Source organism: Hippocampus guttulatus, chromosome 5, assembly GCF_054856545.1.
Source record: "Hippocampus guttulatus isolate MCC_2025c chromosome 5, RoL_Hgut_1.0, whole genome shotgun sequence".
Classification (NCBI taxonomy): domain Eukaryota; kingdom Metazoa; phylum Chordata; class Actinopteri; order Syngnathiformes; family Syngnathidae; genus Hippocampus; species Hippocampus guttulatus.
In genome coordinates this window covers 19,660,113-19,721,060 of record NC_141265.1, presented here as the reverse complement: position 1 = coordinate 19,721,060, position 60,948 = coordinate 19,660,113, and the positions used below count along the sequence as shown (strand labels likewise).

Below are 60,948 nucleotides of genomic sequence, written 5' to 3'. Positions count from 1 at the left end.
GTGATCAAATGTGCTTACATCCATGCATTCAATCACCCCCAAAAATTAGAAATAAAGGGAAAACAAAACTGCTTTTCCTTCCGGCTCCAATTACCAAGCACATGACCTCTCCATCCATTCGTATGTGCATCATTTTTCCTTCAGTGTCTTTGCAGCCTTGGCGGTGCCGCTCTAAGCGGGACATACATGCAGCGCGTGATTGCGACCCGTTACAGACGTTCCACTGTTTCCACTCTGAAAGCAGCTCTTGTCCCCCATTCGGGTGTGATCCAAACTAACAGTCCCCTGATTTCCTTGGCCTCTTTGAAGGGGCTGCCGTCGACCCCGGGACCCCGTGGCCCGGACCCACAGGAAAGGGTCACATATCAAGGATAAAAAGACAATCGGACGTTTATTGGCTGATGACTCAATATGTACTCCACCCCCCCCCCCCCCCCCCCCCCGCCACTGCACAGATGTTCTAGCTGAGTGTTGTTTGGAATAATAGAGGTCTCAAAGCTGAATGTGGGTCACCATGAGAAGGCCACAATAAATTATCTGATGATGAGAAACTAAATCAACAGGCATTCTTTGAAACCTTAACACAAAATAGAATTTTGCTGCTTCAATGTTTTTCTCTATTTTTCTATCATAATCATCGTATTTATAATAATCTCTTAACTCAACGTTGATATGTCGAGCACTTGAAAAACGACCACGGATGCATACAAAGTTCTGTACTTAAAGTAATTATGGATCTGGTTTGATTTTTATGGAAGATTCGTCACGGTCTGGCCTATTTTTTTGTTTTGTTTCATTTCCGGCTGGAGTGGAGGGCGTTCCATCCAGCGGCGCACCTGTCCATTGTTACAATCGCTGAATTATGGTTCAAGTGTTGTTCTCGAGGCCTCTTGTCCATGCTCACAATTCCCCCTGTCCGTATTGATCTCGTTTTGTGAGTATTTTCTGTGTCTGTATCTTTCAGTTTTGTTTTCGCCTGATTGAATTCTCTTGCTATTTCATTTCTAGTATTTTCGGGTTTCATTTTTACCTCGCCTTTTGCAAGTGCTTATTGTTTATGCCGGGTTTCCCTGGCTTTTTATTTATTTTTTGCCTGCGACCATTGTTTGTACTTTGTCGGTTCTCCAACTTTGTATAAATTAATATTTTTGCTTCACATTTTTATCCTTGTCTATGTTTGTGGGACCCAAACATCATCATTGATTGGTTTCCCGAACCGTGTCAAGAATACCTTTTCTGTTTTTTTCAATAGTTTTCCATTCAGGCTGAACGATACGGGGGAACATTGTCTAATTGCGGTTGATTTTTCTCAATATTGCGATTGATTATGTAATTATTTATTTATTTAAATAGTTTTTTTGTATCGTGTGTTTTTATATAGTGTAGATATTAGTTCAGTGCTAAAGAAGTGCCGTCCACATGATTATATACCATTGTTCCATGACACACGGGAAGCTGAAATGATGAAGCCACAGATTTATTTGCATTACTGTGATAATTTGATTTATAATTGACTGACTTTTGTCAGTCAATCATAATACTGCAAGCAAAAGTGTTGAGTTGGTTGACCACTACAATGTCGTGTAACTGTGACCTCGTACAAGTTATCAATTTTTTTTCTGTGCCCTACATAAAGCTACAGTTACTTTCACAATTGTGACATTGTATCGCTTTTTCTTTTTTTTTTCTTTCAGGTAAGTAAATGAGAACATCAACTTATTGACCATACACAAATACTGTATGCTTAAAAACAAACCACAAAGGACGCACACATGCACGCACACACACACACACACACACACACACACACACACACACACACACACACACACACACACAGACACACACACAGACACACACTTTAGAGCCGGTAACCGTGTTGAAGCATTTGAAGCCCTTCCGTATACAAATGCAAACCTGTCAAAAAAATAAATAAATAAAAAACAGGCAGGGGCCAGTCAAATTGAAAAATTGCCACTTCATTATTACACGTCATGGTTTTAAGTATGCAATGGTGAGGGTCAGGTCAGTGGTATCATCTCATCGTATGGTACAATCATTTCCGTAATGAGTTCGTTGTATGGAAAAGGACAGGTTGGGGGTTACAGTTTTCCTGTGCAGCTGTTAATGCCATGTAATTATACTCTGCATCATGCAGTTAAGTGTTCCACAAACAATAACATCAATAGAGAACAACACTGTATTTAAAAAAAAAAAAGCAACATAGTACGAAGGAGGATTAGGTCATGCTTGAATTATGAATTGGTTGAGGCTTCGGTGAAGCGATGTTCATTTGCAGTCTGGACGCAGAGTGGTCAAACAGTACAAAGGCATAGTGTAAGCGGAGCTGGATGGACGCCCAGATCAGCTCACATTAGCTTCCGATGAACATTTGCCCCATTTTTAAAAACATCGAGGAACTGTTTGAAATTGTGACACAATGTTGCTTTTAAGTTTGCCAAACAATGAAATGTGATTGTGCAAACGTTTGCGCATTCCTGAGAAAGAACTAAACTGACATCACCCCTTTTTTGACCTTTGTCAACGAGAAGCATTGTAGGAATACGCACAGACTACTTTTTCTCGTCATTTCACAATTTTTCTTTCCAGCGTGGACCTCATCCTCCTTCGTGACATACAACATGAAAGCCAGTTCATTGACACAGATAAAAATAAAACAAAAACACAGAGGTTCATATAAGCACAGCTTACAAAGATAACAAGTAAAAAGTACACAATGTATCCATGTTGGAAAAGCCGCAAAAAGTAACATGTGAATTTGTACCTTTTAAAAAGACAAACTTTCAACGTAGCTAGCCAACACCCTGAACAAAGAACCGATTCCTCTTGGAAAAAAAAAATAACAACAACACACGAATCCTTCCAGTTTGAGTACCTGTGATTCCACCTTTTGCTTCCACCTTTTGCTTCACCTGTTGCACACAAACAAGCTAACTAGCAAAACTAGCTAACAAGCTACTATCGCAATGGAGGCTAGCTAAAAAGCTATTTTTGCTTAAACTGATCCACAGTCGAGGCACATTCCGACACGCTACGTTAAGTTTCATCCTAAAAAGCAGCTTGTTTCTTCAGCATTCAATGGCAGCATGATTTTTACAGCCAAAACCTTTTTTTTTTGGTCTTTATTATAACGTGATGACACCAACAGACAACACAAAGGGTTCCGATCACATTCATTGATCTGTTTTCGAGAGAACAGTCGTAACTTGACACATGCGTTGGTAGACAAAACATTAGACTGTGGGTTTGTTTTATTAAACGCAGCTTGCGCCAACTCCAGATGACTGCGGTTTGGAAAATGGACGCTTTCAAGTGTTTTATAAGCATGATGAAAAGTTCACGCAGCCCATCCGGTGGCTTGGGATTTCAGCTTACTATGTTGATTTCTGACCCGAGAGCAACATTTTGGTGATTTGGTGCTGGTCCAGACACTCCAAATGGAGAAAATCTGCTCTGAATCTGCTGACGACTTTGTAAACTTGGAGCTTTTTTCTACGTGGTTGGATTTGTTTTCACAGTTCGGAACAAGTGAAACACTATACATCACAAGAAAGCAAACAGACTTTCTGTATATAGGTCAGGAGCGTCTGGACGGCAAACATGTCTGTAAATTCCCGACAAGAACACAAATCTACGTCTTAGCTTTTTTTTTTGGTAAACTTTACTGACCCCATTTGTAAAGTATCATTGAGTTGGCTACAACAGGTTAAAAAAAAAGTTTCGTGTTTTTTAATCGTGTTTGCTGGTCCATAGAAATATGAGAATAGTTTGTAATCTTCAAAGGAACCAGTATGCTCAATACTTGTAAATTTCGAGACTAATGCTCCATTCTGGACAACTAGGAAGTCACACATTTCGACAACTTCAAACTGGAAAAGTGTGACAGATAATAATTTGAGTTTTAGGGGAACGTGATGTATCCCGACAAGATAGCTCACATCGTCTTGTCTGTTGAAAAGCTGTGCAGAGACGAGTTTGATCCGAGAGAATCACCCACAGAACTGACAAGTTAATCCATACGTAAAATGACAAGAAACTCATTGTATTATACCCTCTCGAACTGATTCGTACCATATCGAATGGAATCATAATCCCGCTGGACGAATTAAACCCACTTTGAAATCAATCCGTCCTTGAAGCGTATCGCACCTCGCGTATCGAGATACGTATTGAATCGTCTTTCAGTGAAAATTTGCACCCCCCCATACTACAAAGTACATTCATTGGATTGGATAAACTTTATTGTCAAATGTACTGTATGTGTAACATACAGCACAGATGAAATTTCTTCCCTCTCAACATAAGATACCTCATACCTCGGTTTTCGACCATAATCCATTCCAGAAGGCTGTTCGAAAACCGATTTGTTCGAAAAAATAATAAAAAAATATCTTTATTGAACACGTCTGCTCACAAAGGAACGCTACACGAGGAAGCGTCACTTCCTCATGTAAGGAAGGCGAGAGGAGTCAAATGGCGCATTCAAGTGTGCTCAGTTTGGTCGAGAACCGATTTTCGGTCGTAATCCGAGACATAAAAAAGTAGTTGATTAGAGTCGGCAGCTTTGTTTTTTTTTGTGGGGGTTTGACTAGGCTAAGAATAAGGTCGGACCAAGTTCCCAGTTGTCTTGAATGCAGCATTAGCCACAGGTTGTTGTTTGAAAGTGATACAGATGATGAGGTGCATGCAAATATGATACACTGTCTGACAATCTTTGGTTTAAAACTTGCTTTGTTCTTGGTAGGCCCCGATGTCAGTTTCAAACAAATCCACGTTTAGTCTCTTTGTCTCTTTGCAGACAAACGCTGCCAATTTGTGGAAGAATCACACTTACTTGACTATCTGGGGTGGCATGATAGCTGTCTTTTGCTGTGGTGTTTTGCTCTCCGGCGTCTCCAGAGTAGCCTCCTTGCCTTTCTTCCTCGGTGGCTTTTTAATGGGAGTCTTCTTGGGTGCAACATCCGCCGCCAGGTCCCCCGTCCTCGAGCCGTTCAAGTCCTGCTTTTCCGGGCTCTTGGCTTCAGGGGTCCCGTGGTCAGTGGTGATGGGCGCCACCATCTTTTGGAGGCTGCTGGAGGTGGGAAGCAGTGGCTTAGTGGAGCCCTGCTGGCTCAAGCTGGTGGAAGGGGTCCTCTTGGCCTTCTGCGGAGGAGTGGGCCTCTCCCGGGTTCCCTTGGGCGTCGATAGTCCATTGGTCTTGGTCAGGCCCGTCCCTTCGTTCCTGTTGATGCTTTGGGTTTTCTCCTTGAGCTGAGCAGCCAAAAGGGTGGCGGCCTCAGAGTTCATGTGGGGATGGATGACCTTCGGGCTTTTAGGGGGTTCCTTGGGGTTCTCTTTGGAGGTGTCGGCACTCTTCTTCTCAGATGAAGAACTGTGGAAGCTACTGATCTTCCTGAGGGCGTTCTGGACCACGCCGTTGATGTGCTCCATGTGACTGGGACTGCTGTGCTCATCCCGAGACCTCTTGCCTGGCAAAGGTTTGCGTTTACCAGGCGAGCCGTTGGTGTCACCTTCTTGTTTCTTTTGCTGATCAGCGCTCTTCTCACTCTTGGCTGAGACATCACTGGAGCTACGCTTTTTCTCTTTCGGAACGGCGGGTGCTTTCGCGGCCCCCTGCCCTTGCTGGTCCGGCTGGGGAGTGCCTCCGTGGATCCACGATACCTTTGGCTTGGTTGATGGGTCTGGCGGTCGTGGCTTGGGCCTACCGGGTGACGGTGGTGGTTTTCCGTTGCGTTTGTACTCCGGGTTTGGTAAGTCTCCGTCTCTGCCGCTATTTTCATCCTCCTTGGACTGCTTGGAGAGGCGGGCGATACGGGCGTAAAGGGTTGCGGCCGCGTACTCTGAACCGCTGGTTGAGCCTTCGCTGTCCGAGGACTTTGTCGCGGGTTGATCACCGCCGTCTGGTTTACTGACACCGGAATCCTTTAGGGAGGTGTGCTCTCCTCCATCCTCATCAATGGGGGCAGCTTCTGGCTTCTCAGTTTCTGGACTGTGGCTGCGCTTCTCCTTGCTTTCGTTCGCAGATTCTGCCGCACAACAACAGGAATTTGCATTGCTGATCAAACACAGCGGTGATGAGATTCTACGACATGATGTGATTTCAGAGAGAATTCCGGAGTGGATTTGGTGACTTGAGCGTGCTCCTTTGAGATGCCAGCAATGTCTGATTTTGATGGTTATTTTTAAATTAAGGGAGCGTATTTTTTTTCACGGGATTGAATCCCATCTAAATCAAATAAAAAGGCTTGATCATGAGCAAAAAAAAAGCAATGATAAGGCCATTAGTGCTCATCAAGTCATGGCCTTACCTGAAGTAGTAATGTTCTTCTTAATTAATTGTTACATACAGTATATGACAATGTAATGGGAATACATGTCTCGAATAAATTTAGATTCTATGGGAGGAACTAAATGTTTTATTTGGATTTGGTGAATCCTGTTTTAAGATATTCCCATTTTGACCTGGTAGATATGATCCATCTTCTAATTCTTCATCAAACCTTTATGTTGGAAAGAATAAGAAAACTTGAGCACGCTAAATCCAACAAATCCAGCACTTCCTGCATAGAAAGCCATGGAAAGTGCTTTCCCCCCCACCCCCCTCCACCAAAAATCAAGAAGTGCTCTTTGGATTTCAGCCATATGCTGACTTGACCATACTATTTCCTGTTTAGACTCGTCTTGCTCTCAAAGACACAGATGGCACATGATGAGAGGCACGGCTCACATAATGAGTTTTGCAGAAGTGAGTGAGTCACTGCATCAGGGGGGGATCTTCGCAAATCTTGTGAGTCAGCAGCGTGTGTTTGTGTGTGTGTGTGTGTGTGTGTGTGAGAGAGAGAGAGAGGGAAGACGCCTCTCATGCCAACAACACATTGGGCATGTATTTGTGTGTGTCGGTGCGGATAACCAATGCGTTTAATTGTTCCCCGCAATGACTAACCTTCATGGGGCACGCAGTACACAGGGCTCTCGTCGCCGCTCTCACATGACGAGAAGGACTCCTGGGAGGACCAGGAGTAAGGGGAAGGCTGCTCGGCCACTGAGGGGGGCTCGATGAAGCTGCAGTTGAAGTTGTGCTCGGGGTCGTGGTGGGCTACTGAGAACACAAAACAAACGCAGAAGCCCAGAGGTCAGCGAGAGGGTATTGTACCATGTTACAAAAACAACAGTCTGCTCTTCCAACGGCTGCCGAGTGGTAGGAAATGGACTTGGGATTGGTTTTACATGTCAGTTAACAGAGCGAGTGTGATTTTCAGGGTTTGGTGGTTTTCTTGACATTGATTGATGCCACATGCCATCAGTAAGTTGGCAGATGACTGCTACTTGGGAGAGAACAGCGAGACTGAAATGTTACCAAGTGCCACCAATAACACAAAGACATCTTCCAACTTGTAGCAGACAACAAAGGATACATTACTTCTTTGAAGAAAATATCATCTCCACATATCATTTTTATTGTGTATGTGTGTCTTGACTGTGGAATTTATCAAGCTGAGCCCCTTGTGAGGTCACACAAGTCTGAATTTTGACCTCAATTTTCGGGAAAGATACGCCCCTAAAGTCGCCCAAAAAAAACAAAAAACGAGTTCAAACAGCTTTCATGAATCATCCATACATTGGCAGTCTGCGTAGTCTCAGTTCAATTCAGGTCAAAACTGTGCTGAGTGCTGACTTGGCATGACCATTTGAAGGCGCTTTCAACATGACTCCCCCCAATCTGCCTCTGTCCTTTCGCTTAGTTGTCTTAGTGTCACGTAATAATGTGACTTCAGCACGATGGAACAGTCTCGTCTCAGGACTTCCCGTGTGGATTTGAATGTTCTCCAAGTGCTTGTGTGGGTTTGTGGTGAAGCTTAATAAGGTCTACGCTTTTGGATCTGGAACAATGGAAAACTAGCAATACAATGGCCATAATTATCAACGGTTTCCTGGGATTCAATTTTAAAGACAATGCAAAATGATATCAAAAGTTATTTCTCAATTCGTTACGAAGATAACTGCTGAAAACGTGCTAAGACTGAGCCCTACGTAGTACTGTACTGTGGAGAAATAGGGTTCATCTGTTTTACACCTTGTTATTTTGCCCTCCTCCATCCAAAAAAAAAAAATGCGAGTTGGTTGTTATTACTTGGCCTGTTTGTACCACTACGATACGCAGTTAGCAAGCTAGCTGAGCCTCCACTCAAAAAAGGCATCTTCCCTGTACGCCACAATTTACAGACCAGCTCGGTGGTGTTCTTTAAATTCCCAAGAGAGGAGCTCGCTGCCCGTCTGTTGGCTGATTGACCCCCCCAGAGAGGGTGTTAGCTTGTGACCTAGCTTGTGAGCTAGCTAATGGCTAGTGCCTCTCATTGCAATTTTGAAGCCGATTGTTTTTTTTTTTTTTTTAATCATTCAAATTTGGCAGTATTGTTCACAACATTTCTTTGTAGAGGGCTACATTTACAAGATTTACATACATTTTTTTCACTGAATGGAATTTCAAAGTCGCTCTATTACACTATTGAGACAAGACATCAATTAGAGCAAGTGCCACTTTTGGAACAAATGTCATTGTTTCCTTCCCCAAAAAACGGTGACATTCTTTTTCTTCATTTCTCTCTTTTTTTTTTAGCCTTAAGTCAACACAAGAATGTCAAAAATGTGTTTGCTTGTGTTGCGATGACTTTCTGTTTACTCATTTGTGAGCCGAGGGGAATGAATGTGAGTAATTCCTTGTTCAGGGTCATCACTTAGTAGCCCTTCCGCAGGAGCTGAGGAATGCTGGGCAGCCCCCTCGATGCAAGCACTGCAGTCATGTTAGTCAACAAGACAACCCATGGACAATTTGCAACATGATTGAATGCTGCTGCTCTTCAAATAAGCTCATACACCTCGTGGTTCCTGAGGGGAGCATTATTCGGCAGACTGGATGCCGCTGGGATTCTTGGCCACACTAAGGGGCATTACTGACACGTCGCAGCTGCAGAGCTCAACCACAAAGTTGCTGAGTGGGGGAAGGAGAGCTCACGAAATTTTATTCCTCATAGAACACGGCAACATCGCAACGCTTCAGTGTTGACGCCAGTGTACTGTAAATGTCCGTCTTAAGGGTGCGAGAATGTTCTCGGCTCGGTTTAGTGGCCAATTAAAGGGCCGAATGTGAAGAGGAATGTTCTTAGAAACGTACACATCTGCGATGCCGGTCAAGTGTCCAGGGATTAATCCAGCTCCAAGGGGGAAAAAAAAAACACGGGCGGTGCTCCATATGCGCACTTATCCGAGAGGAAACATTTGGACACAAAAGGATGCGAGGAATGCTCCGCAGACGTGAAAGCGGAGGGCGTGGGGTGAATATGCTTCCAGTGGAATGCCAAAAAGCAACGCTTACACATGTTTGGTGATGCCAGCAGGGGGCTAGGTGACACATTCTAGCGTTCCCCTTGCAAGTAAGCAAACACTGCCCTTCCTCCCTCCCTATTCCTATTTCATTCAATATTGCCACATCTGTTGCCACTGGCCCTGGCGGGGATAAATCACAGCTCTGACACGGGCTGGGGTAAATTTGACCACTTCCTGTTTCTAGCCCCTGTCGGGCCCCCTCTGGAATGTGTGTGTGTGTGTGTGTGTGTGTGCAGGACTGCATAGCCTCAGTCATGAGTTTCTAAATGCTGGCAGCCATGTTTCTGTGGCCCAGAATTATGCATAGGACAAACCAGGAAGCCCAATAAAGTCTTTTAAAAAACAAAACGTAAACCATCATCTTTGCATTTGGTAGCATTTAGGGAGACCGTGCATATTTCTTTAATTACGCTGTAAACGGTAGATAACATTTTTCTGTAGAAAACAGATTACTCAGCGAGGGACTGGGTCTTCTCCTTTTTCCTGACTTATATGGGAGAGACACGCTCCTCTAAAAACAAGCGTTTTGATATCCAACATTGTGATGACAAAGACATGCCTGTCTCGACGCAGAACAAGGTCACAATGGAGTCAGACTGGAGCTTAAATAATCAGCTGGATCACTTAGGAAGCACATGCTGCTCAGACGTGGAAAAGAAACCAGGTCATCGTCTTTTAACTCTTTCATCACTCACTTGGAGTTTTTGCGGTATCAAATGTAGGCCAGAGTCAGGGAAGGGCCGCCCTCTTTTGCCATTATTATTTTTTGGGGGTTTTTGACAACATTTTGCGACAAAATAAGAATTGTTGATTGTTGAGATGGTGAGTTTTTCCAAATAATTCCAATAAGAATGCCTGGTTCTGTTCACAGACACTAACAGCCAAAAACAACCTCCTGCTTCGCCCTTTGTATTTTCTAATATTTTGATGACCTTATTTAGCTACGAAGACCATTCATTGTCATCCAGTGGTAAACTAAATTTGTCTCTGGCGCAACACAAGAACAGCTCAACTGCTCATTAGAGTTTGAACAGATCAGCATCTTTTGACATGCTGGACTATATGAGAATGAGGTTGGAGACGGATCCGTCACAGACCACGAGACCTCCACATGGACCAGCGTAGTCCACGTAAACACTACAGCCTTTGTTGGCTCATCCCTCAGCACCAGCAGGCCTCAACCTTTTGCAACCGTCGGCCATCTTTTTATAAGACGCGCTCCATCTCGGAGCGAGAAACCCTTCGCTCGGTGAACTACGGATGCGGGGTACAAAAACCGTGAGGGGAAAGAAAAACGCGGCAGTTTGGGTCTGGAAATACACGAACACATGGCCGGCGGAGGGCGCCAAGAACAATAAGGGGCTCTAAAATGGGCGCATTCCTTTGAACTGAAAGCCCATATTTGTCTGGCAGTTAGCAGACTTCTCAATCATCATCAGCCAAGACACAAACTAAGGTCACATAGAGCACAGGAAAAATGAAGCCATTGTGCATAGCGGCTAAGGTAAATTAGTAACGTGGGAGGGTGTTCAATACAGTAATTGTCTACAGTTGAAAATGTGCATTTCCAACTACAGTGTAAGCTGTGAAGTCAAACGATCCCAGGATATGGCGCAAGATCTTCAGACTGAAAAGCGGCATAAGCCACGACGTCTGCTTTGGCGTCGGTTTATTGCACAGCGACGATGTGTAAAATCTCAGGTGAACTTGCATCGGACGATTAACCCACTGTCTGTGTTTTGTGTTTTCTTTGGGTGTTTCTTCCTCCTAAAAATAGAGACCTAAAGTTACGTTCGGCAGTGAGACTCCAGTGATATGAAACCTATGTGAATGCTAAAACTTACCCAAAAACTCTATTTGGATGGTTTTTCAACAAAAAAGAATTTGATCAAAAAATTGGCTAGAATTAGCAATGGCCGAGTACCGATATCAGGTATCTGTATTTTTTTAAGATATTGGGTACTCGTGGCGGCTGCCGATACCAGCCACCAATACTTAAGGCAAAGAAAAAGAAATTTACACCGAGAAGTGCTTCTCAGCGTTGTACTGTGTACATTTTGGCACTTTGGTGAATCTTCATCTGCTTCAGAAAGATGTGTTGAATGGATTTTTATATCTCAGTGCTTAAAGTATCTATACTCAGTATCGGTGAGCACTTACTTGTATTGTGAATGGTGTTTATCTTTGGAACCGTTTTTTAATTTCAGATTTTTATTATCTGTAATTTTATTCTGCACTGCTGTAACACTTTAAGTGGGGGAGGGGCTTGAGGATTATTTTATTTTAAATTGTAGGTCAACTAGTACTCTTTGTGTTTGTTTCCACTGTATGCCTTAGGACTAAAGTAAAACAACATGAAACTCTGCTACTGTTGAAGTCTTCAGTTTTGAAGAAAGTAAAACGATCCATTATTTTTTTTTTAGCAGCAGAAAGCATAGTTGCAAAAAGACAGGCAACGTCTGGCGGCTCAGTGTGGGATATGAAAGAAAGTTTTGGGGCTTACCAACTACTTTTGGCAGTTTCTGTCTCCTCAGTGGAATACGGGGAAGTTTAGTGCTGATTCGGCTAAATCGTCCGCACAGGATCCGCTTGGCTTTTTTGCTGTTGGAAGAGTTGTCTGGGTTAGATCTGAGGTAGGATGACAGCATGGAAATCTAAATGAATCATTTAAAAGAGGGTTTATTCGACTTGGCCCTGTGTCGAGGCTTGCTCACACTGCTTCCTACGCAGTATTATCGACACGTGAAAAACACTTGCATTGCACTTTACACGTATTTAGCCCCTCATAAGCTGCTACCTGGTGAGACAAGAACAATCCCACATCCATTTCTTTTTTTTCCATAACGGGCTACTGAGAGTCAGACGACCTAAGCGTCACTCACTTGTGGTCGTCTTTGTGCCGACAGAGGCAGCAGCAGCACAGCACAGCGAGCAGGACGATCAGCAAAAAGGAGACGAGCGTCCCGGCCGCGATCACACCCATCCGCTGGTTAGGCTCTGCAAAAGGAAAAAAAACCCCCAAAAAGAGACGCAAAGAGTTCTGGATGGTGCGGTACAGAAAAAAATGATGACTCGAAATTGAAACCATAGAGCAGAAGCACACTGAGCCCGAGGTTATTCCAAAACTTCCTCCAAGATCCCCTCAAAGATCCACTGAAGATTTTAAATTGTCCAAGGTGTTAATGTAAGTGTAAATGATTGTTTTTCTGTATGACCCATTCCAATGTGTACCCCAAAGTCAGCTGAGAACGAGCGCTGTAAAAAATGAACGGCGGGATAATTCTGCATCATCGATTACTTGTTATTTTAATTTAAAATTGTCAAAAGTCCAGCCTCTCGGCAGTCAATATTCTACAATGTATGTGGTTGTCCATGAAAGCATTGTGCTGATTTTGTGTTTTTTTTTTCATCGACATTTGCAAACATCTGATTTTGTTTTGGAGAACAATTATCAAAATTTCTGCCGATTTTCTGACAGGTTACAGACCAAACCAGGAACTGAATTGTAATGAAATTATTCCTGCATTTTCTGCACTGTCAATTTGACATAATGTTCTGCTTGGGAATGAAAAGAGGTAAAAAACAAAAAAAAAAACAAAAAAAACAAAGATTATACAATTTCATGATTAATCTACAAAATAATGGGCTTTTAAAAAAATCATTGCAGACAAATTTTTTTTAGTACAATTAGCACCTAATGCTAGTGCTAACACAACAGGGCATATTTATCTTTAGGCTCGTGAAAATAATTGATTGATCAATTATTTAGGTTTGATTGTTGCTTAATTGTGGAACGGGCTTCTCCCAACACATTCAAACAATACTTGTCGGACAAGTACTGCAATGTAACAGATTTGCAGGGCCACGGTTATGGCAGAGATGCTACTCCACTAGCACATTGTGATCAAGTTCCATATAGCGGCTTTCATCGGTAACGTGTGCTGTCTCTTTGGCTGTTACGTGTCTCATAAAGATAAGATGAATTGTTGTGGCGTGCGGTCACGCAAGTTATTCACCGTCGGGGGATTAAAGGACCGGAAGTGGCTTGAGGGCATCACCAGGTCTGAGCGGATCACAGCTAGCGTGCCGCTGCCGCGACACTTGAGCCTTTTTCAACACTGCTGCCATCATGACTAATTATGAAACAGCCCGCTCATCCTTCTTCTTTCCTCTTCCCCTTTTTCACCCCCCTTTCCTTTCCTTCCCATCGCTCTGACCGGTGCCAAGAACACGCAGCGCACAGGGACGCCAGTCTGGAAAAGCTATCAAGGCTTTTGCTGTGTAAAAGTCCCCCGCTAGTACACACGCAAGGCTGCAGAAGTTGTTTGTTGGTACTGTGTGAACAGCCAACTGTTAGTCACTTAAGAGTCCGTCAGAATGAGGGGCTTGTGGCGCTTTGGACATCCCAAGAAGAAAATGTGCTTTTTGTCTCAATGGCAAAAACACACGCTCCCTTTTTGCAGTGGGAAACAAATCATATTTTCTTACGGAGATAGCAGGCACCAGAAACTGGGTCGCAGTTCTTGTTATGGCAGGAGCAAGTTTGATTGCAGTTCACTCCATGTTGTCCGGCTTGACAGGTCAGATTGCAGCTGCAGAGGACGTAACACAAACTGTTTGATATTCACTCCATCGAGTTCAGGTCCTTTTTAATCACAACAATGGGGAAACGGGTTTATGTGTTCCACGTGCGTCTATTATTATTTTGTTGTATTTGCCGTCTGAAAAGCAAACTCCTTTGTAAAAGGCAGTGGCCCACCTGTGATAACATTGTTTTTCCTTCTTCCAATGTGTCTTTTCCAATCAATACAGAATAGAGATTCAACTCCAAAATGAATACGGAGTTGATTCCAGGCTTGTGGGTGTCGCTTTACGTTTTTAACGGCAGCTAACAGCAAGCTAGCTACAATTTAGCTAAACATTAAAAAAAAAAAACAATTCCTTGAAAGAAATGATGACAACCGAAGACAAGCAATTTAGTTTTTAACGTAGGCACTTCTCAAATGTTTAAGCCTCACTGTTATGTTGTGGGTCAAACAAACTCTTTTCGATGCTTGCAACTTACTAGGTTCCGTAAAATCCCGGGTCACACAGGCACTCTCCGGTGACGCTGTGACAGTTCCCGTTGAAACAGTGACTGCAGTTGTTCTCACAATTATCTCCATACGTGCCGTTGGGACAGCGCACCTCGCACCTATCACGCAAAAGACGAATGCAAGCACGGCGGTCATTACCGAGCAGAGCAGCATGAGTCACAAGGTGTTATCACAGCGTGTACAATAGAATTAATGCAGCTACTCGTTAAAGTCACTGCAGTTATGTGTTTAAACGGTAGTGGGAAGTGCTACTGTACTAAAGCACAAATTTCAGGGATCTGGACTTCACTTGAGTACCGGTATTTGGTATTTGTGACGATTTAATGCCCTTCATTTAAAAACAGATATCTGAACTCAAAATTTCAAGGCAAAAAAAAAAAACGGATAACATTTGAAGATGGGCAATCCAACAAAATATTTTTAAGTATTTTTTAGTTTTGCTAATGTGACAAAGAAATAAGAGTCTACAGAACTGAAAGATATAAGTAAAAACAACTCGGCAAAAATGGTTTGGGAGTAACTTGCTAGCTTTGTCGGTCTAACTAACATTGTTACCATAATTATCAAAAATGTATATTTTAACTTAATTAGGCCTCTATTTTCATGACCAGGGTAAATCCGGTGTGGCACATGGTGTACCCTCTGCGCAAGGGTGGGTTAGACCTGATATTGGTAATTTTGAACTGCAAGATAGAGGGCTGCGGCGCTGTGGGCGTGGTCAAAGCCAACTTTAATCTTGGCCAATCAAGTTCGGTCCCGTGTCCAGTTGTGCACTAGAGTCTCGACATGGCGTAAGCACATCTGTGCCGTGAAGTGGGCACCTAGACACTGAGTCCCATTCACTACCAATGGTTCGAGTGACTGTTATCCAGTGATTCAGAGGGTTTGAGGTCTTCTTTTCACATATTTAGGAACGAAATACTTTAATGCTATCGACGTAGCTGCAATGGCTAACATTTGCTTTATCTACAGTGTACCTTGCGCACGGTGCACGTCTCATGCACACAAGTGAGGAAGGCGGCTTTGTTCGGAGACTCGAGGCGAGGGCGGGATAGGCGAAGTGAGGCCACATTCACATCTTGCGAAAAGTTTGAAAACCGCAAACTTTCGCCGCAAAAATGAGAACATGAATATACGTTTTCTTACCTGTCCCCAATCCAGCCAGGGTTACAGTGCGAACACTTGCCCTGAATGTGGTCACAGTGATGGCCGTCCTTACAGGTGGGACACACTTCCTGGCAGTTTTCCCCGAAGAAGCCTTTGGAGCAGAGCTGGTCGCAGCGTGTCCCGTTCCAGCCTCTGTCGCACGTGACGCAGCGTCCCTCCGTCACCTTACATGGCTGCTGGCCCTTGCAGTGGCCACACCTGAGGAACAAAGGTCAGTTTCTCAAATTGATTTCCTCCTCTGTGAGGAAGTTGGAATGATGCAGGGTTGCCCCGATGATCGTTAAATGAGGCGAATAACATTGAATTGTCACTTGATTCTTTTCGGTTTGTAGCATCTGCATCGTATGAGGTGCGCGGTCTACAAAAGGTCAGTCACTTAAATGTCTCGGCTTCATGGTTATGGTTAATGTGAACGCCAATACGCAAATCTTTATAGCTGCTCCGGGAAGTCCGTTTTAAGGGTTATCAGCAGCGGCGTGCATCATCACATCGTATTGAAACTATAAAACTGCCAAACAATCATGCAGCATATAAGCTAAGTGAACGGTTAGCATCTGTGCAACAGCACAGTTTCCTGCCCTTGATTGAGCATCTTGGCTGCTGCCATTTAACAGGATTTGGACTACTATCTATTTTTTCAATGACACGTCTATTTTCAAATTGTTCTTTTCATTACTCACGTCTGTTTTACGTTTCACCTCGCTACTGCCAATATGAGCTTCTCCGCATTCACACTGCAACCTATTTTTAGATTTTTTATTTTATTTTTTTGACTTTACATTGTTCTCTTTATTACGACCTTCTGTGGTATCCGTGCTACTGAGCCGATGCTTTTTAGAATATGGAAAATGTTTAATTATAATCATTGCTCCGGCCACTGTGCACGCAACTGTAATTGGATTGCTTTACTTTGTTTTGAAATAATACAACCAATTTCACACTGCCCAGGGCTGTTTTTTTTTTTAATGTAGTGTATAATTTAGGAGTCTTATAAAGGCTCTTAGCGAGGCAAACACTAAATTTATCTCGACTGCCGACTTGCTACACTGAACTGAATTTGAACTACACCGAATTTTTTTCCCCCCTTTCTTGCTATGGTCTATGTTTTGATGTTGCTAAAAATGATCAACCTCAGAATGGAGGAATGTTGGTTTACTATGTAAAACCGTGGCGGTTGTACATCCTAAACGTATAAGCATTTACATTTCTCTTTTTATGAACTCATTTAAAGGCTTAAAAAAAATTTTTTTTACATTGTATACACTTCATGTAACAAAGATTAGGGAAGCCTTATGGAGAAAAAATGATTTTGCAATAAACTATCCATCCATCCATTTTCTAATTAGCTTATCCTCATGAGGGTTGCAGGCTTGCTGGAACCCGTCCCAGCTATCTGCGGGCAGTAGGCGGTGACACCCTGAACCGGTGGCCAGCCAATCGCAGGGCGCACACAGAGACGAACAACCATCCGCGTTCACACTCACGCCTAGGGACAATTTCGAGTGTTTAATCAGCCTGCCATGCATATTTTTGGAATGTCGGAGGAAACCGGAGTACCCGGAGAAAACCCACGCAGGCCCGGGGAGAACATGCAAACTCCACATGGGAAGACCAGAGCCGGAATCGAACCCTGCGCCTCTGCACCGTGAAGCGGACGTGCTATCCAGCTAATCCACCGTGCCGCCCTTAAGAAGGTCATTTTGACTCAAATTGTTCCTCACTTGTTCCTGCAGTTCTGCCCGTAGAACCCAGCAGGGCACGGCTCTCTGCAAAACTTCCCACGGTAGCCCGGCGTGCAGGTACACGAGCCGTCCGCCTGGTTGCACTTGCCGTGGACGCACTGGCAGTATCGGTCGCACCTGGGGCCCCACATCCTATCTCGGCAGTGGCAGCGCTGAGTGAACTGGTCGCATGGCGAGTTGTTGCAGTTACACTGGATGGCGCAGTTTCTCCCCGTCCAGCCGGGGCTGCACAGGCAGCGTCCCGTCATCGGGTCGCACATGGAGTTGACGCTGCAGTAGCAGTTGTTGTTGCACTGAGGGCCCCAGACCCCCGGGTGACACGTGCAGAAGCCCGTGTCCTGGTCGCATTTGCCCTTTTGGCACATGCAGGAGTTCTCGCAGTTGGGCCCCCAACGATTGTGGTTGCACGTGCACTTGCCCGTCAAGTCGTCGCACTGGCCGTTGGGGTGACAGTTGCATTTACCCTTGCAGTCAGGGCCCCAAAACTGGGCGGGACACTCTGGTTCGGGACATAACAGAGACATCAGTTGACAATTTGAATGTAACAATTCTGTGCAAAGGAAGAAACTAATAAATGATTTTCCATTTTGCGATGAATGGAAATGCCAACCCTTCCAGCCCCCCGTCACAGTACGTAGTAGACACAGTCAGCTGCAGAAATATGAGTCTTTTTTTTGTGCAGAGGATAAAGAATATATGCCTGCGAGTATTGCTATATTGTCTGCCTCAATGAGTTCCTGAGCCATTTATGTTCAAATACCCTTTGTGTCAAACTCCGGCCCTCGAGGGGCGTTTTCCTGCATGTTTTCCATCTCGCCCTTTTGCAACACACCTTATTCAAATGATCAGCTCGTCAGCAAGCTCTGCAGAAGCCTGCTATCCATCCTGTTCATTTGACTCAGGTGTGCTGCAACAGGGAGAGATGAAAAACGTGCAGGATGGCGGCTCCCAAAGACCGAAGTTTGACACCTGTAGCTTAAGTGTTACAGCACAGTGACGGCAATGCTATTCATTAGCCTTTCTATGCCGTTCTGCATTGTTTGTTAGCATTAAGCTAAACAAACTTTCCTAAGGCAAAGCTAAGGTAATGTGCACGATGCGATGCGATACGATAAAAAGGTAAGGTGCACGATGCCTTACTTGTGTCACAGCTGGCTCCGAAGTATCCATGGCGACAGCGGCATTCGTTAGGTCTGACACACACCTCGTTTTCCTTGCAGGTGAAATTGCCTTCACAGAGTGCTTTGAGGGAACAAGAAGTGGCTGCGTTATTCAACAATTCCACATTGTATGAATCATAAACGTGTCCAAAGTTTGGCTGGGCCTGGGGGTTATTTATAACCCATTTTTATTGGCTCGACGCATATTTTAATAATAAAGCGAGAGACAGATATGCAGAGATGTTGAGGTATTCATTTTTCGGCGGGATGTAAGCCTCATTTTATACCCTTGATGATTTTTTTTTTTCTTCTTCAAATCTGGCAGGGTCGTTCGCAACACCCTTCGGTGCGGTGTAAATTTAGAAGACCTGTTTATTTCTCACTTGACACGAACTTTAAATACGGTTTGACTATTTAGCATAAATTGACCGACAACCAGGCACGTGCACCAGCCCACTTACCTTGGATCCAAAAAGTGCTCTTTTGCCCAGTTTGTTTCTTCGTCAGTTGCAACAAAATGACCAATACAAATTGATTTGATGAAAAATGTTTTGATATTTGGACACCGCTGCTATGAATGAATTGTGCTGCGTGGTACGTACGTGTAAGGCATTCATCCCCTAGCTGAGCCCATCCGCTGCAGCACACCAACCCCGGAGATCTGGAAAAGAATTCCCAAAGTGTAAATAAGAGGAGAGGAGGGGGGTGCGGGTCGTCGGGGTGGGGTGCTGAGGCACCTGTTGTGAAACAACGCAGACATTTCAAAGTGGCGGCAACCGCACCCAAGTCTTTTGGTCACATCTGGGGAGATCAAACCCTTCAAGGCATTGTCACTGTGATGCACATGCTGTGCACATGGTGGTCTAATTAGATGACTCATGCACTGTAAAAACAGTTAGGTCAAAAAAAACAAAACAATATGGGTCAAAAAGGGACTGACAAGGGGCGGCCCGGTAGTCCAGTGGTTAGCACGTCGGCTTCACAGTGCAGAGGTACCGGGTTCAATTCCGGCTCCGGCCTCCCTGTGTGGAGTTTGCATGTTCTCCCCGGGCCTGCGTGGGTTTTCTCCGGGTACTCCGGTTTCCTCCCACATTCCAAAAACATGCATGGCAGGCTGATTGAACGCTCTAAATTGTCCCTAGGTGTGAATGTGAGCGTGGATGGTTGTTCGTCTCTGTGTGCCCTGCGATTGGCTGGCAACCGATTCAGGGTGTCCCCCGCCTACTGCCCGAAGACAGCTGGGATAGGCTCCAGCACCCCCCGCGACCCTAGTGGGGATCGAGCGGTTCGGAAAATGGATGGATGGATGGAGGGACTGACAACTTTTGGGGTTATTCATTGAACCCCAAACGTTGGGTCAAAATAAATAACACATAAAACAAGCCCAATAATTGGCCTGTTTTGTTCTTGGCTTTTTATGTGTTTTCTTTTTTTACCCCACTTTTGTGGTAAAATGAATATCCCCCCCCCCCCCCCCCCCCAAAAAGTGACCCTTACTGAGTTAATTTTTTTTTTTTAGAATATGGTTCTCCACCAGCACAGTGCATTCAAAAAGCCCACCCAAGTGGAATTCTCTTTTTTCTCGTTTATCAGCTTCTGAAGCCTTTCCGGGCCTTTTGGAGAGAAAACAGTCGAGGGGTCTAAATATATAACAGTTTGCTGCCATTTTTTTGTTTTTTTGTTTTTTTGGGCTCTGTCAGGAAAGGACAAATTTGTCTCCTCTTCCTCCCACGACCGTGACCTTTGCGGGGCCTCTGCAACACATCAGCTGCCCCCAAAGTGTTTGAAGATGGCAGCTCGCTTCAGAGTCAGCGTGCAGGGAGTGACGCTGTTTTTTCTTATTCTGACAAATCGGTGCGTGGTAAAGATCAACCTCCGCATGCTTTCCCTCGCAGTGAAAGAGGAGTTTTTGGAACCTTGCGTGTCCGACTTCACTCCACGTGATGCGGGATTCCACTTATTTTGTGCAGCCGCGCCTCTCCGAATCATGACAAACTGCTGCCAATGTGCACAGAGTTGACCCTCGTTGACCTTTTAATACACCGCCAATCCCTGTCAGCACTCGTGGGGGAAGATTGTGTGTTCGCAAGCACCGCTACAGCATAAAAATAGTCACTTTGGAGTCACTTTGTCCAGTTTCAAAAGACCACAAAAACAAAGGAACTTATATTTTTATTTGAGTTTCGGCCTTTTGTCCACAAACTGCCTTAAAGGTCACTGGAAATTGAGTTTCCGGTAACTTGGGCCCAAAAACTTCTGCCTATTCATTTATTTTTTTCCCTTGTTTTAATTATTCCAGCCGTGAGGGCTAGCCGTGCTGTTTTTAATGTTTGAATACGTGACTGATGTTCTCGACGAGGCACAGGAATTTTCTTGTTACAGGCAACTTGCATTGGGGCCAGGTATGCCAGTGCCCAATTCAGAACGATGGCCGAGGCAGTTTCACCTCCAGGGCTGGAATAACTTGACTTGCTACGTCATTACAATTCAATCACAAAATCAGGCAGTTCTGTTTGGGCTTGGGTACTTTAGTCTACTGCGTGTGGTATGTAATACTATAATTGTGTTTGGAAAGCTATACGTTCAAGGTATTCTGAAGTAATCTCTCCGGAGGACTCCACTTCTCCGCCATTCCATGTTGTTATATATCACTTTGATAGAAATTACATCCCTCATGGTGATGTTTAGCAATTTTATCGCCCCCTGCTGTTGTGGAATGCACCAGACAGGCTGTATTGTTTGGTGGAAAAATATGCTGTCAATGATGATTTATGATTTTTTCCCCCTGGTCCAGAGCGAAAAGACAATTTGTTCAAATAAAACACCCTTGTTGGCTGTTTTAGTGATTTAAAAAACAAACCGCTTTTCCTGTATGAGTTTTTCACTCATCACAAGCGTTCCTCATATCGAATACGAGAATATAGCGAGTGCTGAAGGCATCACTGACATTCAACAGTTGACTTTGGGACGCAAAGACGTCCTTGGAAAGGCTGTCATGTGATGATAAACGCTTAGATGCTTCCCCCCATTCATTTGACTGTGGCTAGAGCAAATAAAGTACATAATGTAATGAGTGCAGTGGGAAGAATAAGGTCGTGGTGAGTGGCGGGCGCAGTGATTGTTGGCTATAGAATGAAGTGGGAAGATGACAAACAAAAGAGAAATGATGTTTTCAGGCCTGCGCTGAAAACATATACAAAGCAACTCAAAATAGTGATGACTAAAATATGCGGGCCATAAAGTCAGCCTTGGTGATACCGCAACGAATTTTCATGTCATTAAACAGCAGTATTGTTTTTACAATACTTTTCATCTACTATTGCCCACACGTGTTTAAATATTTTGTGAAATACTTTTCCTCCACTGTTGCCCACATGTGTTTAAATGTTTCGTGAATGAGTTTGAAGAGATGTCAGAGTTATTGGCATCATTGCAACAACCGGAAATGTTTCAAAGGTAGCAAATATATACGCTGTACTTGTTCCCTTCCAAAATGACATGACTGGGGAACTTGCTGAGGCTTCATCTTGCTCTGCAAGAATAATAAGAATGAGGTGGCCTCTAGCACATCTGTCTCATAGTTTAGCACATCTGTCTCATCGTTCCGAGGAGGTCTCGGTTCAAATCTTGGCTCTGACTTTGCTGTGTGGAATTTGTATGTTCTCCACATTCCTCCCATTTTCCATAAACATGTATGTAAGGAGACATTGGAAACTCAAAATTGTCCAGAGGTGTGAATAGGATTGCTTGTCTGTATCCTTTACATGGCGCGGCAATGACTGGCAACCAGTCCAGGGTGTTCTGCACATCTCACACTCAGTACTTAGTTAATTAGCTTGAATTAACTCCAGCCTTAACCTTAACGGATGAAGTGTAGGAATCTATCCATCTGTCTCGATCAGTAGCTGGCTATCTATATCTATATACAGTACCTAGCTAGCCGCTACCTATATACTTAGCGTTAGCTAGCACTACCTATATACTTAGCGAGCGCTATCTATCTATCTATCTATCTATCTATCTATCTATCTATCTATCTATCTATCTATCTATCTATCTATCTGCAATACATTGTAAGGTCTGTGCGTTGACAACAGCGCCCCCTGTAGTACAATGCTAAGACTGCTACACACGGATGCACACATCTGTCCCGCCGACTCCTCCTCCTGCAGCAGCGATGAACTGAACCGTGGAAAAAAAGTGCTCGAAATGAAGCTCTTTGAATATATGCAAGGAATAAAAGTGTCGCTGGCTCTCCCTGGTTTACAACAAGCGAATTTCGCAACTAAAACTAAAGTTCGCGTTGGTGACGCCATTGCAGCCAAAAAGGCCATTTGGGCCACAAAGTACATACGCTCAGATTTCACTTATTGTGGAAATTGTTCGTGTTCAATGTCATTGCAACATATCGTTGATTTGAACAGGGACGGAATGTAGAGACAAATGAAGAGAAACATCAAAAAAGACGAGTTGCGTTTCTTCAACAAGCATTAAAAGTTCATGCGATGCTCTTACCCGGTTGCTTTGCACACATTTCTGCCTTTGGGACGCAGTTTTTGGCTCTCAGCGAAGCTCAGAAGGAGACAAACCAGCGCCGCAAAAGCAATAAAGTTCTTCACTTCCATCGTACAAGCAGCAGCATCCTTCTAGACGCCTTTTTTTGTTTTTTTAATTATTCCACACACAAGCTTTGCTTTTGCGCACTTAATCCAAATCTCTCTCCAGACGAGCCGTTAAAAACTCCTACGACAATCCACTGCGACTCCAAGCTTGGCAAAAATCAAACACGGCCGTTCCCCTCACTAAAGTCGTCCTCGCATGCCGCACCGTTACTTCCATGAAACGCTCTCCTAAGTTGAGGGCGGCGTGCAAAACTCGTGAGGAAAGAAAATACAACTTCGCTGACGATGAACCGCGGTGGAAAAGTACAAAAAGTAGAACGTCCCGCGATGGCTGTTCGTGTCTCTCTGAGGAGAACCACTTCACGTTTGTCCTCTCTTGCGCTCTCAGGAGTGGCAAGGAGGGAAATTCCTGATTTGTTACTCTGTCTTTGGCTGTGTGTGCGCCACCAAATTTACATAGCGTGCGCGCCACGGGGTCTGCCCTCTAACTTATGCACGCCAAACTGCAACATGTGACTCCTAAATTCTACGACAAAGCTCGTGTGACATAGGCCACTACGAAGGAAAACATGACACAGTTTGACCCGTTTAACGGCCTACATTAAAATAACATCATGCGGGGAAAATGAAAGTGAACGTTTTTTTTTGGTCGTTTCTGGTAAACTGGAACTGAGGAACTTGTGCGCATCACTTTCAGTGGTCGTTTGGAGTGTGCGCATCAGTGACGCAATGGCTGCAATTAGGGGTTGTTCTTGAGGCAAGGCAATAGCTCCCCCTACTGATGACAACCAGCAATGGCTTTCAAACTTCACACTGCCTCAAAAATAAAATAAAATAAAATAAAATAGAGCACTTTCGGCCCAAGTGCTCATAAAACAAGACAGAGGTTGCATTCCTTCAAAGGATTTATCATTTAAAAATATATTTTTAGCCAAATGATATCATTGTAACGTATTTTTTAAATGAATGCCACAATATCAAAATAAACACAAAATAATTGGTGATCTTTTGTCTCTTGATTGTCAGTCATCCGGAAACTGTACTTGAAAAGTGAAATGTGTGCAGTACTGGATTAAAACAGTTTGCAACCTGTGATGTCGAACCTGTAAATGTGTTTTTTTTCTTGAGTGCACCAGTAGGGGGACTCGTAGCACACTTTGAGAATCACAGCCCAGTGGTTTAATTACACAGGCTTTAATTGTCTTTTTTGGGGGGGCTCAAGTGTGACCCCTCCAACATGAAAACAATCCAGCAGAGACTCAAGTACTTCGTGCTTTTTTAAAATATACTTTTGTTTTTCTTGCTTTGACGTTGTTGAACACGAATTGGGTGTGAAACTCCGGTCCCCCGAGGACCGCTATTCTGCATGTTTTAGATGTGTTCCTCGTCCAGCGCACATGATTCAAGTGTTCAGCTCTCCATCAAGTTCTGCAGGATCATTTCAATCAGGTGTGCGAGAGGAGGGAAACATCAAAAACATGCAGGATGCAGCCCTCGAGTATCGAAGTTTTGACACCTATTGAAAAAAAAATATTCAAAAACTTTTGACCTTATGTGGAACACGTTTCAATGAAGGTCACCCTTGAAATTGAGGCGAGTGTTCTAATTTGGGTTTCAATTTTCCAGTAGAGGCTCACCACTCACGAACCTCCGCGCACGTCACGAAACGCGCTTTCAGCGGCTGCGTGGGCCATCCCAAAAACTCAGCAAAACAACTTTTGTATCGCACAGACACTCCCACTGATGCAAATGAGAACGCGGATCTCCATCGTGTGCGGTCGACGCTCCGGCGCGTTTCATAACACGCCTGAGGTCGATCCGGTGGTGTGCTCTCATGTTACCGGCAGCAGCAGTCACGCGAGCCCGGGCCGAGGTGCACCTCAGGCGGCTACTCACCGGCCGAAGACCGCGGCTCCCCCTTCGCGCCTCGGCGGTCAGCCAAGCCCAGCATACGCAGGTGGACGTGGGAGCTCGACATGTGCACTCAGAAGGACGTGGGGCTTGTTCGGGGCGGGACAGCGGTGGGGTATCTGTGGACTTTGAGCACACCCGGGAGGCTTATAAGAGCAAGGACTCGTTGGAGCTCCTGAGAAGTCTGATGGTTCTCAAGATGTGCTCCTTTGACTTCCTGGTTGATAAGAATCAAGAGGTAACAAAGCCCTTATTAGGTTCCTCTGAATGATAGTGTGATTTTTTTTTGCCAGCTTCGCGTTATCGGCACCATTAAACAAATATAATATAATATAATATAATATAATATAATATAATATAATATAATATATCACAGTTATGTTATACTGTAGTACAGAGTGGCTTTCGGAAACTATTATGAATCATCCATGAGAATATACTTTACACTTACTTCAAATGATATGGAACATTAAACAAAATATTATAGAATATAAAACAAGATTACTTATTGTGCTTGCTATACAGGAAGTGATGAAACATGAACCGGCATTGGGAAACTCACGATAAATTAATCATCCACAGTGAGAACATACTGTACCCTTACAAGACACTAGATTACATCAGTACTGTACTGTATCAAGTTAGGCATAGCTCCAGATTTGATACAACTACAATTTTCATCTACTCTCACCAGTGCAACCAGTTAAAAAAAAAAATAAAAATTACTGTTCTTGAAATAATTTTTTTGTTGCTGGCAAACCTCAGCCCCTTTTCTGCAGTATGAATGAGTGGGATGAACCCTAAAAATTTCACTATGGGTCCACTCTGCAGCCCTGAGTTAAGGATGCACCAAACTCATATAGCAATGATGATAACAATTTCTTATTTGTTTGGTTTCATCAAATCAACATATCGGCATGTTTGCACTACACTGCCCCCTGGAGGCCAAAATACACAAAATGAAAACAAGCAAGCAACATTTTGCTATACTGCAAACAATTTAGTCACGTCAGCTGTGGTGATACTTAGAACTAACATTTTTAAATCTATTTCCTATTTTTTTAAAGTAGCTATATTACAAGCTACATTGGGGATGGGGGGGGATCTGGGGGGGCAAAACATATGATGACATAATTCCCAATAGACGTACTATTCCATCTAAACCAGCCTATGTAGCTATTCAACAGCAGCATTTTATACAGCTTTTCTATTGGCGCTCACAAGACGGTGTACCTAATGAAGTGCCCGTACTATATGCTGCCACTTATAATCCAAGACAGATAATCAATGACATAACAGTTCTAAAGACATGACTCGACTAAAGATAATGTCATTCATCACTGGGCCTTGTGATTTGTTTCATACACTCGCGACGAGTAAAAACAGCTTCAGGTTGCGTGTGAACCTCAGGCCAGCAGGGAACACCCACCTCTCAAATTGCAACTCGTTTTTCCAGGCAAGCCAGCGGTCCTGTTTGTGCATGTGTTGCTTTCATTTAGCGTCACCCTCTCGTCAGTGGCATGTAGGCTGACTACAGCCACAGCACAACATCGCATTGCTTACATTCATAGGTTGCTCGTTGTATGAATAGGAAAATCGGTTTTAATTAACATGCATAATTTGGAGAGCTATTAAATGTTACATATTAATAAAATGATCAAAGTTCTTGAAATCAATGAATGAATCTCTTGAAAATATACAGTTCTTGGATAGTATTAGACCCCCTGTACTGGATTGAGATATGTATCAAATGCTTTTTTTATTTATTACATACCCCTAGAAATAAGGCTTTGAAAAAGTGAAAAGTCAAGCTCTTCTCTCCGCTCACAAACGCAGTGTGGGTATCTCCATTGGACGTGCTTTAACCACACCTCCTTGCTCAACTGTCAATCACGTACCAATGGATGCTACTCGTCTAGCGTCGTTCTTATGCATCCGCATCACTAAATGTGTGGGATGAGAAAATATATCCGCTCAAAGCTGCGGTGACTGATATACTGCATATTGACACCACAACAAGGAGCACTTAAGCAGCCACCCCAGCGGACTCTGGAGGCGCTCTAATTATTATTTTGTGGGCGAGGGCGACTCATTCCAGAGGCAAAAAAGTTTAGGAGGCGCTGTTTTAGCCACGCCCCCAAATTGCGGACTACATGATTTTCAGATCATTTCGAAAAGAAACAATCTGAATTTACTTTCGAAGCACTTTAAAAGTTTGAGCACGTTGGAGCCGACCGGCATCACGGATTGTATCGTTTGATTTCGGAGGTGCCGCTGTACCTTCCAATCTGTTCAGGGTCAAATCGAAGCTGTCGACGATCCCAGAAGGGATTCATTTATAGGCTGTATTATTCTGCATTCATGAGGTCGATATATAATATATGACAGAGTTTTAAAAAGGCTCGCCTTCAGCTCTCGCCACCTTTCACTTTACTGGATGAGTTAAAGGGGTTCCTTTTTTTTTTTTATGTGTCTCTTTTTGAGAGGAATTTCTACCTTGAGACTTGCAAAGACGCTTTTCTTCCTAATAAAGGCGTGCGTGTATGGCTGCTTTTAAAAGTCTTTCCGGAACCAGTCTTGTCAGGCAAGACTGATGCTTTGAAAACATGCCAAGACACAACCAGTCGCTGCAGGGACATTGCGACTGACGTGAGTGCCGCAGCATCTTCCGTCATCCAAGTGTTGCCAAATACTCCCGATGAGGCGTCATTGGCACCGCGACGTTTGAATATTCAATTAACCGTCATGCTCGAGCGGGGGAAAATAGAAAAGCAAGATCTGCGGTGGCTCTTGTCAACTCAGCAAGTCTGAATGTGTTTGAATGATTCAAGGAAGCCCTCGGGTGACAACATCCTGCATTTCTGCTCAGATAATGGATTTCGGGAAGAAGGTGTTGGGTCAGAAAGCCTTTGATCAGCTGATGAAGATGACGTTTTACGGGCAGTTTGTGGCCGGCGAGGATCACAAGGCCATCAGGCCGCTCATCCAGAAGAACCTGGCCTTCGGCGTGGGCTCCGTGCTGGACTACAGTGTGGAGGAGGACATCAGCCAGGGGGAGGAGCCACACCCAGCAATGCGGTAAGAAAGTTGCACTGTTATCCAAAAACAGCAGCGTATGATAATAATACTTTACACCGATCAGAGGGGCAGATATTTTGGATTTTATACAAAATCGATGATCGGTTGAAATGTCAATCATTTGCTAATCTATCCATGACGTCATTAATCAGATCAGCAACATGAGCCATTTCAGCAAACACAATTTTGTTCACTCCTACACTTCTCTCTCCTCATCCTCGGCTCCAACAGACTGTCCAACAGCGCCGACATCTCAGCTGAACAAAATGGTGCTGTGAAAAATGTTGCCCATTACAGGCGCAAAAAAGACCCACAAGCGCCCCTGGGGCTGTCCAGCGGCGACAGTCAAATAGCGGCGACATTCCTCCCAATCAAAATCAGTGCTGGCACCTCCCCGATTTTCCTTGTATGTTTCTGGGAGAATTTTCAGGCGTTTGTTATTATTTCTTCCCAATGCATTTCAAATTTCGGCAATTTCTTTTTTTTTCAAGTATGTATACAATATAAAATCCATTCCTTCCTGACAGCCAATGGCTACAGCAAGCTATTAAATATATATATATATATATTTTTTTGGGCAGTCCAACTTGTTGGATTATGTGTGCAATGCAAAATTGCCCAGAGCTAATCGCAAGTTGCAACATTTGAATAATATGTCACACTTGTTTGCTACCAAAAAACAACGAGTAAGAATATCCTTCACGTGATGGGCCGCTGTCAAGCATGTCTCACTTGTGAGGAATTTGCTCACATGAGGAGCCGCGCGGTCGACGTGACCTCCTATGAAGCCATGTGAGCGCTGCGCCCGGAGAGCAGCGGCAAGGACGACCCACTTGGAGCGCTTCAAAAAGCCAACGCGGCGCGCTTTTGAACTAAAGTCAGTGCGGCTTGGCGGCTGGACGTGTCCGCTTCATTCTCATTCTAACGCTGAGCTTTTTACATTTCAAACATCGCGCAAATGTTGAGTTGAATGAAGGTCGAAACAAAAGAAAGCCTGCAGTGGGTCTGTCCAAGTGTCGAAGTGACGCTGACGCACGCTGACAGCTGACTTCAAGTTCAAACATTCCATATGTTGCATAAAAACTTCGACACGCCTCTGTTCAAACGACAGGTTTTTGTGAACCCCACCATCCAAAAATTGACCAAGATCATTTCTAAACTATTTCCCTCTATTAACGACACCTATACCCATCAACTTCATAAAAAAATAGGGGAAGTAACAATTAACAACTGAAATAATGTGGTTGCAAAAATGTGCACACCCTCTTCGAACCGGGGCTGTGTTCAGAATGAACCAGTTATTTTTAATCTAATGTTAAATGGGAGTCACCACACACCTGCCGTCCGTGAAATTGCCTCTGGTTAATACCAAATCAAGTTCAACTGTTCTAGTAGGCTTCTCCTGCCATTTGTTGTTGTTGTTTTTTTTTTTTTTTTTTGCTTTCTCGCAGAAGCCTCAGAGGGTTTTGTGGTACCGCTGACTGCAATTACGAATTGTTCAAAATTCCGTCCACTTTGACTAGCATCCGAGTTTAAGATGAAGATAAAAAAGCATGATGCTCTCACTACCATCTTTCACTGGAGCTATGAGGTTTTTTTCGTTGATGAACATTGTTGTCTTTGCGACAGATAAAAACATTTTGGAATCATGGCCAAAAAGTTCAACCTTAATTGGACATTTTGGGACATTTAATTTGTAAGATAAAGCTTATGTCTGGCCACCCTACACCGTAGGGTAGTGGCATTGTTTGCATATGTTTTGTGTGAAACGAATAAGGTGATGACATCATAGCAGAAGCGATGTTGCACGTTGAACTCTACCTGTCGAACGGATTCATTCCCTCTTGTTTCTTCTTCTTTAGTTCAAGTGGCTCCCGTGCAGACAAAGGTCAGCCATCTCACTTGATTGTCCTACTCAAAATACACAGTCCAGTACAGTCTTTTTAAATTTTATTTATTTATTTTTGTCTCCGGCAGGCGGCAGCGACGACAGAAACACGTTTGGTGGATCCCAAACATATTTCTATGCAGATGAGAGCAAATGCGACCAACATATGGAAACATTTCTTAAATGTATCCGGGCATCTGGTAAGCAAACGGAGGTTTCTGTACGTATCAGAAAACAGAACTGTAAAATGGATCACGCAACAGACATCCCAGAATGAATTGTCATGGTGGATGTGTTGTTACGGCGCTCCTTCGCTCCGAGGGGCACTATCGCTCTGATTTGAATCTGTTTTTGGATTAGTAATTTTATGACATCTAACCAGTGGTGTGACTGTCGAAATACAAGTTTATTTGCCAGAGGTTATGATCTTCGCCCTCATTTTCCATACAGGTTTAATTAAAGTTCTGTTTATTTATCTATTTTAGCTCCTGAACCTGGAAGCAGCATACTAAAGTAGGCCCACTGGTTGATTAAAATAAATCAATAATACACGTAAGGCTTCGCAAACTGGATCCTTGTTTTCACAGGCGATAAGGGGAAATATGTTGTCAAAGTCACATACTCAAATATTAAACAATTGTAACTTCCAGACAAAATAAATATTTAAATGTTATTTATTTATTTATTTTATTTTGGGGCAAGGACGAGTCCAGGATTTTTTTTCGACCCCCTTGGCTGCAGGGTGGCTTGACCGATACATAGGGGGGCTGGGGGGGGGGGGGGGGTATATTTTAGAATATCAAATAAAATGCTGTAGGGGCTTAACTGGGGCTACGCAGATTTCTGACCGGGCTATAGCTGCCCCGAGTCTCTTGTGTAGCGCCATCCCTGGTTCTTGGTAATAAGAATTCTGTGTCAAGTACAATTGTATCTCAAATCATCATTCCCATTTGAAATGAATAGAAATACCATTCATAACTCATTGAAAAACAATAATTTTTGTGTTTTATGAATAAGGACAATAGTACTCTGTTATGTTGCACATCATAAAAATTGATAGAGACATACAGGTACGTATAGAAATGAAGGAGACGGTCACAACATTTCAGTCAACTGCAGTCCGCTCGGTCGTTTTTGGCAGAGGATAAAGAATATATGCCTGTGGGTATTATTACACTGTCCGTCTTCAAGTGTGTTCAAATATCCGTTGCGTTAACGGATTTTAACCCCACAAGACCGATGCTCTTCATTAGCCCATCTATGGCATTTTGCATTGTTTGCTAGCATTCAGCTATGTGGACCTATGTGGACTTTTCCAAGGCATAGCTATTGGATTGTTTGAAATAAAATGCCATGTAAATGGTTAAAAATGAAGTCTCTCCAACACCTGCAATAGGTGGGAGCTCAATGGACGGCTTCTCTGCCATCAAAATGACCGCCCTGGGCCGACCTCAGTTCCTGGTGAGATGTTTCAGACACAGTGTCAGTGTCTTGTTCGAGCATTGCACTGACCTGGCACCTTTGTTCTTCAAGCTCCAGCTCTCTGAGGTCCTCGTGAAATGGCGACGATTTTTCAGCTTCCTCGCATCCAAGCAGGATCAAGATGGCATTGATGTCTTGGAGCAAAAGTTGAATCTTAAACAGATGCAGGTGCCTCGCTTCTTCTTATATTGAGCTTGTTTTATACACACATGCTTGTTTCCGTATTTTCAACGTCGATGTATCCCGTTCAGGAATTTTTGAGTGGCGTGGGTGCAAAAGATGACTTCTGTAGTGTGGTGCCTGCACAGAAAAGGGAAACTTCAGGGTGAGTATGAGAGTAGTGAAGAAAAATCTGTCTCACATGAAAGGTTTCCATTTTCACTGAATGAGGATATGCAGCCCAAGTTGGTTGACTTTCTAATTCTATTTTGTTCCCTCTAAATGCAATCTGTTTGCCACAGAAAGCACATAACACGATGGCTACTCCCAGCACAATATATGGAATATATTCATGAGAATAGTTTATTCCTTAACCATGAGCATAGTTTCCAAAATCAACACATGGCGTCATTAGCTACCATGAAGAAAAAAAAATAATACAAATTTTGGACCATAGTGAGAGCTAAACAACAGTTTCAAACACAAAAATTTAAATGGGATCTAATATAATCTGGGATTTCAGTGCTGCGCACACAAGAAAAAGATGTCTGTGGATCGGAACTAATCCAATATTTCCTGGGTTACAGTGGTTTGAAGATCAAGTAGCTAAATCGTAAACTGCTGGGAAGTCAACTTGTGCGAGTCATATTTTTGATGCTCTGTTTTGGCAGCACTATTGACCTCCTCGAATGGGATCGCATCTTTGATGACAGAGCCAATCTGGCGCAACTGCTTGTTGTCCCGAACGTTCAGGTCAGTCAAGATGGAATTCAGAACTCAAAAACTCCACACGGCGCAGACCTCTGCCGAGGACTTTCTTATGTTGACACTTGGAATGGGCGATGAGAGTTTTGGAGGAAACTGGACTGTTTCACAATTGTCTATGTTAATTATTCCTTCGGTGTGTGTTTCCAAATTTACTGCCATTGAAGCTATTGTGTGAGATGAAGATGAAGGGTTTGTTGTTTTTAATGGATGGCTCTACTTGACGAAATGGCAAAAGGAGAGATGGATTCCGTTTGAACGCAGCTTTATTGAAAAGGACGTTAAAAAATAACTCTTAGCAACTAAAATCACTTCCTGCTTTTTCTTACTTCAACAGCCAGTCAGACGCTATCAACCTAAAACATGTCTCAGCAATTATTAAACAACAGAATGCAATTTAGGTAATCTCGACATTAAATAATATGATGCTCAAAGATGAAATGATCATTCATAATATATCATAAGCTTACACAATCATTAATTTACGTTTTTCTGAGGCGGTCTTTGAACGCCTCTCGAGCCGAACGCAGAAATTGTCGGAGAGAGGGATGTGTCTGCATTTGTTTGAGAGTTTTAAAATAATTAATAAAGTGTACGTTTAAAAAAAAACCCAGCACTGCCGCTCACTTTGTTTCACAGCTGCAACACTTGTGAATCAAATCAACCTTTCGTGCACCCTGTAACCTGATAATACAATAAGCTGTCCACTGTAGAGACCGCTGTCGCTGAAAGGGTTAAAAAAAATATCAATTTTTGGCTGTACCATTCGCAGATGTATGATGTTTGTGGCAGGGCTCGGGAGTGAAATGGCTTAAAATGTAATTAAGAGAACAAGAGATGAAACCTTTATTCAGATTCGAAACGTTTTATGGAAATCAGCTGTGTGTGTGTTTGTGTGTTTTTTTGCCTGACAAACCAATCGATGAAATAACACCTGTTGCCTTTGTGCCTTTGGTGGAGGTAATTACACTAACCAAATCACACTTTCTGTTAGTGAATGATAAGGAGTTCAATTACTACCTGGTCTTTGTCATTCCATTAGGGCCCATTAGTACCTAATCGTCTTCTTGCTTCTTTGCTCAGCTCGGTGAACTGCAGCCTCTGCTGAAAGACTTCACCGCGGAGGAGGAGGGCCAAATGAAGAGGATATTGCAGCGCATGGATACTTTAGCCCAGGTAATCTCTCACAGCCTGATTCCAAAGCATCAGGATGTGTACAGGTATGTTTCTTCTTCTTTGTTTTAAAATATAAACGCAGCATGCAGTCAAGAATGGTGTCCGCTTGATGGTGGATGCAGAGCAGACCTACTTGCAGCCGGCCATCAGCAGGCTAACACTGGAAATGCAGAAGGTTTACAACAAAGACAAGCCGGTCATCTTCAACACCTACCAATGCTACTTGAAGGTCCGAAAGCACGATCGCCGTGAAAACGCAATAAAAGGTGCCGTGAGATCTCCATTCGGTCATCTTCGCTCTTTGTTCCGCAGGACGCTTTTGACAAGGTAACGTTGGATGTCGAGTTATCTCGACGCGAGGGCTGGCACTTTGCCGCCAAGCTGGTGCGAGGGGCCTACATGCACCAAGAGCGGGAGAGGGCATTGGAATTGGATTACGAGGACCCCATCAACCCTGACTATGAGACTACCAACGCAACCTACCACAAGTAAGCGTGAGAGTTGCTTGAAATGTGTCTGGGAGAAAGGCATGAGCCTTAACTAGCCCGGTTATCCTGTGGGACCCCATTAACCCTTTCAGGGACAGCGGTTACTACAGTGGACAGCTTATCATGTTATCAGGTTACAGGGTGCATGAAAGGGTTAAAAGTAGGTAGACTTTGTTTTCAGATTGAGGAGAAATGAGTTCCATAAAATGTGTAATAATCCCCCAAAATGGTACAAAGCCCTCATTTTATGCAGTTTTGTTCCTATGGCGGCAGAGTACTGGAAATTTGAATTTGTCGTAAATTGGAATTTACTGTGGCCTCTCAATAACATATGCTAATGCGGTGGTAAAATCCTCATGACAGCGATTGACTCCACGCCTTAACAGTGTGATGACGACATGTACCGTACATACATTACAAAATCCCAATCCAAAGATATGGGGCAAAAAATAAAAAATAAATCAAAATGACAGTATATAGTTGTATGAAAAACAAACATGTTCATTGAGCATCGTTTGTAGGGCTTCGAGGTCTTCAGACTCAAGTCAATTCGTGAAGCCTAGAGTTCAAAGCAAACAAGGTGAAGCAGCATTGAGCTATTACGCCGCACGCAAATCGAAAATGATGCCAAAAGGAGTCAAATCAGCCTCAAGTGGAAAGAGTGTTGAGGGAGCCGATTGGCTCACACAAGGGACCCGGGTGACAACATGGCGGAAACAAAACCCAAACGAGGAAGATAAAAAAGCGCACGAGGGGACTAAACTACGAAACAAAACCAAATGTCATCTAAACAAAAATTCATTGGCCATCATTCGCTGCCTCCGAATGTCATCATTACAGTCAATATTTGTTGGAAAATCACTTTTAGGCCATTGTTACGAGACAATAAAATATACGACCGCCAGTGCAGTGCTTACTGAGCTTCCCGTCTACCCTGTCTGTGCTTTATAACCTTTTAATGATGTTTGGAGTTGTTTCAAGCCAAAATAAAGAAATTTAAAAAACGTGAGATGAGCACTTTTTTCATTTACATGCAACTTTACCCACGTGTGTGTGTGTGTGTGTGTTTTTCCAGATGTTTGGATTACATTCTGGATGAGATAGCCCTCCGCAGGAAGGTCAACGTCATGGTGGCCTCCCATAATGAGGACACAGTGAAACACACACTACAGAGGTACATCTTCACTCCTCTTCGTCATCCTCGAGTGAATTTTTATCAATGTTTATGTCTTTTTTTGTTTTTCTATCTGGCCATCAGAATGAACGAGCTCGCTTTGTTGCCCAGGGAAAACAAAGTGTTCTTTGGCCAGCTTCTGGGCATGTGCGATCAGATCAGCTTCCCTCTGGGTGAGCAAAACACACACGCGGAAGTCACGGTGAAACTTATGATGTCCTCCGAACCCTTAATGTGATCGGCTCAGTCCGAGTCCAGCCTTGTGAAAATTGGGCTGTTGCCAGCCCATGCGGTGACATCTGAAGTGAGGCACCTCGGCATTGACGAGTTGTCTCGGTGAGCCGCCGCTGTCGGTTCTCGCCCTGTTGTTTGTCAATCACGCGTGTGAGCAGCGGTGGCAGGATGTTGTCTGTTCCACTTGAAAGGGCCTCGCATCCGTGTAAGACGCGCGGCTCTTTCCGCAGGGACCAAGCAACCGTTGCCGACAGGCTAGAAAGGGGAAGTCGAGTCAAGAAATGATAATCCAAAACAATCATATATTCTACGCGCGAGTGGAAACACGCCATTCAGATGAATATTGCATTGGTGGAATAGGAATGACGCGGCAAAATCCCAAATCCTAAAAGCCAGTTTTTATCAATCTTCAAAATGACATCAGAGTGCCTAAGGCAGGGGGTGTCAAACTCCTTTTTGCCGCGGGCCACTTTGGAGTTACGTCTTCCCTCAGAGGGCCGAATAAATGTTTCATCATCACATCGTATTATTACTTGTACACCACAAATTGATGGATTAGTAGTTTTGGAATCAGTCAACTATTTGTTTGTTTGTTCACTTATCGTGAGTGTAAACAGAGGAACAAAAAAAAAAAGATTGCAAAATCTCAACGGGATTTATGATACATGCCAATTTGACATTTCGGTACAGATTTTAGAAAAGGAGCATGGAAGTTGCCACACGTGATCTACTTTCCCGGGCCACATACAATGACATGGCGGACCAGATGTGGCCCTTGGGCCTTGGGTTTGACACCATTGGTCTCAGGGCTCAGCGAATGGCCGTTGCGGCTCAGCGCATTTCTGCGTTTGGTCATGTGACATTTGCAAGCTCAGCCCTTAAGTAAACTGTTCGGGCCCTCTATGATAATTTTAAAAACTTTAAACCTGACAAACAACGCAAGGTAACGAAATAAAACCGACGCACAACTGATGCCGTGGCTCAACACGCAGTGGCTAATGTATTAGCCACTTCAAAGCTAGCGAAGTCGACACTCTCATTCGCCGACTGCCTCAGCAGGGCAGGCCTTCGCCTTTTTAAGTCCCTCGCATTCAGTCACAGATACGACCGTCCTGCGGCACGCAAGGACGGTGACCTCAAGTGGACAAAAAAGAAAAAGACAAAGAAAAATAAGACCGGCACCTTCCATTTTTCCTGGTTGTCATCCCTTCACTTGACATGCAACGCCAGGCCAGGCAGGCTTTCCGGTCTACAAGTACGTCCCCTACGGCCCGGTGAATGAGGTGATGCCTTACCTGAGTCGGAGAGCCCAGGAGAACCGAGGCTTCATGAAAGGCGCCCAAAAGGAGAGAGAGCTGCTGTGGAAGGAGCTGAAACGCAGATTGGCCTCCAGGGAGCTTCTCTACAGACCCGTCTACTGAAAGCGGTGAGGAAGAGCTGCTCTCAGGATTTCTTCTGTCGCTCTCTCCTTTCTGCCTTTATGGTCCTCCGCTGTGTATTTCTTTCTTTTTATTTCTCCCGGTGCTGTTGCAGTCGAAAGCATCACTTGTTGATGTTTCCCCACATGCTCCCGATCCCCCTTTTACATTTATGTCCGTTCTTCATTTCGCTCTCCTTTTGTCTGCAAAGCACTCGTATCACTCAAGCGGGCATCTTAAGTGCTCCAACAGGACTCGTGAAAATGTCAACGAGTCCTGGGCAGTCGTTCCTTTTCATGCGCCTATTCATCACGCGCAAGGACAACAACACGCACGGCTAAGAGGCTTTATTTAAACGCTAATAAATGCATTATCTGTATTGGCCATCCATTTGGGTTGGGGTTTTTTTTTCTTTGGTTTAATAATGGACACCCACTTGTATATTTGTGTTTTTAGCCTTTTCACGAGCTAACGTGTCCTCATTATGTCGCTTATGTTGTTATTGTGCCTTGTGCTCAGTACTCAGGGAGGTGAACGTATTTATATACCAATGCCTGCAAGTCTCTTTGTTGTCTTGTCGCAATACATTCCTGTCCTCACCGGTGCACCGACAATATTTCGTGGGATCCAATCATGTATCAGTGCTGTTTTGTTATCGTAAATAAGCACTTCTCTCACCCTTTCAGCGCCGATGCTAACATTTCTACACTCGTTCCTTCATTTCCAGCCCACTTTAATCTCCAAACAGGACACTACACCATTCCCACTTCCATTTGAGTTTCAGTCGTTTGAATACATTTGAATGAAATAATTCAACACTTCCAATAAATGCACTTTTAAAATTCTGTGTCTGAAAAAAACAAACATTCAGTGTATATGTATATTCTTACTTTTGCTTGTTAATTTGTGTGAAGTTTGATCAGCAAGAACTGGAAAGGACTGTTTATGGCTAGTTTTGTAACATGTTACGCTCCGCAGTATTATTGACCCTCAGTCAGTTTTGAATCCAAGCCATCCTTCACGATAATGACGTCCTCGGATTTGGGCCATCGGCATTCAGTCGAAAATCATTTTATTATTGTCCCAATATACATCACAGGAGTCCGATGCATTAATCATCACTCAGAGGAAACTTGTGAAGCTGCTCAGTTTTACTGGGGAGAAGCGCCACCGAGCCGCCACTCCCTCGGTTTAATTAAGAATCGTGTTCTTTTTGATGCAAAATGTGCCTTTCGGCCGTTCATTTGCCAACAAATTGCGTCTTACAGACAGCTGCACTTTTCAGTTAGAAAGATAATTTTGTGTGTGTGTGTGTGCGGGTGGGGGGCACAAGTCCGTAAATACAGTCAAAGCAGCGTGGGCTCCTCAAATTCTCCCGACATTAAAGCACACGAGTCAGTAATGGAGGCAGCCAGAGCTAATTTACTCTGCATGATGAATGCCATCGACTTGTGCTATGCAAGATTTTCTTTTAGTTTAATGACTGCACGGTTCCACATTGTTGTGGTTGTTGGACTGCGGCCTTGGCGCGACGCTTCCCTTGAGACAGCAAAGCTGTCCGCAGCATTTTTTTTTCTCTTCTTTGCATATTCGCACGCGGCTTGATCAGCGCCGATGTGAAATAGACTGAACAATTGAAAAGAGCAAAGCAAATCTGATGGATTTACGCGCCGTCATTTGGATTCCGCCAGCCAGTGAATCCTGGACTTGTTTGTGGTGCCAATCCACTGACAGACAAACATTAACAACAATGCGGGCTGTGTTTGGCATTTTCTCTTGGCAGCAAAGCAAGAGGAATGAAATGATTCCATTCAGGACGGTGGATAGTGGTTCGTACAACTGCCTCACAGCTCTTAGATTCAGGTTTCAAATCCCCACTCTGCCCGTCCTGTATGGGGGTTTGTATATTTTTCCCGTGCTTGGGTGGGAATTTTCCAGGTTAATTAGAATCATGGAAGGCAATTAATTGACTTGGTCTTTGTACTTCTCACCCATTTTTTTTTTGTGTGCTAATGGATTTTTATTAACATTTTTGCAATGTGTTTTGAAACAGAACTTGTTCTTTTGAAAAACATATAGCAATGATGGAATTAAATAGAATGCAAAAAAAAAAATCACTTTTTTTTTGTGCCTCAAATCACTTGGCATGTTGCTCTTCCTTCTGATGTTTGTGCCATGATCACTGGGAGGACAATATCATACAATACATACTGTACATAAAGCCGGTCCTGAAAAAGCTGCAGTCATATCAGTTGTTTGCAGAGAGGATAAAGAATATATGCCGTATTTCTTTTTCTTCCCATGTGCTGCTCCATTGCTTGTGTTGAAGCACACATCATCAGTGGCTTTGCCATTAAAAAAAATAAAATTAATATACAGTATATATAAAAAAAATTTGGAGGGGGGTTCAACTATATAAATGCTATTTTAATGCACACAAAAGGTGACGGGAGTCAACTTAATATTTTTGTGCTGAATTAACTTGCATTCAGTCCATTTTTCAAAAAAATCTTTGAGCATACATGTACAGTGGCCCCACCCTTTCGGATTCTGAAGTCCTCTTTTCCTTCTCATTCAGGTCCGAATTGACGACGTCAACTGAAAGAAACGGCGTTGTTCAGTGAACCTATGAATGACAAATGTGATGAATCACTGGGCCATATGAACGGATCTGACCGCATCTGTACCCATTGAATCTCCCTGGCGGCAATCTGATGAGAGCCGATGAGTAAACAAATGAGTCCTGGGAGTAAACACAACAGATGGGACAGACGATGACTAATCTCACCGGCCTGAGCTGAGGCGCAGTGCACCTCGGATAATAAAACGCAATGGAGGGGTGGAATGCAAAGTGTGTGACTGAAAATGTGTACATTTCACACAGTGGACTCAATCATCTTCACTGATTCAAAGGTATTCAAATCATCTGCATACTTTTGATTCTTTTCCAGGCAGTCATCATTACTGAAAAGTTTGTTTTAGAGCAACTACTTTTCGCTGAGAATGAAGCTGTCATGGGGGCAATACCACGCCAAAGTCGAGGGCAACCCCAAACTTTGTTATTTTAATGAGCTTGGATGCAAAAAAAAAAAAAAAAAAAAAAAAGGGAATTGGTGGGACGGACTTAAGTAGCAATGACAGTTAACGGCTCAGCGGTAGAGGGGCCATCTATCTCTGGCCATTGTGACCATTTCGAAGTGCCCTTGAGCAAGATACTGAGCCCCCAGAAGCTCCTGATGCTGTGTCATCAGTACGTAACAGTGTGAAGAACCGCTTTGAGTAGCGAAGGTAGAAAATCGCAATGCAAGTGGCAGCCCATTTCATTCAGCTAAACTGATCGCAAGCTTGCTAGTTAGCACCCCTGTGCTTAACTAGCCAGTCTCTCAATGATAACATTAACTATGTCTGAATTTCAAATACATCTGTTTTTTGTTTTTTTAAATCAACGTGCCTGTTAAAATGTAAATTACACAAGACACAATGGTGAAAGGGTTCAAAAGTGATTACCGGTAACTTAAGGCAAGGAAACTGCATCTATACTGTCGTGACACTTAGCTAGCCTGTTAGCTTGCAGTTAGCAGCGTTCATCAACTGAGCCCACAACTCAACATAGCGGTTTAGATTTTCAGAGTGTAAAAAAAAAAGATTTAGGTCATGAAAGTATACGACGCACATCGAGGTAAATCTGCATTTTGAATGAGTTATTTAACAGTTGGCCGTGGCAAATGTTTACATCATCCTTACACGGTGCATAAATGACAAATGTCACACATTGTTCCACCCCCCACCCGACACCGAAGTCTACGTTTCCGTGCCAATGAGTGGCGCCCATGTATTATAGATCATTAGACCACTTTCATCTCCTCTCTTTGAGATGCGTGCTGTTTTGCCTTTGAAAGCTATCGGCACAGCTCAGCACGAATTAGGCTCGAACGGATAAAAGAAGAGCGCCTGCGTAGTTGACGAAACGCGCCGAAGGGAAGCGCTCTCAATCTAATTTCCCACCTCTGTCCCCGAAACACATGACAAACATTTTTCTGTCAGAAAAATACTTCTTTGCGCTTAGAAAATGTATGTACGGTATTCTATTCGGTTCATGTTAACATTGTATGAACGCTGCTGTATGAAGACAAAAACGGTCACCTAGTTTTTTTTTCTTACACCCCCCCCCCCCCCCCCCACCCCACAGAAAAAGGTGTATATCATCGAGTCCACACTGATCTTGAGTTTCAAACACATGCATCGATTATCCCGTCATTTATCATGTCCGTCTCTTGGGGGTGAGAGATGATTTGGGGTGGCTCGGTGTTTTGGTCATTAGCTTGGACTCGTGCAGCGCCGCGGTGGTGAAAAATAACTCCGCTATATGATGGCCACCTGTTGTTTTCAGAAGAAAAATAACGACATCCCACAACTGGATGTCTTGGCGAACTGATTGATGGGCGACATGCAGGCGCTTGGTTGCTTGTCAATTAAAGCTCCAAATGGGCTTGTAGAAGACCAACAAGGTGTTGCCAGCTAAACTCAAAGTACGGAGATAACTGACCGACTCGTGAGAATGCTGCGCAAGAAACAGCGGGGGAGGGACAAGAAGGAGCTGATTGATTGATATGTCACAATCAGATGGGAAGCACAAAAGGACATTTTTAACCTGAAGAAGTCCTTGAAATAGCCACCCTTATTTGCCTTTTTTTTGAATGACAGTTTCATTTTGAGTCTGTAAGCCTTTTTTTCTTGTCAGGCCAAGTACTGTAAACGCTTTTATCGACCTGTGCTTATAAAAGCAAACATACTGTACAATAAAGTTTCCCCTTTTCAATATTGGAAAAAAAATATATAGCATCATCTTTTATACCCGCCAAGCAGAATGCAATTTAAATTCACGCTCCAGTGATCGTCAACATACTGTATATTTGCATAATAGAGTCTTTTGAAAGCAGGTAGGAAGAGAACCGGTCGAAGCGTCACGGAAGGTCACTGAAGCAGATCGCGCTTCATCGGTTCGGATGCATTCAACAACAAATTATTTTTTGCCCGACTTTTAGTTCTTGATTTTGGACAACTGTATGTTTTCAAATGTGGGGGAAGACGTTGAGGAAGGCCCCCGTTGAGGAAGGCCCCCATGTGGTCGCTCAAGGGTAAGTGATGAAGGTGAAGGTCTCTTGCACTTTCTGTACTACAGAATGAAGAGTTGACATAAAAAGTGAACGTGCTGAAGACAACGAGACATTTCTTTCAATGTAACAGAATCGAAACCTCAGCACTAGCTGGGGCCCAACCTAAGTGACTTTGTGCGGCTGTTTCCAAACAACCCCAGGGCACAAAGTGTCAAACAAGCATTCACCCGTAGACAATTAAAAGAAGGGGGCAGGGGAGGGGGGGTGACCCAACTTTTGAAACGAGGTCACTGTGCTTGCCCCTTAAAAAACAAAAAAAGAGTTTCATCCCATTCAGGATGACAATTGAACAAATCAATTCACTTCCCATTAGTTCCAAAGCGTTGTTTTGAAATTGGAACAATTTGGACGTCAAGCAGCTTAACACAGAAGTAATGAATCGGAAATGAATGTCTGGGGGGGGAAAAAAAAGTCTGGCTGGATCATTCAAACACACCGTACGATACAGCTCATGCAAAATACAATTTGACAGACGCGTGTATGAACGAATCCAATTTGACCCTTACACAACCTGTCCGGTTAATGTTCTGAAACCAATCGGCGAGACGCAGGATGCCGACCGAGCTCGCAGCGCCGAAGAGACGAACAATAAAGAACCTTTAGCCCATGTATTTAATAGAGTGGAGAATAGGCGAGAGGCGAAGGGAGAGCAGGGTCAGCAGTATTAACTTATTTGATCCGCCTCCGAACAGGCGAGAAATAATTGCATGTTTGCGGGAATGTGAATCACAGCGCGCCTCCTCCCGATGGCTTCACAACCTTGAGCTGAACGTGAAGCGTCAGCTTGGAGCTGCAACCAGAAGACAGGGAGAGAGAAAGAGCCCGATGTGGCATGCATTCATTGATTTCTCCGTCTCCCCCGTGCTTGTGGAGGATTTGCGCTCTGCTTGGTATAGAGAGAAGGCATGTGAGGGGGAGAAGGGTCGCCAACGTATCCGCTTCACGTTTTTGGAAGCCCACTTCTTCCCTGAAACCGCCGTCGTCACGACTATGTGAGGAATGAAGAACCCACACGATTGTTGATTGATTATCCGGAATGGGAGCCCAAGAGGGAAGATGATGTAATGCCAGTCGTGAACATTGGGGGGCAGTAGTGATCTTCAGTGCCTTCTTTGTACAGTTTGCTCAGCTTTTTTGTGCGGGAGACAAATCCACGGCGGCACTTCTCCACCACAATCCTCAGTCCTGAAAAGCGTACGCTTCTTTAAAAAATAAAAAAACAACAAAAAAAGGCTGTACGAAAATTCATCGCACTTCCAAACTGACCTATTTTGCGGAGATTGCTGGCTTGGCTCGGTTCACTCTGTCTGTTAAGAGTTTCCCTCCTTCTGTATTCTGTTATAATAAGGATTTTGAGGAAGTGGGATAAATAAATATTGGCACAACTTTCAAGGGCAGATTTAAACACAAGGAAAGCGCCAGCAACGGGTTTTGAAGGCTAAACATAGAATCGTAATACCCTTTATGGCTCTTATTTGTAATAAAGAACACGTGGCAGCCACACAGCAATGCATCCAGGTTACAAAACATTCACATTCTCACGTTTTTTTGCAGCTCACTTAGCAGAGTTGTCAGTCTTTTTTTTTTTCCAGGAACATGCTTGGGGATCAAACTAACTGTAAATGATATCTCCATCATTTAAAACTCGTCTTTGTATTCTTTGGCTTTTGACTCAGCATGAGTGTAGTGTTTTCGAATAATTAAAACAGCACTTTACAATGTTGTATTTTATATTTAAAAAAAACATATTAATAATGACATAATTAAACCGAATGAAACTGATTTTACCACGATTTTTGCTCTCATTTAATGGACATTGTGTTGCTCCTGCTGGTGGTAGTACCTTGGCCACCTGGGGGCAGTATAATACAGCCAGCGAGACGCATACTAAGACGAATTTCACAACTGACACAATGCAGGAATATTTGTCATTTTTTGCAACTAACGAGCTAACTAAATATTCATGGAGCCAGCTGCAGTTATATTAATCATTCCTTGCAGAGGATAAATAGGGTATGCTTGTGAGTTGTTAATAATATCTTTTAACGTGTCGGATTATAACATCCGGACACCGTTAATAAAAATGTACACTATTTGATATGTTGTCACGGATTTAAGCAAGAAACATGAAGTAGCGGCACATCATTTGATTTAACGGGCCACATATAACGTTGCGGCAGACCAGATCTAGCCCCCGAGCCTTGTGTTTAATACTGCACGAAGCTGGCATCGCCACTGCCAGATTGCACTGGGTTCCCACTTGTAAACACAGTAATCCCCTCCCCCACGTTTGCGGGATTACTATCAAGATTTATTCATAGCCGGATGTGTGCATGTAATGGGACACAAATAGGCTGACATCTAAGTGTCATGGCTGGACCGCACGCGGGCACGTTTCCACCATCATCTGTGGGCTGCAAATTGATTTGGTCCGAGGAGAGAGAAACAATCATATCAAAGAGGAAGTGAGAGAATAAGTAGAAAGGGGGGAGACGTTGGGGGGGGGGGCGTCCTTTGACGTGATGGATTCAGCTCCAATTGGAAGGGGCACACTTGTTAGCCATGGGATGGACACTTCCTTTCCTTTTATCTGCTGAAGAACGAGAGTCCCCTCTCCAAGCGTGGCTGTAAAAACACTCCACTGTAGGTGTGACACACAAAAAATTATGGCTCCTGATAGAGTATCAAATGATACTGTAACAAACGGTATTGATAGTGTCATCACCGTTCATTTCCCATTAAGATCAACGGAAGAGTCATTAAACCTTTTCAGCCCCTCCCTACCATAATCTATTAAAAAAAATGCGACGTGGCCTTTTGTGAGATAAATGGGTACTCTCCAATATTGTACATTTATAACAACATACTGATTAAATAGAAGGTAAAGGAATTTTACAGTTTTGGCCTGAATTCAATGGACATTATGCTGCCGTATGAAGCCCCCCGGGGACAGCGCAGCACAGGCACACAAATATACCCTTCATAGAGCCAGTCGAAAACTCCTCAATAAGCTGCAGTAATGTGAGGCGTTCTTCACAGAGGATAAAGAACATATGCCGTGATATGCGCTAGTCAACTGCTGGGTTACCGCACCACAACGCCAATGATGGTATTAGCCTGGTGGCGGCATTGTTTTTAAATTATGAAGCGAAGGTGACTTCACTAAGGCAAAACTACGTGGTTGTTTGAAATACCCAAGGTGTAAGTAATTCTCTTTTTATGTTTCGGTCGACAGTGAACTTGAGCCGAGATTTACTCTGTGATTCATACTTCTACTCCGCTGTCCTGCACTCAGCTCTTGCCTTGTCTTCAGCAATACGCCTCAGCTATCTCCCCATTTTTCAGTTCAAGAAAATGTCTCCGGCTAACAAGCGTTGGGCTTTAGGGCTCCATTAGTGAGGTCTTGGCTCCAAAGTCCCTGATACTGCCTTGACGGGAAAGGTTTCAAAACGGCGCTATCTGGCTAATTCCTCATGCGATAGCCAAACACAGTCGTTCTGAGCGGAGGACCAAGAGGAGCTGTGCGGGAGGTGTACATCATCATAACAGCCTTTGAGGGGCCATGAGTTCGGCTCCCGAGGGCGGGGGGGGGGGGGGGGGGGGGAGACGACGATGACGAGATTGTTCAGCTCTGATTTCCCAGCGTTCTCAGACTGATAAGACCCAGGCGGAGTGCAGAAGGTGAAAGGGAGAGTGGGGGGTGGGGGGTGCTCTGTATGTGTCTCCTCTGTGGCATTTGCTTCATTTGTTAGCTGTGTGCATGGTCGCGGGCGAGGATTACCTCGGCACTTATATCACAATGAAGTGCATCATTATAGGCTCGCCCATGCCGCACACGGCCTCTCCCTCCCTGCGGAAACGCACCGCTTATACCCACATAGCTCGGAGACACGCCGATGCACCTTTAAAGCCCACAGACGGCACATAAACACGAGTCTGGCTTGCAAACGCTTTGCCTCCATTAGAAACGAAACGAAGATAGTACGGGATATCAGCTAACGTTTGCGTTTACCCGCAAGGAGAGTGTGTCTCATGAGCCCGAGATGTTTGGAATCGTTAGTCCGAGCGCGAGCTGCTTACAAGATTCTCCAGCAGTTAACAAATCTTGGAAAACAATTTCCATTCCACACACCTCCCATTGTTCTCCGTCTTCTCGGTCCCACGTGACTCTTACAGCCCGTTCAACCCTTGATCTACTCGCTCGCACCGAACGCGTCGCCACCCGAGGCAAGCTGCCTGCTATTTGTGATGCAAATCCTGTAGTTGCCGGATTTACTCTGCATATTAATAAACAGGGCGGCCCGGTAGTCCAGTGGTTAGCACGTCGACTTCACAGTGCAGAGGTACCGGGTTCAATTCCAGCTCCGGCCTCTCCGTGTGGAGTTTGCATGTTCTCCCTGGGCCTGCGTGGGTTTTCTCCGGGTGCTCCGGTTTCCTCCCACATTCCAAAAAAAACATTCATGGCAGGCTGATTGGACGCTCTAAATTGTCCCTGGGTGTGAGTGTGGGCGTCTCTGTGTGCCCTGCGATTGGCTGACAACTGATTCAGGGTGTCCCCCGCCTACTGCCCGAAGACGGCTGGGATAGGCTCCAGCACCCCCCGCGACCCTAGTGAGGATCAAGCGGTTCGGAAAATGGATGGATGGATATTAATAAACAGCTGCATTATTGTTGTGTTATCCCATTGTTTGATGAGTTGTTATGAAAACGAGCCCGTTTTGAAAACTTTCCTTTAACGATCTGAAAGTTGAAAGGCAAAAGGCAAGGTATTTTGTCAGCAGAATTGGGTTGCCTCTCAGATAGAAGCTTGAAGGTTCAATCTCACAGTCCTGTCAAATCGTTCTGAGAGAAAATGCTGAGCCACCAATTGCATCCCGATCCTGCTTTATGAATGCGAATGAATTGGTAACTTTTCTACAATTTCGCCTCTTAACGTGCCAACAAGGTGACACTAAGCATCTTGAAATTTGAAAGTTCATCCATCTCAAATTTTTCAGATCTCATTCATTTCCTGTCACTAGTGGTGTTCCACAGGGCTCCCGTTTTGAGCCTCTTGTATTCATCATCGACTTACTTTTCTCCTGACATATTTTGTATAAATTCAGCATCAAAATTCATTGCGATGTGGATGACATTCTCTTCATACTGTACCTCCCTCACTCACTGACTGATTACAGTGAACACCCGTTAATCGCTGGGGTTCAAACTCCAGACCCAAATACTATACACATGCTATATAAAAACACGATTTATTGTTATTGTCCCACATGCTTTAAACAGATGTACATTTGACAAAACACTCTTTTTAAACACATTGTAAAATGTATAAGGAAATAATGTGGTGTCGTGTGTTTTATATATGTACCTTTAAGAGGCGGGACCTGGTGGTGTGGCATGTTTTTCTCAAAACAGGACGAAACGAAACGTCTTCATTATTAAAAGAGCTAAGAACAGCAGTGAAGTGATTTTCTGATGGAAAGCAATGTTTTGACTCCTCCCCTTCAGCAAAAGACTCTGGCGGCTTGTCAAGCGACAAGCAGCGTGATATGGTTTACTCGGCTACCCGATGAGCCGATTGGACTTTAATGGATGTGACAGTCACCTGTCACGGTCGCCTTCCGATTGAAGGTGTTTTAGCTGTCAATTTTTGGAGTTGCGTTGTAACGAATGTTGACATATGGGTGTTAAGAATAAAGCCTGCACGGCTTACGGGGAAGCGCGAGGCCACAGGTGAGAAAAAGAATAAAAAATAAAAAAAGTACCGGTAGACTAACAGCTGCAAAGTCATGAGAATAGAGTTGCAAAAATACAAGGGTGATATAACCTTAAGATAGTAGAGGAGTTGTTACATGATGAGTGGATGTCATCATCAGTCTGAGACCAGCAGGTGCTGTCTCTTTGTAGTGAGGTGACATTTATTGTGTCATAATATGAAATATTTAACGCTCCTGGTCAGATGATGAACCAATCCAATAACAAAAAAAAAGTGATTTCAGCATGATGTAGTTATTTCTCGGAATCATACGCATTTTTATAATGACATGAAACAGATTGTACTGATGATGGTGTGACCAAAGTGTGCACACACACTTAACCCACTCTTCAGCGTTCATCTTAACTGCATGCTTTTAACAGCCCAACGTAAGTCTCATGATGCCTTCCACCCCAAAATAACAGCAAACATTTTTTTTTCTGAAGAGGCCAGCTTTACTCTCATCTGACACTACATAGAGTGCCGTGAAAACTATTTGCCCTTATCTCAAAATGCATATGTTTTTTGCATAGTTTTGCCAATTTTATTTTTGAAATCACAAAACGAATGTCAATATGAGACAAAGATAACCCAAGTAAACATAAAATGTGGGTGGTAAAATGGGGAGTTTGTTTGTTTATAAGGGCAGTATCTACATGGCCCGGCGTGAAAATCTACCGCTACTTGCCCCCTAAACATAACTGGTTGAGCCACTCTCACCAGCAACTCAAATCAAACATTTGATATGACTGTCAACGAGTCTTTCATATCTCTGTGAAGATATTTTTGGCTCATTCTTCCTTCCAGAATTCAGTTCACATGGGAGGGTTTTTGAGCACAGCTTGCCATTTTACGGTCATGCCACATCATTTCAATCAGCTTCACGATTGGACTTTGACTTTGATAACTCCGAAACTATCATTTTTGTGAGTGTGTTTGTTAAAGTCATTCAGAAGTTGACTTGCTTTTGGATCGTTGACCTGCCGCGGAACCCAAGTGCGCCTCAACTTCAGGCCATCAACAGATGGCCGAAAATTAACCCTCAGGATTATCTGCTAAAGAGCAGAATTCCATCCGGGTGCTGAAGAAGCAAAGCAGCCCCAGACCACGTTTGAGTGTTGGCATGGAGTTCTGTTTCTCAAATGCTGTCTTACATTTATATTAGATGTGACGAGACGCACACTTTCCTAAAAGGTCAAATTTTGTCTTATCAATTCACTGAGCAAGAGCATTCTCCCCAAAGTCTTGGGAGCCATTCATATGGGTTTTGCAAAAGTAAATGGGCCTTTATGCTCCTTTGTGGTCAGCACTGGTTTTTGCCTTGGGACTCCTTTTTTCTCTTTCTCATTGTGGAGTCATGAACATTGACCTTAACTGAGGTGAGGGAGGCAAGCAGTTCTTGAGACGTTACCCTGGGATTCCTTTAGGACCTCCTGGATGAATCATCGCTGTGCACTTGGAGTCATTTCTGCTGGCTGGTCACTCCTGGGAATGTACACCGCTGTGCCATTGTTTCTCAATTTGTGATTGATAATCTCTCTCACCACAATTCACTGGAGTCCTAAAGCTGTTGGAATGACTCTGCAACCCTTTCCAGACCGATGTCAATGACATGAGGTCTCGTTCGTTCTTGAATTTCTTTGGATGCTGGCAATTTATTGCAGCTTTTTGAGATCTTCTGGGTGACTTCATTTTGCCAAACAATTGCTATGAAGGTGATTTCGTGATTGAACAGGAGCGAAAACTACCTGAAAAATGGGAGCATAGGCGCAGTAAATTCACTTTTCAATAAGGGGGGGGGGTAAATTTTCACATAGGGCCAGGTAGCCTTGAAGTTTTTTTCCCCTCCTCAATAAATCAAATCACGATATAAAACCTGCCTTCTATGTTTACCTTGTCTGATATTTACCTTTGTGTTATGAGCATCGTTATCAAAGTGGGGAAACTGCAAAAGAGAATTTCAGAAGGGGGGGCGGGGTCAAAACTACTGTAATGCTAATACACAGCACACGCATTTATATTTAAAGTGATAAAGTTAACTTGTAAAATTGAAAGCGATACTAATGATGAATTATGCATTCGCATTCATCATCTTCATGCATTTTTAGATCTCTTAAATACGCACAGCAGTTAGAGACGGATGCATTGTTCAAGATCGTCTTCATCAATTCACATCTTTTCCGTGATTCTCTCTGGCTGGCAACCGGTTCAACTTTGAGACCTCCTCATGCAGCCATGAAACGCATGGCATGAAATTTGATGGATGAACTTCAATCACCCATTCACACACTCCGGGGAATCATTTCTTGGAGCGGATTCTCCCCTTCCTTTCATCAACAGCCAAAGGAAACCGATAAAAGCCTTTAAATGCATGTTAGCGCGTGCCGTCGAGCACATAAGAATGATTGAAAGCCGCAGTTATGCTCTTATTGCCGTTCGTTTGACAAGCACGTATCAAGACAATCCAAGGCGGGGCGCGTCTTTGAAGCCGTAGTATTTTTTTTTCCTTAATTTGTTTTCCCGACTCGACAAGGAAACAAAGACAAGACATTCGCCGCGATGTTGAGACAGAGGGCGAAATGAGGCGTGGGGAAAGGAATATCACACGAAAGGGAGCAGAGGCGGGCATTCCGCCATCAGTCCGTCACCGACAAAAACCCATTTTGCTTGACGAATGACGGCAAACAGAAAATAATGACGGATGAAGCAGTGATGGACGTGGATTCTCGTCCGTCATTGTAACCGTCACTAAGTGAGACATACGGTCTATTTTAAGAGTAATTTTTTTGGGCATGCATGTTGGGACCAATCTAATTTAAGATGATAAAATAATTTTCGTGTGGTGGAATGAAATTAAAAGTCAGAGTGCTGTTGGGCTGTCGAACAGCACTCACGGAATGACAGAATGTCCGATCAAATAGCTCGGTCAGAACGAAATGTTGGATAATGGGTGGGGGCGGGGGGGACCAAAAGTATTTTTGGTCATTGCCAAAACTTAAGCACAGTAAATGTACGATAAAAGTCTATGATTGGGTTGTCACTCTCTTGTCACAGATATGTTTTGTTGATTCAGAATGAGGTCAATAGCAGCCATGATTTGTGTCCACCTGCTTCCACCATTCCCACATGATCACGTTTTAATCCAGCCTGCAATCCAATTCTCTCCGGTCAGGCATTGTCAGGAGAATTCCCGTGAAACATAGCTCGTAGACATTCACATTACTGGGCCCCGTTTTGCGTCTCGAAGCTAATGGCACGATTTCCGTAAGAGACGCAGGGTTGAATTGCGGTCAGCGGATTAAAAGGTCATCTGGCGTTTCATTTTTCCGAGCAAAAGGAGCAGCATCGTGGCTGTGGAACATGATAAATCGAGGAGACGACAGGTTCGTGCGTGTGCGTGTGTAAGAATGGCACATCTGGATATGCCCTCTCCACGCAACTGTGAAAGGTGCGACATTTAAGGTTTAGACACTATCAGTGCGATAGAGCGCTAGGAGTGTTTGGGTGAGAGGAGGAAGGAGGAGGGTGGGCAATGGAAGGAGGTGCCGGGCTTATGCGGGGGCTGGTGGTTGTGGAGGGGGTTGGGGGGGGGGCGTCTGTCAGAGATTTCCAGATGGTGCAGATGTGAGTGGGCGATCTCAATCTCGGCAAGGGCAGGTTTATCCAGCAGCCGGGTGGAAGTCCAGGGATTCGTCTCCACTGCGCTTGCTGTCGAGAGAACTGCGCCGCTTCGCAGCTCATGATCAGGCTTTGGCCGAGCTGTGAACATTTGTATGTATAAGCGGCACTGGCACGGTGTCAAGCCGCATAGTGTGGCGGAGTTTAGCTCGCGGGAAGGAGATTGGCCCATCGCAGGACAATAAACGAGCGCACGCTGAAGAATGTTTTCATTATCGGGAAGAAATTCACTTGAAGACAACGCATTTGTCAAAGCCAGAGCAAGAATGACAAGTGACGGCGTGAATATTAGTGCCTGTCTTGTTCAATTCACGACTGGTTTTGTCGCTATTCCTCGCTGGGTGAAGCATTGCCTTCACCGTTCACGCAGTATTGACGGTGAAGTGAGGCTACGTTCAAATCGTGCTCATAAAAATTGCAAAAAGTTGGGTGGACAGTTGACCGGGGGATCGGGATGGGCTAAATCTGTGTACAATTGACGCCTGTTGAAGTGCATCGAAGGAAAAAAAAATTCTGGTAAACATTCAATATATGTTTACCGTGAAATACGTGGGGGACGGGTGAAGCCAGAGGCCATCATGTGATGAAAAATTGTCAACCATCGTTGATGGGGGTCGGGCGAAAGGCTTCTGGCGCCCGTGATGCCCAGGATGGGCCGTTCGGGAAAATTCACATATTTCCTCCAATTTTTTTCTGTTATGAGCCTTTATCTGTCATTTATAAGTTTTTTTGTCTCACCATTAGCGTTGGACATGAGCAAACATGATTTAGACATGCTAGCTAGTGCTAGTTATTTATCAAGTCGTTCAAAGTGTAAAAGGGATCAGACAACGTCATCGTTTGACTCAGGTTAGTGATGATGTTATTCAGTGTTGCTGCTAATATAAACGGCACAAATAAAAGGCTAACTGAGATCGCTGTCTTGTCTGCAATTTAAAAACAAATCAAATCCATTGCTTTTGTTTACAAATCATTTTTGTATGCAAATAATTTGTGATTTCCAGTTTTTTTGTTTGATTGTATAAAAGAACAATTTCTCTCCATAACGCCCCCCCAAAACAAAACAACCACACCATCCAAAAAAGTGAAAAAAAGAAGCAATAAAACGATGACTATGCAAATCCAGGGGTGCCAAACGGAGTATGCGGGGGTCGACTGTACTTTTCGCACCCCTGGTAGACTCCAGCTCGCACGCAACCCTGAACCAGATAAGGCATCGGATATGCATTGTTTCTTTTCGATTTGTATGTAATGGAATATTTTTTCCGTATGAAGCCTTTTTATTTTTATTTTTCAACCAAGACCTATTTAACCGCAGCATACAATAAAGACAATACAATCGCAGTGGGTGATGTCAGAACATTTACAGCTAAAGCTGTGAGTGGTGAAGTTCACACGCAGGACACCGCTTTCTTTCTTCTTTGTTGAATTTGCTGCCGAGTCCTGCTGCGATGATCTCGACTATTTACAGAGCCCATGCAGCTACTGGCATCCCATCAAAACGCTCGTGGTGGAAGCACTAACCAATCAGAGGTGTTAATGATAGCGTAAACTAAAAAAAAAAAATCACGTCATCAATTAAAGCGAGAATCAAAACAGCTATTTTTTCCCCCCTTGAATTCATCAACTTAGCAATCAATTAAGAGTCATTTACATCTCATTAAAATAAGTCGTGACCATGGATGCTTCTGCCACGTCGAAACAGGTAGCGGGAAAACTGCCGATGCGGCGCGTAATATTCCTGCCTGCGGGGCAGCCAGCGGGTGAGTTTCATCATGACTTCCACGCTCTCAAATTATTCCACGGCGCTGTGTGCAACGCACGAGTGGTTCTTTTTACGCCAAAATTGTGAGGCATCAATTATCGGGAGGACGCAACAGGGCAGGAGTAATGCACAGCAGCGCGAAGGACAACATGTCTAGAAACAGGAGGACGTGACATTTGGAAGCTGGTGACGTTTATCATGCTTTTGTGACCTTTGTTTTATCTGTCAAGAGAGTCACCTCAAATGGAATTATTCAGACTTTTACAGTTTATTATTGTGATGTATACGGTACATGCTCAGACTTTCAAACCTCTGGTTACAATTCAAATTTGCTGTAATTGAAAGATATTTCTGGCTCGTTCCGGAATTGGAGGACAATTTAGCCACAAATTTTTTATTTTAAAAGCATAAAATAAACCACCATATAATAAATATTTGATTCATCTTGTACAACCATTTGTTCTCAAACAAACAATTTGTTTGAGATATTTATTCGTCATATTGTGTATTTTTCTTAGTTTGGCCTGCGACTGATAATCAGATATATGGAAACATTGTACACTTATGGTGTTTCAAAAATATAACTTCATTAAATCAAGAAAGCTGTATTTGATTTGAACAGTAAACTGTGATTATAGTTACAGGGTAGCAAATCAATGATGATGTTTTGAGTTTTACTAAAGCGTACTTGCTAGCTGTCTTTGTTGCTATGCTAACTGGGCGATAACAAGCACACCCATAAAATAGAAAAAAATATATTTTTTGATAATATAAGGAAAAAGATAACATTGGTTAGACTGCCACACTCCATTTCAGCCCGAAAGTATTTATTATATAATATATAAAACGTTCCCGAAAAAACATTTGGAATGCCCATGGTCCGAGCGATTAGCTTGATGGTGTGACGTCTTTCATGCGGCTCATTTTTTTTCTTCTCTTCCCTCGACTGTTAGACGTGTTTTGGTAACAGGGTGGAGTAAGTATAAAATACTTCTTAGAATAACTACCATTTAAGCTACTGTAGGTCCGACGGGGGGGAAAAAAAGTTTGTCTGTTTGCTGCCACTTCTCATGACCCAGCATCAATTCATTTGACAGTCCTTTCACACACCAAACACATTCATCTCTTGCGTGATTGCACCACAGCACTACGCCAAATCCTGGACTTTATGTGCCATCAAATGTCATGACCCATCAGCAGGCAGTTAAAGAGTTTTGATGCAGACACATCACGTCTCTGTCAATACTGGCGCCATCGTGACTTGTCGAGAGCGTTCACTGGCCGCGCTTGGCACGAAAGCTGCAGAGGCAAGCGTGCTCACCTTTCGGCTCGCACTAACGTGACACTGCGCCGCATCCCGTCGTTATCTGTGTCATTATCCAGGCAATAACAACCCGTTTGCGTTCTGTGGATGGTTTGCCAGCGATGGACAATGAAAGGCCATCTGTGAAGGGCATAAATTTGTTTTGTCGGAGGGAGCACATTGCTACGCCAGCACACAATTTCACAAGGTTTCACATGGGTCTTCCAGCCACATTCATGCGGGGAGGAGCTGATCAGGAGGCTTAAGTACTAAACTCATTTGTAAGGGTATGTATTTATTTTTCTTCAACTAAGGACTTTATACGGGCTCCCAGTCAGCCGTTTAATAGTTTTAAAAATTCTCTCAACTGGACTGTAAATCACTCAATGGTTTTGGTCCTGAATACATGAAAGAAATGCTCATGGAGAATAAACCCAGTCGAGCTCTGAGGTCTGCAGAGTCAGGTCATTCAAGTGGAGCCCAGAATTCAAAGCAAATATGGTGCATCAGCATTTAGCTGTCATGCTTGCGCGCAAGTGCTATTAGCTGCCGACAGAAGCGTCGTCAAAATTGTAATTGCTTTTTGATCCAGGTGAGAATCTGTCTTCAACCACCACGCCGCCCCACCCTCCCGCAAACCTAAAATTTGATATTTTTTGAAAGCATTTGTTAAACAATATTTATTTGTAGGCATAAAAAAGATGAGGCATCATCATTTTTCCATGGAAAACATTTGTGTTTCGGGATTAAGAAAACAAATACTTAAACATCCTGTACATGTGTTTCCTTTGACTGAAGATCAGACTCTGCACGTTCACTAGCTTGGATGTTCCTTCTCAGTTTTTGTGCAAATCGAGACTCGATTGGTTGTATGAATTTGCCTCTTGGTCAATTGAATTTGTGAGATTACACATGTGTTTTATCACTTTGAGACCGACAAATTAAAATTTCCCTCCAAATCTTTTTTCTGGCGGGACAGTCAAATTGGAGGATGCACTCGAAGATATTCACACATGTTGTCGTACAGAGACAGACAGATGCATACATGCGCGTGCCAGCTCGTCTCTGCGGATGACGAGCGGCGTGATGATTAATGGCATTAATATTGTGCCGTGCTTCCAAATTGTTCCCAGTCGCTCCTTAGCAGAGAAAGGTTAGAGCAATTTAACCTCTTCTCTGTCTCTGCTCAACCCGCCTTGGACGAGATCCAGCACCAGTTAGATGACGCTGAAAACAAAAAATGCCTCAATCATACTTTGTCAATTCAAGATTTTTCTCCCCCCCTACATCGCCCTCCTGTCGGCTTGGCAATTAACATTGATTCACAAACGCAAGCACAATGCACAATGAGCACAATGGCTCTTTTAGCCTCACGATTGTTCGTTCAGGAGCCAGTTTGGGTATTTTTAACGCTCTCTGCAGCTGGTGTAATTTGCATATTATAAGTGTCTAAGTCCTCACAGTCAGACAAGTGATTCACATAGTATTGTCGCTTGTGCGCAAGGGGACACCCTGAACTGGTTGCCAGCCAATCGCAGGGCACGCATAGACAAACAATTATTCGCGCTCACAATCACAACTAGGGACTATTAAGAGTGTTCAATCAGCCTGATATACATGTTTTTTGGAATGTGGAAGGAAACCGGAGTACCCAGAGAAAACCCACACAGGCACGGAACAGGAACTGCCAATGTGGTGTAAAACTTTATGACTGGCAAAGTCATTGGAACATAGTTGCAAAGTTTATTCAAACACATTGCTCAAATGTAAGCTAAATGCTAAAAACATTCCCATTTAGCCACAGAGTATTGACGGGCGCACGTGCAGGTAAAAAAAATGCTAACTTGAATGAACGAGCCGTCACTTGGTAGAATGCAAAAGCTAAGGCGGCCCAACCTGACATGACATGTCATTATGGCCACCAACTCAGTGGGTGATTATGTTGCCTGGGCTGCCTCACTGAAGAGCGTGAAGGTAAATGGAATTTTGGGGATCCCCGTGAGTCAGAGGTGATTGTAGCAATGCGGGTAGGAGGGAAGATGAAGGTGTATCCGTACTGCGACATTGTGGGGGAGGGGGGGGGGTGCTGGTTGACTCTGCATTGCTAATTAAAGATGATTTAAAGCTGCTTTTCTACACCTCAAGATGAAACATGAGTGGCAGATGGAGATGGATGGACCCACAAAAAAGTCTAAAGCCACTCCAGTGTACTTTTTTTTTTTGTCTAAAAGCTTAAAAAAAAAAGGCCAAATGAGATGCTACGATGGCAATTACGAGAGTGTTGATATCATGATGTCAGCTAGTTTTCTCTACACGACAAAAATGGGTAGCGGGTGGTAGTCTAGTTGTTAGGCAACCTTTTAGAGAAGTTATTTATACTGTCCAAGACACTGTATGGACATACAGTATTTTTTCTGCAAATGGCAGTCAAACAATAGACTTCAGCAGTGCATGATTAGGTCTGACACGTTGTTCCCAAATGAATATTCATGTCAGTTGTGCCCGCAAAAAGGCCAGAAAACCGATTCATCCAAATCCAAAATGGCTAAACGCAGAGAAACAAATATAAACAAATATAAGAGGAGGCTAACCGGTGCGTGCGTTCATGCTGTGTGGCAACATGCAAATCCCGCATTCACAAGCTAAGCAGCCGGCTGATCATGGCTGAGCACGCACAGTGACGGTCCGCACGCCTGGTGAATTTGCATATAGGAATATAAAAGGGCAGTATGGATAAAAAAAGGGGAAAAAATCCATATAACAATACATTTTGATAACAATGCGTCCATTGTGTGCGAGCAGCAAAGTAAGGAAGAGCTCTACGTATTGGAACAAGCTTAGTAAAGATATAGAATAGGTCATGAATAATATTCATGAGTGTGCTATGAGGCATGAATATACCATCACAAGACAAGACATAAGTTTAAATAAATACCCGGAGAAGACCAGATGATTTATGCACGTGATGTCTTGGTGGATCACGTCTTTTCCATCAAGCAACGAGACAGCGACCAACTTTTAAAAGATGCATATAATATACGGATGTATTCCCTCACGGCCGTGGTGAATTGCTACGTATTCTACCGAAAGTCCACATCACAAAAAAACTAATTAAACGAGTAAAAAAGTGCAGATTTAAATAAAACAAGTACTTAAAACCACTTTATAGCATATCGCTAGCCGTCAGTGGAAAAATACGGACAGGCTAGTATGATTTAGCCTTTTAGCAATTAGCAAAAACATATTCACACCGACGCCGGCAGACAGAATACTCTTCATAACTTGTGAAAAACAAATAATAAAGTTCAACCTAAGAAAGTTCAGTCTAATCATTTGGAGAACAAATCATCCACTACTTGGAGTAAAAATTTGCTCTGAATGTTTCATTTCCCTCAATTACGTCGGGTGCTAACTAAAGTGACGACACCATCCAAGGTTTGCTGTTCTTTTCAAAGGTCTCTCCACTTTTTTTCTACATTTCCCTCCACCAAAAATGGTGCCAACGGATGCTTCAAATGGAGTGGCTTCATGTGGGCTACGTCTAAATCCTGACACTGAAGTCAAACCCATTATGCTGGAGTGAGGTGAAATGAGGCAAATTTTACCCGAGACTCTCTCAGGGTTTGATGGTGCTTGACATCAAATATTCGCACTCTCACCAGGCTAGCTCAACAGGCTGTGAAAAGGAGTTTACGTGCACCCCCCCCCCCCCCCCCCCCCCCGCCCCACTGTGCGTATCAGCCAACCATAAGCCATCCATAATGATTTGTCGGCACCAAGTGCCACTAAGCTTTGCCTTCTCTCACCATCTGTATGGATATAAATGTCTCTTTCTGTTCTACCAACACAACATATTTTTTTCCCTCTAAACTGCACCCGTAAGTGATGAAGACTGTTTGGTGTTGAGCTGAACGACATAATCGGCTCAAAGTTTCCGCAAGGTAAATGCGGCAGTTGAGCTTTTGCCTATTTTTGGCCGTCCAACTGCGTTTTCCAAGGCACATTTGTTCCCCTGCCGGGGATACAACCATCGCTCCTCGTTTGTCACTTGTCAGAATTTGGTAGGCCAATCACCTTTGCTGGCTTCTCAGTGACGCAGTTCCCGGAAGAGTTGCTGGCAGAGCAGCCGATAGATGAGCCCCGTGCTCTCTGAGCGGATGAGAGGAGCCTTCCGAGCACACGGCTCGTAGTGCGGGTGGGGGTGTGGGGGTTGGGGGGGGGGCACCACCTGGCGGGCGTGGAACTGTTGACTGTCAATGTGGACTGATGTAGGAGAAAAAATGTTTTCTGCCCACCCACTGAGATGTTTATTTTCCAGATGCATACGCTGGAGAAGAACAAACAAGACGCACACCCCCCAATCGGGCTGGTGAAGTTGGACTACAAACGAGTTTGACTCCCAAGTGCCTACTGGGGGGCCAAACACGGATGATGCCTGGGGCAGGCGCATGAATATGATGCCCCCTTAGATTTTTTGTTGTTGACGGGGCTGCAAAAGGTAGATTTTTGTCATTTCCTGGCACGATATATCCATCATGACAGCCCAGTGGTCAAGTGGCTAGCGCGTCGACCTCATAGTGCAGAGGTTCAGAGGTCCAATTCTAGCTCCGGCCTCCCTGTGCGGAGTTTGCATGTTCTCCCCTGGCCTGTGTGGGTTTTCTCCGGGTACTTCAGTTTCCTCCCACATTCCAAAAACATGCATGACAGGCTGATTGAACACTCCAAATTTTCCCGAGGCGTGGGTGTGAGCACAGATGGTTGTTCGTCTCTGTGTGCCCTGCGATTGGCTGGCAACCCGTTCAGGGTGTCCCCTGCCTACTGCCCCAAGACAGCTGGGATAGGCTCCACCATGCCCCGCGACCCTTGGGAGGATAAAGCTGTTCAGAAAATTGATGGATGGATGGATATATCATATGACGGTCTTTATTGGGGGTGGGGGGTCGAAACAGATGAATGGTGCTTGTGTGACAAAAGCGAGCGGATAGGTCAGATTGTGCCGGAAGGGGGACGACCTGAATGCAGTGAAGCAGGGCAGCAGGGATCTAAAATAAATAAATAGCAATGACGATAGATAGATAGATAGATAATTATTTATTTATTATCTATCTAACAAACAAAAGGGCCAAAACAAGCTTTAAAAGTAACAAAGGGAGGAGGAACAATACATGAAATGGTCAGGGGCAACAGCATCAACAACAATAAACCGACCGCAACTGAACAAAACTAAATACACGCAAAACAATGAGACAACAAGGCTCACCCGGATGAGACACGACTGGCGGAGGACGCTAATTAGTAGACACAAAGGAAGGGGGCTAACGAGAACAAGTGCAAACCAAAACCTCGCGATCAGACATGGCATGAAAAATGGGAGAAACACGCTGGTCATGTGTAGTTGACTTGATTTCGATGGGGAAATTATTTGAGAAGTAAATCAAGTGAATTGAGTTACAAGCTTGAGCAAAATTAATTCATAAGTTAATGGTAGCGGTGTATTCGCGAGCCAAATGCCTGTTTAATTAGACTTGTATTTTATTTAATTGCAGTTTGCACAAATGGCACGCACCTTGCAACTTTTTCTCTTTTCTTTTTTAATTCAGCTGGAAGGAAAACCAATTTGGCAGTCACACCGTAACTAAAAGCATTTTAGGAAACTAGAAAATGGATTGAATTAACATGGGGCTCACACTGCGTGACAAAGTGAATATTGAATGATTCGCGTGTTCCCAAGTCAGCACGGAGCGAGGAGGGAAATGCGAAGCAGTCGAGAAGCACATTAAATGACAATTATTGGTATGTACCCGTGGTTTGGAATCAGGCATTGTCAAAATCACGGATGGACATCCAGTTTCCACGTATGCAAGCTCCGTCAGTGTGCTACACATGTACAAAGTGATGTGAATGAAAGTCTATCCATCCATTTTCCATACCGCTTGTCCTCGCTCGAGTCAGAGATTGAAGGCCGACAACACAAAGCTGTGCTTGGCTGGATGTATCGTGTGAATGCATTTATTGTGTGATTTATGGAAGCTTCCATTTTGCCGACCGATTCTCGCGATCTCCCCAAGCCGACTTGAATTTATTTCAAACATTCATGTCATGCAAGCTATTATTTTTAACCATTTAAAAAAATTCATAGTTTTTCCACTATTCCACATTTCCATCCCACATTTCCACCTTCACTCTCAAAGGCGCATTCTTACAAAATAGATTCGCATTCCTTTCCACACATCCATATTGACATTCGAATTTGAAATTCAAAATGTTCAGCTCAGCCAATTCGCCTTGGGATTGATTCTCAAGCTTCT

The 60,948-nt window shown here is 43.8% G+C and overlaps 2 protein-coding genes across 4 annotated transcripts; one reads left to right on the top strand and one right to left on the bottom strand.

Annotated features, from left to right (window-relative positions):
- Positions 1 to 1,958: 1,958 nt before the first annotated feature.
- On the bottom strand, positions 1,959 to 23,620 carry scarf2 (scavenger receptor class F, member 2). The gene is made up of 11 exons (XM_086112007.1): positions 23,086 to 23,620; positions 19,173 to 19,231; positions 18,551 to 18,652; positions 17,390 to 17,909; positions 15,648 to 15,866; positions 14,471 to 14,599; positions 13,894 to 13,997; positions 12,288 to 12,402; positions 11,909 to 12,006; positions 6,965 to 7,120; positions 1,959 to 6,047 (listed from the first exon to the last, which is right to left on the bottom strand). The coding sequence occupies exons 1-11, from the start codon at positions 23,193 to 23,195 to the stop codon at positions 4,852 to 4,854; spliced, it is 2,808 nt and encodes a 935-aa protein (XP_085968133.1). The 5' UTR covers positions 23,196 to 23,620; the 3' UTR covers positions 1,959 to 4,851.
- A 1,340-nt stretch (positions 23,621 to 24,960) lies between these two features.
- Positions 24,961 to 41,769, top strand: prodhb (proline dehydrogenase (oxidase) 1b). Of its 3 annotated transcripts, XM_086111979.1 has the most exons (15): positions 24,961 to 25,341; positions 27,973 to 28,181; positions 30,044 to 30,069; positions 30,159 to 30,269; positions 31,466 to 31,530; positions 31,603 to 31,719; positions 31,803 to 31,876; positions 32,382 to 32,463; positions 33,559 to 33,651; positions 33,734 to 33,880; positions 33,964 to 34,139; positions 35,215 to 35,313; positions 35,398 to 35,486; positions 36,778 to 36,973; positions 39,544 to 41,769. In XM_086111979.1, the coding sequence occupies exons 1-14, from the start codon at positions 25,027 to 25,029 to the stop codon at positions 36,966 to 36,968; spliced, it is 1,794 nt and encodes a 597-aa protein (XP_085968105.1). In that variant the 5' UTR covers positions 24,961 to 25,026; the 3' UTR covers positions 36,969 to 36,973; positions 39,544 to 41,769. The 3 variants fall into 3 exon arrangements, with proteins under 3 accessions (XP_085968105.1, XP_085968103.1, XP_085968104.1); XM_086111977.1 differs by having other exon boundaries at positions 31,466 to 31,719; XM_086111978.1 differs by lacking the exon at positions 39,544 to 41,769 and having other exon boundaries at positions 31,466 to 31,719; positions 36,778 to 39,205.
- The last annotated feature ends 19,179 nt before the right edge of the window (positions 41,770 to 60,948 follow it).

Excerpts from the sequence above, each read along its gene's own strand:
- scarf2 (XM_086112007.1), bottom strand. The coding sequence starts at position 23,195 with ATGGAAGTGAAGAACTTTATTGCTTTTGCGGCGCTGGTTTGTCTCCTT. Across the intron at positions 18,653-19,172 it reads AGGGGATGAATGCCTTACAC|CACTCTGTGAAGGCAATTTC; the intron begins GTACGTACCACG and ends GTTCCCTCAAAG. Across the intron at positions 15,867-17,389 it reads GGGCAGAACTGCAGGAACAA|GTGTGGCCACTGCAAGGGCC; the intron begins GTGAGGAACAAT and ends TTTGTTCCTCAG.
- prodhb (XM_086111977.1), top strand. The coding sequence starts at position 25,027 with ATGTTACCGGCAGCAGCAGTCACGCGAGCCCGGGCCGAGGTGCACCTC. Across the intron at positions 33,652-33,733 it reads GCATGGATACTTTAGCCCAG|CATGCAGTCAAGAATGGTGT; the intron begins GTAATCTCTCAC and ends ATATAAACGCAG. Across the intron at positions 35,314-35,397 it reads GTGAAACACACACTACAGAG|AATGAACGAGCTCGCTTTGT; the intron begins GTACATCTTCAC and ends TCTGGCCATCAG.